The sequence below is a fragment of the Equus asinus genome, chromosome 22, assembly GCF_041296235.1.
Source record: "Equus asinus isolate D_3611 breed Donkey chromosome 22, EquAss-T2T_v2, whole genome shotgun sequence".
Taxonomy (NCBI): Eukaryota; Metazoa; Chordata; class Mammalia; order Perissodactyla; family Equidae; genus Equus; species Equus asinus.
Window position 1 is genome coordinate 24888651 of NC_091811.1, and position 67308 is coordinate 24955958.

The window sequence follows — 67308 nt, forward strand, 5'->3', positions numbered from 1 at the left end:
TAAGGGCGAGCCCGGAAGCGCTTTCTTCCCTGGAGCAGAAAGCACTCTGGGAAAGTGCTGCTTACAGCATGATTATGTGCCATTTCCGAACGGACAACATACATCAAGCATGATAGGAATACAATTTTTTCCCCCCAAATCACCAGGAGATGTTTTGCTGTAGTTTAGCACATACACAGCAGGTCAACTTGACCTTAGTTCTCTGGGACGGAAAGCTTATTTTTAAAGAAGTACTAGTATCAATGTCAGAGAGAAGGAGACATCCTCGCTGTCTTTAAAGAGTGCATTCTTTACCTTGAGAGAGTGTTCGAAGCAGATGGACACTGTGTGTTTGGTGGACCATAAGTCAGGCTGCTCTGGGAAAAACAAGTTTTAGGCCAAATCAGATTTAAACCAGAATGGCTTCCACATATACCCCAATATATGAAAACTTCTTATTTTCATCACTCTCAAATTAGGTTCTTTATGTGGTTTGTTAAAAAGTATGCCGCCTAATTGATAGGTCAGAGTCCTAATATTTAAACATTTTCTCTCAATTTTTAATTACCAATGAGGGTAGAAGGTGAAACTCTTTGGTCATTTACGTAGGCACTGGTTTGTGCTAAGAACATTGCTTAGGGCACAGATTTCAAAAAGGAGCAGATCATTTGAGTGTAGCAGAAAAATATCTGAAAACATTGGAACATGGTGTAAAAGATGAGTGGTTGGGGACCTAGATTCTAGTTGGTTCTGCCACTAACAAGCCATATTATCCTTGGCAAGTCCCTTTCCTCATCCGTAAAAGGGAGCTGAAATTGAGTGTTCCTCAAATTCTCTCCATTGGGTTATCTCACCCACAAAAACCTAAGCTCCACCAAAGCCACGGTGTCTGCCTTGTCTGACCAGGGCTGCGTCTGAGAACAGTTCTTGGTTGCTTGCCGATGCTCAGGAAATATTCGTTGCTATTGAACAAGCCATGCTGTACATTGATCCTTAAAAAGGCTCCCTTCCATGCAGAGAGCCTTAGCTATTTTTCAAAGTGCTTTCATGTAGCAGGAGCTCAACACTCACTGGTCTGAAATATCACATTTTGTTCTCAGGGGGTGCACACCTTACTTGTTAATATAGAGATACAGGCATAGAGAAGCCTCATAGAGCGGGAAGAGGAGTGGCCGACAAGTCGGAAGACCTGGCCCACCATTAACTGCCATGTGGCTTGGGTCAAGTCATTCCATTTCCCCAAGGTCCTGTTTTCTCATCTGTGAGATAAGCAGATTGAATTAGATCCTAAGAATGCTTTTGGTTGCACACCTCTGACTCTGGTCCTGTCATACCTATTACATATAACAAATGGGTGTTAAGGACAGATGAATCCATTGGGAAGGATGTGGGGCTGCATGAAGAATGAAGGCAAGGTCATTAATGCAGAGGCGTCAGTTCATTAGAAACATCAAGACAGGCAGACTCTGCTTTTTATGTGCCCCATCTAAAATCCTTTATGAGCATCAACTGGGATGGTCCTCCTTTGCTATTATTAACTCATCAAAGCAGGTCACTGAGCTTAGCCACATCTGCCACCATACCCACTGTCAGGGGATGCTAACACCCTGGGAGAAAGCCTGCCACCTTGCAAGTCCAGGAAATGTCCGTATTATTTAAATTGCCCAACTGTGGGGATCCTGATGATTCTGTTATAAATTTTATTGCAAATTCTGGGTCAATCATATATAGGAGCCCTTTATAAAAAATGACAAGAGGATTAATCCAGTAGTAAGTTGCCATCAATCTCTAAAGTTTTTCACCTTAGCATGACCCTAATTTCTTCAGACCAAGGTCTTTTGGCAACATTAATAGGAGGCACCAAATTGTTCTAGCATTGCTAGGGAAGGGAAGCATTCAGTTACATGAATGAAGAAAGAGACACCAGTCAAGGTAGGGTGGCCAGCAAGACTGTAATTACGCTTGAAAGGGAAGTCTTCTGATAAAGGGTCCAGATGGATGGAATGGAGTAGAAGGCAGAGTAGGAAGGATGAGCCGATGCTTGGCTGGCAGTGTGCCTCTGTGGGCTCCCCAGTGGCCCATCGGGGCTACTTTAGGATGGTCTTCTGGGTTTTCACTGCTCATACTTCCTGTGGATTTTATAATCCTGCATCTTGCTGGGGGCTTAGTTTAGCCCGTGGGATGAAATACTCTTGTGAGGTATTAACAGTCTGGAAAGGAAGAAATACTATCATTAGCTTTCCAAGTCAACATAGGGGATATACTCTCAAGAACTATGTTTGAAATATTATCCTTTCACCATCATTTAATCCTTTGTTAATAAAAACAAATATTGAGCCTACTCATCTCACAACTTCTTTACCCTCTTCCCTCTTAGCCATTAACAAGAATCTTTTTTCAAGATTCTTGAATAGCTGATCGTGGAAATTGAAAGTAATCCAAGAAATTCTTGGAGGGGATAATAAAGATTTTCTCATTGTGTAAACGCCCTCCAGAGGGTTAATTACAGCAAATGATACAGCTATGTCCTGGTCGGTGTGTCATTCCGGGAAAAAGCAAGGTCTCAGATAACAGACCAGAGGGATTAGCCTGGTTAGAGTTGCTGGGTACAGTTCATTGAACAAACAGTCTGAGCATGACTTTCACTCACGGATTCTGGTTACTTGTGATCCCCCTAATACGAGAATTGCGTCCTAATGCTGTATTTTTGGCTGTCCAGATTGGTGTGTCTTCAAGCCATCACGGCACAAATGCAAGTTACCTCCAATTCTGTTCAGCAGTGCTCCCTCTGTTTTTGCCTGAACGGATTAAAATTGGTACACCCATCTGGGCATCCAGATGATGATGACAGTCCTAGCCCAGTTCTCGGGGCAGCTTGGACTGCTGGAGCTGGATGGTGACTCAGAGAGGCAGCCCGTGTGGCTCAGGGGATAGATTTAGACAACTGATACTAAAAACAGATCCAACACTCATGCATATTTACAATCCCCCGTTGTCCCCAAGGCAGAAGTGGTGACCCTCCTCCTCTTTACCCTCACACAAACCCTTCAAGCTGCCTTTTCTCTCCAGGGACATTCACCTGCGTCAGAATATATCACTGATGGCAGCGGCAGTAGGGATTGGGAGGGGCTCGAGCAGAGGCAAAAGGCATGACTCGCCTCTATTCTGCTGCCCTGGTATGGCTTAAATCTGGATGCTTAAGCTCCACAGGCCTGTAGGGATGACCCTGCCCTGCCTCTCCTCTCTGAGGTCAGTAAAGGCACTGGAAACGAAGCCTGACAGTTGTCCTAAGAAGGAGTGCTGCTTTGTCCCTCCTTGGTGAATGTAGACGAGCACATTTACCTGCAGCTGAATGGGGGTACCATATGAAGTTAATGCTACATCCTCCTCAGCTCCATCACTGTCTCGGGCTGAAAGCCAAAGGAGGGAAGGGCTGGGTTAGTGTCAGAGATTCACCTGGAAACAGCACATGAGGATTATGAGAAGACTCAATGGCTTGCAAAGAGGCCCCTGATGCTTTAGAAAGGAATTCTCCATTGAGGCTGTTTTTTTTTTTCTAAAAAAATATGATTTAAAAAAGAGTGTTTTTAAAGCTTATGAAGAAGGTTGTATATGGATAGTACTTGTGTGTTCAGGAGAAGCACATCTGTGTTAAGTAATTGAAGAGACTGAAGATTCGCCACCACTTTCTAGAGAAAGACTGCCAGCGCTGGGTCAGTGTCTTTGTTCTCTCCATATGGCATGCGTGACCTTGGGCATCTCACTGTCTTCAACAAATAAATAAACAGCCTTAACTAGATCATCTGTAGAGTCTCTTTAGGCTTGATACTGTGCAAGCTTTGATTCAATTAAAAAAAAACTGGTCATAATAAAAAAGATCCCCAATTTTATACTGTCGTTGAATAATCACACACAAGGTTACTTGTTTACCGTCTCTTTCCTCTACAAGACTGTAAGCTCTGTGAAGACAGGAGCTGTGTTTGTCCCTAAGGCCAGGCCCTTGTTTGATGGTCAGGGACACAGCCACGTCACTAGTGTCCACACTTAGCGGCTATAGTGTTGGGTACGTGGACGCTGGAGCAGGATGGCTCAGCTCTCTCACTTGTTAGCTGTGTGACCTAGGGCCAAGTTCCTTAACTTGCTGTTGTCTTTGTTTCCTGATGGGAATAAAAGAGGGATCATGATGATCATAATAGTAAATGTATTTCATAGGGTTGTTTTGAAGATTAAATCAATTAATATACAGTACAGAAGGCTCTTGGAATAAGGCATGATATATAGAAAACACTAGTGCTATCCTTCATGTATTACTACTGGTGGTGGTGCTGATGGTGATGTTATAATTGATGCTCTGACAGCCTCCTTTACTCGCATTTTTTTGAGGGGTTGGATCCTGTGAGATATGAAATACTCTTCTTTCCTTCACATCAGGATGAATGGAATTCCTGTTTTAACTTTGCTCCTTGTGGCATGACAAGACTTCATACTCAGCCCTTTGGTAACCAAGGTTCATCCAACATTCTCATCAAACCAGATCATAAATTAGAGAAGCCTAATTCTCCAGCTCTAGTTATTGTTCACGAATTTACCAAAAGGCTGATGTTTCTGTTTCTCTATAAATCCCACAACCACCTCATGGTATGAAGTCTGAGTTAAGTATGTAAGTCCTTACGCTTACATGAGGAGGACGCAAGGACATTACAATCATCGCTTAAAGACAAGGAACCTGAGCTCCTAGAACGTGGGGAGCTTGTTTGGTCTCCAGGTTGGTTAGAAGCAGAGCCGAGCCTCAAAGCCAGGGCACATGAGGCCACAGTCTGCCCTCTTCCTGCTGCCCGACGCTGCCCAATTAGCTCGTGCTCCCTGAATCTTTCTGAATGTCATTGTCCTTGCCTCATCTGTCCTCAGACCAAATGAATCCTGCCCAGACTCACTGTCCTGCTCCTTACTTTGTGCCAGGTCTCTCTCTGTGACCTGTAGCTCTTGAGGGTAAAAAAGAGCGGTTTGTTCCTGTGAAAGAACAAACAAAAGTTTCACCACCTGGGATGTGTAAATTGGGCTTCTCCTTGTAAGGTGGGTGCCTTGAAGAAAAAAATGTCGAGAATTGTCCAAAAGGGCTATGTTCAGCAAAAGCTGGTATTTGCTATAAGGAGAACAACCTGAAGGGCGCATGTTTGCAGAACCTTTTTCTCTAGGTTCACATCATTTTATAGTCATTGACCCATTTTCACATTGCACAGACTCATTATTTGTGTCTTAATACCTTCAAAAAGAGTCATAGTAGGTTTGTCTGTACACATTCAAACACTGGACGGGAAAATGCCCACAGTAATGTAATACTTTCAAACATACATGGGTCTTGCTTTTAGCAAACTTGAGATAACAATGTTCTAATTAATCTAAGACAGATAAAGTAGGAAATAATTAGAACTGGAGCTTTCCCTTCATAAACAAAGATTCATGGCTAGTATTCTGTGTTTAAGATCTCTGCAAATTTTGTCACATTTAAAATTCTCAGTTAAAAGAGCAACTGATTTCAAAAGTTCAATCAATACACAGTTTTTTAGGAACACATTTATAACCTAGGGCAAAGAATGTTTATACCTATTTGTTTGGTGTCCTGTAGTCACATGCTTGCATGCATTTTCATTCTCCATCCAGATGTTTTTATATCTTGGAATTAAGTCCATAAGCCACTTCAGAGAGATAAAGTCTAATCTTCTTTAGAAAGACTTCCAGGGAAATAGAGTCCTTAATCTTCTTTGCTGATCTATTTCAGTGTTTACCAACTCTTATTTTCATATTTAACCTAAATCCTTCATGCTTTGGTTTGAGTTCATTTCTACCCATTGTCTTTAGTTGGAGACAGAAAGCCACAGGACGACAGCCTCTTGGAGAGGTCTTCATACTTGTGAAATTCCCTGCTAATCCCCTCTTGTCTTACTCTTCTTTCAACTGAATAATTCTGGTCCTACAACCCAGTAGTAAATCAAATAATTATGTGGCTGGAGTCACAGCTACAAACAGTATCAATCAGAAGAGTCACATGAAAAAATGCATGCCTCATGGACTCAAACAAAATGTGATGTTTTAGTACAGAATTTAGAGACAACTTGAACAGTCCATGAGAAAGGCACATTAAAAACTGCCATTTTGGTTTCATTGCCTTAACCTTTCCTCAAAGGTCAGGCATTATAGCCCTTTAATCAACTTTGTGGTTTTCCACCGAGCTCTCCAAGTTCCCCACACTTCTCATGAGTGGATTCCAGAACTGGAATGGGTATTCTTGTGAGAGCCTGATTGATGCTAAGGACAACAGCCTGATTGTTTTTGCTGACCACAGGTCTGTTTATAGAGCACTGGGGTTGTTTCTCCAGCAGACAGAACAAAGACAGTGGGGAACTGCTTTCCCACTGTCAGCTCATGACCTACAATAACACTTAGGATTTTTCAAGTTTTTATTATACTGTACTTGTCAGGCTTTTATCTATTTTGTGTCTATTTGTATGTTTTTTCTAGCTAGGTGTAATCCTGTAGTTTTTATTGAGTTTTAATTATTCTTCTAATTTTTAATATTTGTACTTATCCCAAGTGACCTAAATTCTGATTCTGCTCTCTAAGCTTAAGTTTCTTCTTCTTCTGCCCAATTTTGGAGAGCAATCTATATGTTCTTTACTACACTATCAATGTTTTTCAGAATATCAGCTTACATTGACACGGATTATCACTGGCAGACTATTTCCTGCTCAGAAATGGATTTTCTAACCATACTCCAGAAGTAAGGATAGTACCAGGAAGCATTGTACTTTGCAAGCCCTTGCTCTTCCACTAAGACACTCCTTAGAACGCTTTAAACACTTGCCTAATATTTATGGGGCAAAGACTATCGATCATTACGAGTCACAGTGTGTTTTGGATTATTATGAAACTCTAAGAACTTCTCTCTTCTTCTGACTTTCGTTTCCTGAAAACATACAACTGTAATGAAAGAAACACAAGAAGTTTTGTCCTATCTTCTGGTGAGAACTATGAGAAGTAGTTTCAAGAAAGATTGGCTCTGCAATTCTGCCACAAACCTTAGTGATCTGATGATGCATCATGAATAAGCAATGAAAAATTGTTATAAGGAGAATGTATAGTGTCAATTTCTGACTCTTGGTCAACTAAACCGAAAAGAATTAATGGGTGCATCTATCCGAACAGGATTTAATTTGACTGTGTAATTAGCTATAGATTACAGCTCAAAAAAGTGTGTGCACTTAAAAGGAATGCTTCTATTAATTTTTCTGAGCCTGGTGAACATTATGTACTACACAATATACAAAATAACATCATCTTTGCACATTAGAAATAAATTGTGAGGAATTAGATGCCTATTAACACAGAAAAATTTATGTAAAACTAGGAATAATAGGCCAGATGTTTCAGAGAGGAATTAATGGGTTGTGACATATTTCCAGATAACTGAAATTAGCCACTATTTCCTCCATGTTGTTGGGGTCCAAGCCTCCTTGTTGCCATGGATAATATAAAAGAATATATTTTATTCTTTAACAATGTATAATCAGGTGGCTTGGTCTTACATAAGGATAAAAATCTGACCTAGAAATTATTATGAAACTGTCACATAGGCAAGTTTCTTTACTTCTACTAATGACTATACATCTGAGCCTTTATGCAGAATTCTGATTTAATGGCTCTTCCTGTCACTTTTTGTAAACCTTGAAGGCTTCCAAGCAGTGAATGATTTGAAAAGTAGGAATCCAGAAGTTATTGTGCTTTGTGACTTCAGTGAGGTGATGAGTCCTACGAATCAGTTTATGATGATGTTTGGACAAGTTAGCCTTGAGACAAATTTAAAAAATGTCAATCACTGTTGCCAGGATCGACTTTTGCACTTGACAACTGAAACATCTGGACTTAGCATCATATGTCATGCCACTGCATTCTCCATGCCTAATTGGGGGCTGGTTAACTCATTTTATAGTGAGGGCCTTTCTTTACCCAGCAGGAGCACTCAGAGCCACACTCTCTTTATTTAGGGCCTTTGATTTATTTCTGTCTTGGCCTCTACCCATAAATCTCTGCATTTCAGAAGAACTGATTTTAACCTTGACTCCGGGTCTCTTTATCTCCATGCTTGAACTATTATGTCACCCACCTAAATTCTGACCATTCCCTTTTTGTCCTCTTGGTTCATCCTGTTGCCCCATTTCTCTCCTGTTTCTCCCACGGGAGAGCCTCCCCGTTCCCTGATTCGCCCGGGGAAGTACCTCTTGAGAGTTCCTGGGTCTCGGCTCTGAAGCTGCGTTGGTAGGCTGGGACTGGACAGGCATCGCCTTGTACAGGGCAATCCTGCTTACACGATCTGTAGAGAATGCAGAGCTCGGGTACGATGTACAGCAGCAGGAAAACCCAAGCATTGGTGACCAGGGCAATGCAGATGACAGCGTCATCCCACTGGGGCTGCCGCTGGAGCTGTGGGTTGCCTCTCATGAGCATGGAGATCCACACCACCCAGATAATGATGGAGATGAGCACGGTGACGAAGATGAACCTTCCATGCTGCTTCCAATTCTCACATGGGCCACAGAAAGTGGCTTTGGAGACAAAGAACGTGAGGGCCATCAGGAAGAGGACGTAGACCAGGAGTACAACAAAGTCCACATTGAGCTGATAGGGTGTCAAATGCACAAACTTCGTACCTCTGGTCATCATGAGAGTCACGTACTCAATGGCAATGATCGTCTGCAACAGGCTGACACCAATAGCAATGCACAGAATTGTCGTCCAAGAGAAGGAGACTCTACCCCGGACCAGCTTCACCAGGTTGGAGGCATGAGCCAAGAGGCATGAGAAACAGAGAGCAAAGAGAACCCCAAAGAGAAAGTAGCGTACAGGGGCAGTTTGCTGGTTGAGCTGGATGATGAAGGCAAAAGCAAGGCTAAAGAGCCCCAGCACACCCAGCAGGAAGAGGAACTGCGTGGGGAGGACGTTCCACTGGCTGCAGTCTTGAACCCTTCGCATGAGGAAGAGAAATGCCAAGAGTAACATAATTGTAACCACTATGCCAATTGCTGCCAGGGACTCTAGAACAATGCCCCATGCCCCCTCAGTGTCACAGAGGAGATAATAGCCCCCAGTGGACTCAGTGCAGTCCTCATACATGGTAACTGTAAGTAGACCTCGTGAGAATGGTCTTCTGTTCTCCTGCAGAAAAAAGATGAGACAAACTTATGACTTTACCTCTACCCATGAGAACCCCTTTTGGGTAGTGCTATGCAGTCACTACAATGTCTCTCATTCCCAAATAAAGACATCAGGACATACTGAATGAAATCGCTCAAAACTATCAAACCCTCGAAACTATCTTAGCTCCATCCTGCTGGGAAAAGCAGAACAGTCTTGGGAACTCCAGACAATTCATCCATTTCCACATCATGATTTCCACCAAGGCTTTTTGAAGCCGAAGGCAGAATCTTTCTCATAAAATGGGGTGGGCAACAATGTTTACATGATTGATGGGATTCCAGTTATATCAGGCTCCAGAACAAGGGTTGTCAACGTTAATGGATCATCTGATCATTCAAGGCACTGATGCGCTTCTTGAAGGAGACAGGCAGATGATTTTTCCTAGTAACTCCTAATGACTGTTCCTTCTTTGAATTCAAGTCAATCCAAGGCAACATGTTATTGTTTCAAGTACTCACTATTTGTTCATCAAAGAACTATACAAAATGGTCCCTGCCTTCAAATAACTTTTCAGACAGTTTAGCATCAAAACCTATGTCTTAACTGAGATTGTCTGGGAAAAAATTCTACATATTCATTTGGAGAAAAGTACCCTGTAATTGAATACCCCTAACTCCACTCCCCTTCACTTAGTCCCAAGCCAGGCTGCCGGAGTGGTCCAGTTCATAGCTGAGAGAATGGCGCTTCATTCCGACTTACCTTCACTGTGTCCACGCTGCAGGCTGAGGCTGGAGTGGCTGCGAGGTTGTAACTGCCAGTGAGTAAGAAGGAGTCGACCTCAGCTTCTTTAATCACTCCCCAAATGGGCGGAAGGACTGGAGGCCCTTACTCAGATTCCTGCAGCGCCCATAAAAAGAACCAGAAGGTCAGAAAGACACACCTATTCCAGTTTCACAGCAACGTTTCTACAGAGATTTCTTTGGTGAGAATAATTATTTTTCGTTCTACTGCTAACCAGGAGCCCCTTGGCCTTGGGGAGATCCTGATGGGGGTGTGAGTTTAGGAAACACTGCTTCCTCTCCATACTCTAACGGGCTCAGAAAGCTGCGAGAGGTCTTTGTTGGCCTTACATGAGGACGCTTCACTCTTCTGATCTACTCCTTAAAAAGCCATCTCCAGAGTCTTTCTTACATCTTGATTTTGATCATAAGATCGAAAAGAGCATCCATTCAACAAAGGAGTAGGAGTTTTACTGGGCCGTAAAGAAGGGTTACGTGCATTAAAAAGGCCAGTGGTTGACAAAATTGTGAATTAAGGGAAATTTGTTTTCTCTACTCTACCACTCTGTTTTCCTCTCCTTTGGAAGTCCTCAGGCCTTGGCTGTCTCTACTTGGACCAGCTCTTGCTGGTATTGTGAAGGCTTTGGTATAATTTCCTTCTCTCTTTCCTCTCCTCACCCCATCAGAATGTGCTTGTTCTGTCTTATTCCACTGGGGCATTCCCAGGGCCCAAGACAGAAGAACTCACAATTAAAAATGACCAGCTGATGTTGGTATAACATATTCCTTTTCTCCTGTGGTGACATATAATCAAACACACAGTACAGTGTGCTGCCTATACTGATGACACCCTCCCCACCCCTTGCCCCCAATTTAGTCCTTGGCTCTTTTCCTGGATATTTACATTTTGACAGAGGACATCTGAAGACCCCAAATCAGGACCCATTAGCCTGTTTTGAGTTACTCTGTGATCTTACCTTTCTCATCCAACCACATTTCTTTCAGGTCCCCTGGCCCTGTGGTTTAGCCAGGTTGGTTTTCCCACTGCCCTACAAAAAACCAAGCTCCCATCTGCTCACCTTCTCTTGGGTGGCGTCCCTGACCTGAATTGCCTTTAGCTTTATTTCCATTGATTCTCTTTCCTACCGAAATACTTTCCCTCCAAGATCTAGCTCATCTTATCTCCTCTATGAGCTTTCCTGCCTTCCCTGATCTCTCTAGCCCTCATGGACCTCATGGACCACCTCCCACCATGAACCCTATAACACGCAAGGTCTGTGCTGTTCAAAATTGTGGACACCATATTTTCTGCCTATTATATTTGCATTAATTTATTAACAAATATAATAATAAATAGTAAACATTACCTTATTTTATTTGTATTAGTCTTATCCCCTTGATTAGATTTATAGCTGCTTATGGGTCAGGTTCCACGTTTTATGCCCCTAGAGCACCTGGCCCAGAGGGGAGCACCTTCTAGGTGATGGATGGATTGTGTAATTGAAGGATTCTAATAACAGCATCCCAGGCCTTGTGGAGGTATTTTTTAGCAGTATGGTTTTCCAACAGATGTTCTTTAATGGAAACCACCTGCCAATAAGTCAGGACCTTAACAAACCCCAGACAAATTTCATTCTAAAGTGGTATTTTATCTTTAGAGATGCCTCAACTTTAAAATGCTATTTTTTTCCTTGAGAGAAGGATATTGTATGGAAGAGAGTCCTCCTCTCTACTTGCCTTAGGCATAATTGTGGTCTGAAGCTGTTGAAGCTAAGGGGAGAGGGACTTTCCAGATGATGAAATGTGACATGCGTGAGAATTCGCTCAAAGAGCCTAGCGAGTGGTGAAATTGCTTCAGGAGAACAACAAGGGATTTCCCACTTAATTCTTCCCAGAGGACTGTTTTGGTGACCCCTTCCCTCCTCCCACCCCCTTCCAGCTGGTTAGTCACGGTCCTTCCTCACTGTTGTGAAATGTTGGTTTCTGGAATGCTAGTCTTCTGAGGAGATTCCTCCTGACCTCCTGGTGGCTTGGGGCAGGTGAATTAATGGATTAATGGCCACAAAGCCCTTTGAGCACCTTAGATAAAAGAACTTGTCTCAGCTACTAATTATTGTTATTTTAAAATCTGGGGTTATAGAATTAACCCATCTCCTGCTAGGCCGTAAGGGACCGAGGGCCCTCTGCCTACACACATCCACATTACTCACACCTCGTTTCTTTCGGCTTTTATGTGGCAACATCGCACCAAACAGCTCAGATACGGCTTTGATGAATCAAAGTGCATTGATTACAATGAGGCCAATAAACATGGAGATAAAACAGAGAAGAGGCCCAACGTCTTTTGCCAAGCGCTTCTCTGCATTGTTTCCTGCTCGCAGAAACAGAGCTGGAGGGAATGTTAGGGGAGACCTGGTCTAACCCTTTCATTAGTAATTAATAATAAGGAAGCCAGCATTATCACACGAGGAATTAATAACAAAGAAGCGGAGGCCCAGAGAGGTGAGAGGGTGTACCCAGGGGATGGAATGTTAGAGGAGACTGCCAGGCCGTCTGACTCCTGGCCATTCTTGCTGCCATCCATACAGGCTGCCTTGCCTGACACCTCCCACCTTGGGAGGACAGGCCTGAAAGAGACAAGCCCGAAAACATTACACGTGGGTCATAACCAGACGGAAAGAAAAAGGATAGATTACGAGAGTGCATTAGATATTCTTCAAGCTGCAACCAATCCTGCAGCTGTCCTGCCCCGCCGTGTGAGGCCCGGCCGTGTAAGAGGGGGTGCACTGGCCACGAATGGACCATTTGCTCTTTTTGCTCCCTGGCATCTCCAGCTCTGGTTTCATGGGGTGCAACCAGTGCAGTTGTTCAGGGTCCCCCACTCAGAAGGGTCCTGTGCTTGGAGTTTAATGCTTTGTGGTCACCATCTCAAAATTCTTAATAACTTTATCTTTGAATGTGTGTCTTGTAAGTGAAGTCAGATGGGACAAAGGAGCACGCAGTGGGGGCTTGGAGCCTCGGCTCAGGTGCCATCCCACCCCTCACTGCCTCCCTGTCTCCCTGAGACAGGTTCTTGGCCACCCATTTCATGCCACTCCTTGGTGCCCTGGGTCATCTGGCTTCCCCATTTTTCCTCTTGCCACGTGACTGCTGCCACACTCCACCTGGGGTCACCTGTCCACCATGCATTGGGACAGTAGGCCTTTGGAAAGCGGAGATTGACTTACCCATGTCCAGGCAGGTACCACATTTTCTTTTGCACTGGGTCCTGCCAACTGTGTAGCTGGCCCTGGGCATCTCATTCAATTTGCTGGTCGTGATGGTTAATTTGATCAACATTATATCAGAATGCTAACATCGTACAATTTAATTGTGTAGTAATATAATGTACAGTTAGTCGTGAAGAACTGCAGTGTTTTTTCTGGGTTGGCAAGTTGTCAAGACCCTCAATTGAGTATTATTTATGAACGTTCAGGGTATTTTTTGGAAAGTAAGTTATCTGACATTTTTTTCCAGTTTGTGACCATTTTAATTGTACTAGTATATATTGCTCTTATGTTGGGTTGCTTTATTATTATTAGAAGAGAGCAGATGATGTGAAAAATATAGAGGTATGTTCTAGGTCAACTGCTGGATGTGGAAGTGTAAATACAATAACATTGAGAAAAATGTTGACTAATGGAAATTTTGATTTTATTTGAGCTGCATTAGAGGAAGGAAAAAGTAGATGCAGGACTTTATAATGAAATTATTTAAATGTGATTTAATAAAATATGCAAAGCTTAACAAAAATGACAGACTCAATGTATAATTTATAATAAAATTTTTACAAGTGAAAACTTAAAATCTTCAAAATTAAAAACCCACCTGGGAAAACAACATGATATCCTGTCACTGAATCTCTCAGATGTTTCCGAAGAAAAATAGATAAATTTATCAATAATTTCTAAGTTGTCAACTACTACTATTAATGAAAGAGCCTTACAAGTACCTATTTAGTTATATATTAGGTGGCAAAAAAGAAAATGGGTCACGTAGCCACTAAAAATTATTTTTTCAGGATGTATGGAATGGTACAGATTGTTTTTTGATGATACATATTATTTAAAATGATAAATCAGCTAACAAATTTAAAATTATGCCTCTTAGTCTACCGTAATAGCTCATGAAATCTGTACTGTCCCGGAACATAGAGAAGCAATGTTTTCACACAATTATAGTCTGGGATAGATTTTGTGATTCAGCTTGATAAAAGCACTGATACTGTAAGTTGCCAACACTTTTAGTTAGATCAGATATGAGTGACAAGACAATGTTTATAGAGGATTTTTTGTGTTGTTTAAATTTAATTTCACTTATGACTGGATTAAATGTAATCTCTGAGTTGGAGATTCAACAGAGCTGAACTTTGTCGGAGACTGTTGTCTCCAACTCTGAGTTGTTGATTATTGATTCAATATTATTTCAACTGGAAAAATCGTAAAGGAATTACAAGCTTGAATGACAAATATGACCAGAAAATATGGCAGAGTTATTGAAAATTGTTAAAAATGATTAAAAACCATGGTTTATTTATCATGACGCTTTGGCAGCTAAAGAAATTTTTCTTGAACCTCATGGATTTATTGAAACCAAATGAGGTGCCAGTGAGCAAAACATTTAGAAATATTTTGTTCCAAGGTTGAAGTTGACCATATCCACTTATTAAACATGATGGCATTTCTGGTTACCATAAGGTAAAATACTAAGCTAAGTACGATACATAAATTCAGAAATAAGATTTAGATTTCTTGACTTGAAAAACAATCTCATTTAGCAAATATTTTCGGACATGATATTTGGATAGTAAAAGTACCTATTTCACTGATTTTTGGGCATTCCTAACTATAATTTTGGGAGAAAATTATGATATATACATATAGATATATATGTTTTTTTTTTTTTGGTGAAGAAGATTGGCCCTCAACTAACATCTGTTGCCCACCTTCCTCTTTTTCCATGAGGTAGATTGTTGCTGAGCTAACATCTGTGCCCATCTTCTATTTTATATGTAGGCTCCTGCCACAGCATGGCTTGATGGGTGGTGTATATTGTTGCTGAGCTAACGTTTGTGCCAATGCTCCTCTATTTTATATGTGGGATGCAGCCACAGCATGAGTTGACAAGCAGTGTGTATGTCCGTGCCTGGGATCTTAACCCGAGAACCCTGGGCCGCCAAAGTGGAGCGTGAGAACTTAATCACCACACCACTGGGCTGGCCCCTGTATATTTTAACATGTCAAACACTCCACTTGAATCTTGGCTAGCCTTAGTGACTCTGTTGTAACCAATGAAACATGGTGTAAACGATGATATGTGAATTCCAAGTCTAAGTCAAAATGAGCCTTGCTGCTTCTGCTTTGGTCCCTTGGAATAGTTGGTCTCCAGATGCTTTCTCCTGAGACACAGCTGCCGCGCTCTGAGAATCCCAAGCTATACAAGAGGCCACATTAGGTTCTCTGGTCGACAGCACCAGCTCAGTGCAGCCTTCCAGCCAACCTTGCCAACGCACCTGACGTGGGAATGGAAAAGCCATATGGGAAATGGAGCTTCCATTTCAGTTGTTCAATTGAATTTTCACTGAACAGAATTTGTGTACATGTCCATATGCAAGAATTATTTGCATTGCTATGAGTTTTCTACAAGTTAACCTTTGTTTCCACAGAGTTCTAAAATAGCCTAGTCAAAGCCAAATGCGCACATCCCTACAGGATCAGCTAACTCCAGAGGCACTGGCATTCCCTTGAAAGGATCTTCATTCCAAAGTCTTTACATTTTCCTTATAAATGTAATAACTCCAGCTGTTGTATGTTCCTGACATTATTGCAACAAAGAAGAGAACATTATAAAATCAGTTTGAGCCAAATAAAATTAGAGCTATTGTTACATCTCACTTTTCTCTCAAGGTCAAAATCATTACTTTTTAGAGGAAAATCTGAAGCTTGAAAGAAAAACATTTGAATAAAAGATCTATTTGCTTTTCAAAACTCTGAACCAATAATTGAGTTAAACTTGGTGAACAAAGAAGAGAATAAATGATTCCATTTAATTCTTACACTAAAGAATGATTACAAGACATGATGTTTGTTCTTTGGGTCAAGATTAAAGAAACATTTCCAGTGCTAAGGAGAGAGTTTTACTGTATTACCAACTGCAATGACCTATTTGGGTGAATTTTTAGGGTTTTCAACTTTGACTGGATTTACAAAGGGAAAGATCCACGTTCAGCAGTGTACCAGAGGCACATGTTGCTTTGTCCTCATTTCATGCCCATTTGAATGAACTCACACACAGGTAAGCAGATCTGTTCATTAAATAGGAATCATGTCTAAATTTTTGTTTCTGTATTTTTTTTTATTTTGGATTTTTATATTCTATACAAATATCAATAAAATAACATGCAACGTTAATTCTGCTTTGCTTTTACTTTATCACTGGAAGTAATGGGTAATATTTCGTAAAACATTTGTTTTGTGTGTGTGTGTGTGTCTGTGTGCCTGTGCTTGTGCCAGGTTGAAATGTAAAATGTACTTCTGACCATGGGGTGGGGTAAAAAAATGTTCAAAAAGTACTAGTCTCCTCAAGTAAGCGCTGGCCTGAACGCGGACTCGGGTTTGGGTAGCAGCTCTGATCCAGCTCTCAGATCTTGGGCAAGTTTCTTGATCTCTCTGAACTTAAATAAATGTTTCCTCTTGCCTGTGGGTATATTTACATAAAGGAAAAACATCAAGGATTTTTGTGATAATTTGGTCTGGGCTGAATTAAAGAGTTTTGAAAGCGAAGTGATGGTATAAACCATACCAAAGATCAAATAAGACTGTTTAACCTAAGAATACCACTAATTTTAAAGAACTTTTGTACCTCAATTATCAACATGCAATCTATTATGTTAAAATCAAATGTTAGGTCTACATATCAAAGTAGTCCATTTGTTTACTTCTAGAATTTCTCTCTAGAAATACATTATTAGCATTAATTCATTCATTTGCTCGTTCATTCTTCTAACGACTTTTTTTTGAGCATCTATTTTGTGCCACTAGTGTACTTGTGCTTGAGATATCACAGCTAAAAAGACTTGGGACCCATTACCTGTATTCAAGTTGCTTACAGACTGGAGTAGGTGGAAGTAAGCAGGTAATGAAAACACCAATAGGTATTCAGTAAGCGATCTGTGGGTACACTAGAGGGGGTCAGAGAAGACCCTTCAGAGGAAGAGATGTCTAAGCTGAGTTAAGCTTTGTGAAATGAGGGGCAAGAGTGGTCCAGACAGAAGAGAGAGCCCACACAATGGCCAAGGCGAGGAACGGCAAGTAGCTGGATGTGGTGGGAGGGTGAATGGGTGTGAGAGGAGGACGAGGGTCCCCGGGTCTGTGTTTTAAGGAGGACGGATGTTATTCTGAGAGTAACTTTACTTATTGTATTTAAGCTTTATATTACATCACATTTAATTTAATTTAATTCCTTTATTTACTTATCCATCGTTATGGAGCATCTATAACTATTTCTTGTGCCAAATGCTATGGATATAGTGATGAACAGAACAGACGTGTTTCTTGCCCTCCATGAACTTACAGTTTGGTGGGAGAACAGCCATTAAAACAGCAAATAAAATATATATATTTTTACTGATTGTGGAAAGTACTATAAAAGATGCTGTGATAAAGAATAAAGGAGTGGGTGTGCCTCTTTTAGAGTGGCTTAGGAGCGCCTCTCTGAGAAGACAACATTTAAGCAGAGACCTGGAGGATGGGAAAGAGCCAGCCACATCCATGCAGAGCGGGAGGAAGAGCGTTCCAGGCAGAGAGGTCAAAATGAGCAGGAGCCCGACAGCGGCAGACAGCGTGGTGTGTGTGAGATACTGAAGGAAGGCCATTGTGTCTGCAGCAAGGACAGGAGTAGCAAAGGATGAGAGAGCAGTAGGAAGTAGGCATCAGATGGTACAGGCACTTGAGATCCAGGGAGTGGAGTCTCTTGCAACAGGAAACCACTAAAGGGCATTAAGCAGGGAAGATCAATTGTATTATGAAAAGATCAATCTGGCTGCAGACTGTCTAACCTACTAAGGAACATGAGCACTTGAGAATGGATTAGAGAGGATCAGGATAGGAAGCAGGAGGCCATCTCAAGAGTCCAGGTGAGATGTGATGGCTGCTATTAGTTTCCCAGGGTTGGGTGGGGGCGATGGAGAGAGCCAGTAAGATTCAAGAAACACTTTGGAAGTGGAATCTCTGTCCTGTGGTAGTTGGGAGACAGAGAGTGAAGGAAAACTGGGCGCCTGATACCCCCAAGCCTGCTCCCCCAGCAGCCTTCCACGTCTCAGTTTATAGTTAATCCATCCTTCTAGTGGCTCAAACCAACAATCTTGGAATCATCTCGACTTTGCTCTTTCTTTCACACTCCATATTCAGTCGAACAGGTAATCCTCCTGGTTCTACCTTGAAAATACATACAGACTCTGATCACTTCTCACTTGACACTTCAATGTCACCACCTGTCTTCTCTTGTTTGCATTGCTGCAGCAGACGCCTAACTGGCCGCCTGCTTCCACTCTTGTCCCCCAACCCCAGCCCCAACCCTGTGCCTCTCAGAGTATATAATCAGTACAGCAGCCAGGGGGATCCTTTTAAAAGTTGAGTTTGATTATGTCACTCTTCTGTTTAAAATCCTGCAATGGGTTTCTCCATTTTATACAGAAGAAAAGCTGAAGACTTGAAAGTGGCCAAGGAGGACTTAAACGGTCTGGCCCCTCTCATTACCTCTCTGGGCTCATCCTTTGCTCGCGCCGTTCTGCCTCTCTGACTTGCTCCTCAATCACACAGGCTCGCCTTGTCTTAGGGACTGTGCATTGGCCGTTTCCTCTGCCTAGAATGTCCTTCCCCAGATGTCTACACAGCTAACTCGCTCACTGCCTTCAGGGCTGTGTCCTCTAGGAGGCCTTCCCCTACCACACTGGTGCCAACTTCACACCACCCCCTCCACCCCATCCTCCCTAACACTGCTCATTTCCTTATCCCGCTCCACTTTGTAATTTTGCCATAGCATTTATTACCTTCTAAAATACAGTGTAATAGATGATTTATGATGCCTTTTGTTTCTTATCTGTATCTCCTACTCTACAACGGCAAGGTCTTTGTTTTGTTCACTGATAAACCTAATTGCCCAGAACACACTTGGCATAGTAGGGGCTGGGTCAATATTTGTGAAATGAATGAATGATGAGAAGGAATCAAGAAAGCGTTAAGCCAGGGAGTGGAGCCAAATACCACAAACAGCAGAGGCTAAGGCATGGTTAACAGGGAAGACTTAGAGGAGAGGGTCAGCAAAATGCATGTGGTCCCCCAAACTCTCACTCTGGGCCAGGCATGGCTGAGGCACTGTGGGTTTGTGCTCCAGGAGAGGGTCCCCACCCTTCCCTACCGACCCCTCCATTTTCTGTAAGAGAAGTTGGGAGGAGAAAGAAACACCTGGCCAACTGACCAAGTCAAAATGGGGGCTTTCCAAGGGTGACTGGCCTTGCTGGCCAGAGGAACATTTAGATCTCAGATGACAGCTGCCTGTTTAGGGGGCCTGAGTATCATCCAGCAAATAAGGAAGATTTGTCTCTTCTCAGGATGGTTTCCGGAGTTTTGACTTGACCAACTAGGTGAATGGTGGCGCTGTTTCAAGAGACGAGGAAGATTGAGGGAGGAAAAGGTTTTGGGGGATGGAAGAGCCTGAACCAAGAGTTCAGTTTTGGACATGTCAAGTCTGAGATCTCTGTGAATTACATGCATGAATATATCAAGTAGGTTGTTGGATGTACTCCTCTTCAGCTTATAGATTTATTTCTGCCTTTTTGTACTTTTTCTCATGTGGCAAGTTCCTGTTGGCATTATAGACATGTACCAAACTGGATGGCCTACAGGCAGACCGGCTACCCATCTCCATCCTCATTTCCTAGCTTTCTTTCAGCAGTTGCATGAACTGGGAAACACCTTCATTCATTTATTCATCCCGGAATCACACGCTGAGCTTTTGCTATTGTGCTGGGATTCTGCTGGGAGCTGAGAGTACAAAAATGAATAATACTAAATATCAGCACCCAAGAAGATCACATCTAACTGCTGAGATATGCTGACAAATACTTGGGATTTATGCACTCTGCAGTATGTGTAACTTCAATAATAAATTAATATTTCCACCTCCCTTCCTACCAGAAGGAGATTCACCAAAGAGGGTGGATCTGATCAATTTCTTGAGTTCTCACAAGTGATTATTTAAAGTTTTTGTTATGTCTTTGTGTTACTAAGAGAGGGTCTGTTCAGAGTATGTCTCAGCGATGGATGCATTTCTTACTTCCACATGCTTGAGGGTCGCTTTTTGAAAGGAGATGGGATACACAAAAAATTAGGTCAGGAAGAGAGATGGGATGGAAATGAACACTTGAGAGTCACCAGGACGCGGATGGTCACAGAACCCACGGGCACGATCTGCATCGTCATGGATGGGCTCATCTTGGCAGTGTATGCAGATTGATGTCATGTGGCAATAAAAGGATAGCGTATATCCCCCTGGAGAACACCAACATTGAAGAGCTGGGCGGAGAGAGAGAAGCGTATGGAGGAAGCAGTGGGGTAGTCTGAGGTAGGTGCCTCTGGAGAATGACAGGTCACAGGTGCCAAAGGAGGAAGATTAGGGAGAAGGAGAGGTCTCGGTGTCAAATGGTGCAGAGGAGCCCGCTAACCTGATAAAGACCAAAATATGCCTGCTGGACTTTGTGAACGAAGATCGATTCAGAGAAAGCAAATGCCTATGAGTGGAGTGAATGAGCGGAAAGGAAATGAACACTTTGTGTGTAATTTGTAAGGCAATTTGTGGAGGAAATGAGAGGACTGAGACAGTACCTGGAAAGCAAGATAGGATTGAGGGAGGGTTTTTGTTTTAATTGGAGAGCACGAGCAGGATTCCATGTTGAGAGGAAGGAGCCAGGGAAGAGGGAGACATTGAAATCTCAAGGACAGAGTAAAACAGACTGGAAATCCTAACGGAGTGAGAGACCTGGCCCTCAGCACAGGTGACAGGATTAACCTGGGATGGAAGGTGGGACGCCTCATCTTCCGAGAGAGGGAAGGAGTCAAGGACAGTGTTCTCCAGTGACCACCAAGCCTCTTCCCCTAAGAATTAAGCAGACTCTCACAACTCCCCCAGCTCCCCTCCCTTTCATAAAACACACTCGGCTCACACAGCAAACCCCCTGCGGGAATCCACAACTGGTCACCCGTAAGGAAGGACTCGAAAATGAGCGTGGAGACAACATGGTTACGAACATGCGTTATATATTCAGAAGTATGTCACAGACGTTACTGAAGGAGGGGTAAGAGTCTCATGTTTGTATTGGTGGCATAAGAACTTCTTTTAGCAGAACTTTATAGAGGGAGAGGAGAGAAGGCAGACAGGACAGGCCGCAGATAGCTTGCTGCTGGGTATCCGTGTTGTTTTTGGAGTTTGAAGTGCACGGGTTTATTCATCTAAATTCCAGGCAGTGGCATATACCCTAGGGACACAGGGATTATATCACTGCCACTTTGGCTGAGCTATGGAATAAATTATACAGGGAGGAGGGAGCATCCACCCAGTATTCCACTTGTAGAGTCACCTTCTGTCTCATTTCCCTTCTTGCCGGGCAAGGAAACCAGACATTGAACTGAGTGTTTTGTAGAACTTGGTTCTGGAGCTAAACTGCCTGAGTTCAAGTTCTGGCTCTGTCATGTGCCATCTGTTCAGCCTGGAGTGTGTTAATGAACCTCCCCGAGCTGCCCCAGTCCGTCTGTAAATGGGGTCAAGATGACAGTGCCTGTGACTACCTCAGAGGGTGATTGTGTCCAATAAATAAAGTCATTCCTGTAAAAAGTTTGCAGAGTGCCTGGGACTGGGGGAATTCTCAACAAGTGTTAGCTGTCAGTAGCTCATTTTTTAAAATTCAAACTAATCTACCTTAATAAGACCGAGCATCTACTGCGCACATATCCTTATGCTATGTGGATGACATGGGACAATAAATCACAAAGGAGAGCTGTAACTGGAGGCGTCAGCGAGGAATTCAAAGACTCTGGCGGGGACTGGAGGGGTGGATAGAGGACGGATAGGGAGGCATGGGGGTTATAGGGGTGGGAGCAGTGTGAGTGAGGCATGGAGGGGGGAAAGGGGGAGCACCTTAGGGCACCCAGCATTTATTCTCATGCTACTGGAGGATAAGGAACTCAGGAGAAAGGAAGAGGCATGATATGAGAAGAGGCCAGCTCATTTATTGAACCAGCTCATAAAGTGACTTTTGATAAGGGTCTGATTAATTCATTGCCAAGGAAAACTTCATTCAAGTTTTACCTAAAGTTTGAGTCTGAGATAGCTCTACAGAGTCCACACCCATTCTTGCCACACCTCCAGTCATTTCCACCTGACATGGATTGATTCTTGATTCTGCATTTGTGGCTATTGCTTGGGTCTGTCTCCAGATTTCTATGGAATGATGGTTGCTATAGAAACAAAGATATTTCTAAGGAAAAACCTTAGAGCTAGTCAAGAATATGAATTCAAAGGCAAAATTCACGGCTTTCAACCAAATAAATACCCATCGATGTGGTATGCTATGAAGCTGTAATTACTGTGCTTAAGATCAAAGTAACATTACTCAGGAGTAGAGAAGCCAAATGTAAATGGAGGAGGTCTTCATTAAACAAGGGATGACCAACTCCCTGAGCCCAGCCAAGTGATCCACTCTATTTATAGCCACAATTACCCGACAGCCCTTGAGCACTCACGTAATACAATAAGTATTGTGCTGTGGTACATGCAGGACAAAGTCTCTGGGGAGGTGCTCACAAAACGTACAAGGATATTAATGCCACAGAAAGATGGCTTCTGGCGGAGGGCAGAGCATCCTCACATACTTAATTCCAGAGGGGCTGCCGCCTCAAGGCTGTGATCCCAAGCATTAAACCTGGAGCACAGTTTGTTACTATCTGTGTTCTACTGTTTACTGCTTTCCAACTTAATTAGACAACATTCTAAAACATTGGCCACATGCTCTACTCCAGACCCGAGGGAGAGGAGGAGTGAGTTGGGGACAGAGGATCTTTTCATCAACTTCTATTTTGGGAAAGATAGAGACAAGAGTTCGTGAGAGTCAGGAAAAAGGATTGCTTTACTAGTCCACAGCTTGGCAATTAGAAACCCTGTTCTCTGTGGTTCTGTTTTTCATTATTGAGTCTAGAATGAGGATAAATATTTCATTTCCTCAGCTCCCATCCCTCTTATTTCTTAATTCACTGTATCACCATCATCCAGCCAACCCTACGTCCTCACTGTGGGGGGGTGGACTGAAACCTCCTCTCTTCTTTGCATTGACGACGCTCCACTGTTTTGGGTTTTCAAAGGCGGGGAGAGGAAAGATGGGGGGAGCAGGAGACACCGGGAGGGGAGGCAGCAAAGTGCTCTGGAGCCATTTGCATTGGCTTAGAGGTGAGAATGAAGAATTAAAACCTTTAGGGTCCTCTGCAATCTGGCCTCAACCCATCCCTCCAGTGTCTCCCACTTCTCACCTTCCCAAACTCTTGACTCCAGGTAAACACACCTACTCATGGTCCCCATGCAGAAAATCCTGTAGTTTAGCTACCCCAGGGCCATTCTGAATATCATTCTCCTGTGCTGCTCCCCTCTATAGAGGCTTCAAAGCCAAACTCACACCCTTTCCCGATCTCTGTTGCCGGGATGGGTGACTTGATGTGTCAGTTCTGGCCCATTAGATGGAAAAGTGGAAATCTGCTGTGGGAACTTCTGGGAATGCTTTTGTTTCCTCACAAAATGGGCCAGATCCAACTGATACAGCCTTTCCTCCTCTCTTCTTTTTCCTGCCTTGAAAAAGGATGAGATGGCAGGAGCTACACCAGCCATCTTGCAGCCACGAGGGAAAGAGCAAGGCAAGGGCAGAGATGTAAACAGTGAGCCACTGAACTTATCTCTAGATTTCTTGCTATGTGAGAAATAAAATCTTTTTAGTTTAAGCTACTGTTGGTTTAGTTGTCTGTTACTTACAGCTTGATTCATTGCTAAATGATATAAGACCCTGAACCAGGTGGTGGGGATATAATGGAGAAGAAAGCAGGTATGGGCCTTCCTCTTATTGAATGTACAATCAAGTGTGAGAGACAGAACAAAAGGAAATGAGCAAGCCCAAATACCACGAATGGCGTATTGCACTATGAAGGAAAACAAAAATACAATGCTATGACAGAGAACTATGGGGTGGGGGGCTATTTTACATAGAGGGGTCACTGAAGACCCTTTTGAGGAGGAGGGGGTTAAGTTAAGGACCTGTAAGGATGAGAAGACCCAGCCATTTGAAAAGGAGGTTGAAGAGTTTCAGGCAGACATAACAGCTTGTGCAAGGGTCCTGGGGCAAAAAAGAGCTTAGTGTGTTCAAGGAAGTAAAATTTCACCAAGGCTGGAACATAGTAAGCGAGAAATTAGAAAGAAAGGAACCGGAGAAGTGGTCAGGGGCCCAACCACACAAGGCCTGGCAGGTCATGCAATGGAGTTTACATTTTAGTCCAAGGTCAAAGGGAGAGTTTGTAAGCAAAGATAGCTCTGGACGTTGTATGGAAATGGACGAAAGGGAGGTGAGAGCAGAAATGTGGAGACTAGTTAGGAGGCCACTGAAGGAGTCCAGGGAAGAAAGGTGGCGACACGTTCTAGGATGATACCAGCAGGGACGGACTCAAGATCATTTAGGACTTAACATGCGCTGGGCATCGCTGCTTCTTTGATTTTTTGATTTTCCTCCTATATCACTGGTCATTTCTTTTGGGTCTTTGTCAGGCTCATTTCCTCTGCTCTTCTCCAAATAGTGGGGCTCCTCTGGATTCTTACCTAGGTTCTCTTCTCTCTTTCCTCCAAAGCTGTTCCCCGGGAGAGCCCATAATTCCTCCACCCCATCTAGATATTGCTGACATCCGCACGTACGTCTCCAGGTTAGGTTTCTCCTCTTAGCATCCGGCTTATACTTCCGACTGTCCACGAGACAGTCTCACTTGGAAGCTCCACAGGCCTAAATATTCTCTTGTGGACCCTGTTCCCCAGTCAACCTGCTTCTCACCTGTGCTCCCCACCTCAGATTGCGGCAGCCCCACCGACCCCCCTGCCCAAGCCAAAACCCCAGGCGTGGTACTTGACCCCTTCTCCCTTATCTCAGTCACTTCTGGATCACCTCATCCTGTGGATCCTATTTCTCTCTCCAAATTCTCCACTTCTCCCCATCCCCCCGCCATAATACTAATTTAGGCCTCGATCATCTTTTACTTATGGTCTTGGTACTGGTCTCCCTGCCTCCAGTTACATCCCCTTCCAATCCATTTTCCACACTGAGGACAGAATTTTCCTTCTAAAACATGATGGTATCAGTTCCTGCTCAAAGCCATTCACTTCCTTGTCATTTTTCTGAGGATAAAATTCCAACTCTGGGCCATGAGCTAAGGCCCCTGTGGCTGCACTTTTGTGAGTTCAGTGCGTGAGCCTGCAGGACCCTGAGCCCCCTCATCTGTGCGTGGGGATCACGACAGCACCTCCCTCACAGAGCGTGTATGTGGAGCACCCGGGGGCACGTATGGCACCCAGGATGGTGTCTGACAGGTGGTCCAGGCTCGGGAGCCGAGGTGGTTTCCCACTGATCTTCAGAAACAGGCACAGCCTGTGCCTCAGAAGAGACCGCTGTTCTGAACGGCTGCCAGGAAGGTGAGGACAGAGCTCTCGTTCCTCTCTATCAAACCCCACTTTATGTCCAATGACAGCGCTTCATGGGGAGGATTACAGCTCATTTTTCTGTTTCTTCTCTCATGAGCGCCCATGGAGGTCTCCCACTCGTGTAGTAATCTGCAGATGGTGCTGAGGTGCGTTTCTCTGGAAAACCTTTCCAGCTGCCCCAGGGAGGGTGTTGACAGGTCGCGGCTCTGGCGCCCCCTGGGAGGATCCACATGCCCTGTGACCCACCAGGCCGTTCCATCCTCACTCGCTCACCCACATACTCTGTTCCAGCTCACCTACTTTCCCCACCTCCCCCTCGCAGCTCAGGCCCCCTCTCCTTCTGCAGGCAAACTGCACGCTGCTTCTTTCATTTCTATCCTCTTCAGCTGATGAAAGTGGACCCCAGCGTTTTCTAATCTGATCGCATCACCCTGAATAAATCGTCCAGGCAGGTTTCCAGCCTCCCAGAGTACGATGACTTTTCTCCTCAGTTTATTTCTGTGACTCCCGGAACCCTTCGTGGACCACAGCTGCAAATATGATCCTCCACGCATGACCGTGGAATCTTTACAACACAGTCAGGTCAATGTCTCCGATTCAGAGACATTCAAGCACGTGGTGCATGTCCTCCTCCCGGGACCTTTGGGTTTATATTCTGAAGGACCCTGGGACTCTAAATACAGGATTCTTGCCACAGTAAACACCATCAGTGGTACTCAGAACTACGTTATCTATAAGACTGTAGAATCTTGAAATAATTATACTGAGGATTTGTCTCAGCTGTTTAACTCGAAGATCTTTATTTTCGTTTTCTTTTTAGACAAAGTTCTTATGAGAATCACAGAGGAAAGATCACACACAAATCACATTTTCCCCTCAATAGCAAAAATACAGATTCAATAAATTTTAAAAAATCAGTTATTAGTGACCAGATAGCTGGGAAAATGCTCCCGGGGTGTTTCTGGTCTACTATAGAATTTTCTAAAGCAATCAGAGAAATGCTGCCTATCTTGGCTGAATTATTTCCCACCATGAGAAGAAGAGCTTGAGGACACGGAGCAAGCTGATTTCAGAACATTGGCAGTAAGTGGCTTTGAAGGAAAGCGGGCGGGCGCACAGTGGAGCAGCGCCCCCTGCTGCCCCCGAGGCAGTGGACACGGAAGCACATCCAGGAAGTGCCGGCTCATTGACCCACTCATGTCTTCACCAGCCAGACCTCATTGCGACGTCCGTAGGGCTTCATGGGAGGGTCATACCCAGTGCAGAAGTAGATGTCACTCCGGTAAGTGGCTGTGCCCTCCAGGGCCGTGCGCAGCTGGGCAGCGTGGGCTATGTAGTCGGCTTCCTTGGCGTAACCACCGAACTGCCTGAGGATACAAGAGCAAGGGGATGGTTAGGAAAGGACACGGTCTCTGAGAGAGGGGGAAGTCCCTCCCTCCTCTTATTATGACAAGCATGCTATAGTGGCAAGACTGCGGATCGGCCACTTCCTAGATGGGCACATTTGACCTCTCTCACTCTCAGATCTTCATTTGTAAAATTGAGATATGTTCTTTTTTCCCTTCATGGTTGTTGTGAGCATTAAATACAATAATGGATGTGAAAAACGCTAACGCAGAGCCTGAAACAGTAGTCCCGTCCTAAATGTGAGCTTCCCTCTCTGAAATTTCCCAAAGAGATGCCTTCGCCTTTTTCTCTAGCTCCCTCTGCTGGCCGGCCGGGCCGTCCTCTTCTCTGCCTCTCTGTCTCCAGCTGGGGAAGGAGGAGGAAAAGGGGAGTCGGGGTGGAGCTGCAGCTACTGTTCCTCCCACAGCAGAGCAGTTCTAAGGAGTGAGCCCGTCAGAGCACTGACAAGTAGCAGCTTTGTTAAAAAGCAGAGCCACCAAAGGCAGGGACCCGAGGAAGTCTTGGGAGGGCCCTTGGGCAAGCTTTACGCATGCCGCAAATAAAGAAATCACTTTTAATAAATCTTTTCTTCTGCTTAAATCATGAAAGCCTTCTTTTTCTAGTAAGTAAAGAGGCTTTTCCTAAATCAGGCTTTTCTCTTGGTGACAGAGGTGGGGACAGAGAAGCAATACAGCTTGTCTTTTCAAGATTAGTATTTGCTCCTTACGTCATCTGCCTATGCTCCAAAATTCATCCTGTGGCTTACCCTAAATACACCACTCCAAACGTGGGGGTGTATTCAAATCTTTATTAGAGTCAAATACATCCCCATTTCTAATGAGCGCTATGACTCAAAAGTCTGAATCTGCACCAGGCCACGATTAGGCCAAATCCAGGATCTTCGGTGGGTCCTCTTGACTCATGCTTTGCTCCTTTAAAGTGGTGAGTCATGCTCAGCAAGCGTTCAGCACATTGATTACAGGGTTACTGATGTGAAAACGCCCATCTCTCAGGCATTGATTACTCTACTGTCTAGAAAATAGCTACAGAACACGACAGAGCTGAGACCAATTTGGAATAGAGGCGGCTTGGTGCTTCAAGTTTATCAAAGAAAGATTATAAAGCAGATGAAGAAAGTTGAGCTCTAGCTTCACTGAGGCTCAAATGAGAGGAAACTGGATAAGGAGACAGAGAATGAACATTAAGGAAGAATTGTGCTGGCAATAAAAGCCTGCACGACACTGGAATTATTTTCGAAGAGTGGCTATAGACTGAGAACCCCGCCTGAAACAAATTCAACGCTGGACGTGGGAGCAGGTGCCGAGGGCTTTCTGCAGCCCCTTCTCGTGCTGTGACACTACACTATTCTCTGTGAAAATGCATAAGGCTGGCTCTTTAAGCTACCGGATTTGGGAGACTTCCAAAGGAGTGGTCCTCACATCTTCATTCATCAGTTGGAGGCAAAATGTTATGTGCTCAGATCCTACCTCTGCCACTTTTGAGCTCATGGTCTTGGGAAAATGCTTTAATTTCTCTAGCTTCAGGTCCTTCATCTGTTAAACTGGGAGGAGAAGATCCATCTCAGAAGGCTGTTGTGAAGATTGAAGAGGAAAAGACTGTGCAAACTGCGCAGCCCAGTGTCTGTCACGCAGTGAGCTCACAACAAACAGGAGCGTTTATTGTTACTGTGCAATTTGCTCAGAACAGCCACTCAATTCCCCGACTCCGGAGGTGAGGGACGTGGTGGTAATCTAAGGGATTACCATGAGCCCAGGAAGAGAGCCCAACAATAAAGAACTGGCTCAATGAGCAAGCTCATCTTCTCAGTTCTACTCTCAAAACCTGATTTAACCTTGTAACCCCACACCCCAGCCCTCTGCTTCTTCCTTTGTCCTACTTTTTCTTTCTTTCTTTTCTTTTCTTTCTTTCTTTCTCTCTTTCTCTTTCTCTCTCTTTCTTTCTATTCTTATCAGTACTCAGCACCTTCTAACATACTATATATTTATTGATTGTGCTCACTGTGTATGGTCTGAGTCCCCTGGTAGAATACAGGCTCCATGAGGACAGGTATCTTTGTCACTTTTTGTCCACTGTGTATCCTGAGCACCGAACACAGTGCCTGACACTCATTAGACCCTTGGCTGAGTGAACAATTCTGGGATAAACGATTAAATTTACTGTCTTCAGGGTGGTAGGCCTGCCTCCATAGTCACTCATTCATACAACGAGATCTGAGACACATACCAAGTGGACAGTGGTGGGAATTCAAACAGGGAAAGGGAGTTGACTGGCGCCACATTGGGAAGGGCCTTGAATGCCATACTAAGGACTCTGAACCTGATCCTAGATGTGAAGGTGGACTTACAAAGGGGTTTTAAGGTAAGGGATCAACATGATCACATTGCATTTTGGAGAGAGTCCTCTGGTGGCAGTGGAGGGACGGGGGAAATGGAGTCACTGGAGCCCAGGAACAGCCAAGTGTGAGATGACAAAGGCCTGAATAAAGGCAAATTTGAAAGGGGACTGGATGTGGAGGGGAAGTCGGGGTGGGGGCGGTGTCAATGGTTCTCCAAGGCTTCCAGTTAAGTCTCTGGAGGGAAACCGATGCCACTAACAGAATAGGGATCCCAGGCTGAAGAGTTCCTTTGGCAAGGAGGGGTGTGGGGGGTTAATAATTTGGTTTCTGGGTACAGTGATAGGAAGGTGCTTCTGCGAAGGTGCAACAATTATTGTGTACCTACGTGTGTGTTGGGCACTGTGACAAGCTCCTTAGACTTGGGAAAGAACTGGACTCAGAGATCTTGATTTGGGAAACAGATGGGTCTAGTGACAGATATGTGGGAGCCACCAGTGAGTCGGTACTGGCTATAATCATGGCAGGAGGGAGACGAGGCCTAGACGGCGAGTACACCGAGGGTCAGTAGGTTGCTCTTGGGAATCCTAGTCCCCAAGTGGTGGCAGAGGGAGAGGACTTGGCAGGGGCCACGGAGAAGGAGTTGTCTGAAAAGTACAAGGAGACCCGGCAGAGAGTGACAGGGAGAATGTCATCATTCGGGGATTCTTGAATTCATTACCGGAAAGAAAAACCCAACTTTGTATATTATTCCCAGGCTGACCGAGATACTGGAAATGAGGACACAGATTTTCCTATTGCTTCAGCATGGAAACATTCTACTAGAAAACAAGCAAAGCCGGGTGTGCTATGCAACAGACATGTGTGTTCTCCTCACTACAGATGGAACCAGCTCACCCTCACCCCGAGCCGAGAACTGCAGAAATAAGCCAGGAAACCAAAGGCTCCCGGGCACACAGCCCTGACACATGAAGGAAGCCCAGACCTGGCACCTCAGCTTGTGTTCATGGACCGGCCGCCTCATTCCCCCTGCTGATCCTCCAAGCCGTGCAAGGAGCATAACCACACAGTGCCCACAGCCCTCCAGATGCGCCAGTTAAGGAATGCTATAAAGTGCTTTGAGCGCCTCAAAGGAAATAAACATGAAATCTATACATTATTTTTGTAAGCCTGTCAACAAGTCTCTAAGTGTCCATCTTCAAAGGAGCCCTCCTGCAGGGCACTGTATTTCATCTCACCCAACGTCAGAGCTCAGTATTCCGAACAAAGAATTGGGTGACCGTAGGAATCATGGAAGGACGCACATGCCCAGGACTCCAGAAACACAAAAGGAACTGATTAAAAGGGTCTGGATGAGTTAGGGGAGGTGGGAGGAGATACCGCAGGCGTCACTGAGGTGGAGGAGCAGATGGAGGCTTTGGTCCAAGGAGGCAAAAAATCATAATGAGTTATTTTCAGGGAGTAGCTGGTGCAGGCACCCAGCGAGCCAGAAAGAGAAATGGAATGACTCTGAGCCTGACCAGCCAGCTGGGCCTAAAACTTTAACAATCAACAAGTCAACCCAAATTTGGGGAGGATCTGCATGAATCTCTGTGCTAGGCCAAGGAAGTCTAAGACTAGGAGCTGATAATTTCATGTCAACAGGAAAGAAGCTTAACGCCATAAGGTATTTCATTCAGTCAGTCGAAACCACGCTTACTGAGGGGAGCATCACTGAGCACAAAACACCAGCTGGGCACCACAGAGCTGCAGAGAGGATAAAGATGGCTTTCTCCCCTCTCGAGGTCTAACGGTAGTGGTCAGGATGGAAACACATAAAGATTGTACAGGGCCAAGGAAGCACTAGAATGGAAGCAGAAGGTGCGAACGGAACACGCTGGGGATGGGGAATAGAGAATGAGTGGTTCTGGCTTAGAACGGAAAGGGAAGGCGTAACGGAGGATGTGATATTAAGCAATTATTTATTGAGCGTCTCTTCTGGCAACGAGCAACACAACAAAAATTCCTGTCCTTACAGTTTCCAGTGAGCAGAGACTGGGGAGGGGGTCTGAGAGGAGCTGGGTGGATGCGAGTGAAGGTGTGGAAGTGGATGTTCATGTGTGTGTGAGTGTGCGTGAGGGGGGCGCTGGGAGGTGCGGGTGGGACGCCCTGAGATCAGGCGGACACTCGGAATGGGGCTACTTTGTGAAGGGCCATGTTGTAAATGCCACGACAAGGCATTTTTACTTCGTTCCACTGCCTGGTTAAACATTTGAGGACCCCTTCTCATTTACGACTGGCTTGGGCATTGGTCCCGACCCCAGTGTGAGCCCGAGGCCTACAACCAGAGCTGAGCAGAAGCAGTGCGATCGACTGGTCTTGTGCTTTAGGGCTGGCGGTGATCAAAGGACGACTTAGAAGGGGCAGAGGTGGAAGAACCAGAAACAAGCAGGAGCCCACAGGAATAGTTCAGGCAGGAAGTGATGAGGACTGTGGCAGTGCAGATGGAAGGGAAGGCACAGCGAGGAGGTGACTAGGGCTTGGCCAATAACTGATGTGGAAGGTGAAGGAGTCAGGATGACATTGGAACAGGATGGGTAGGAGGATAGAAGGGACCTGTAGGAAGACAGAACACAGGGGATCAGATTTGGGGCAGAAATCTGAGTTCTACTTTGGACCCACTGATTTGGGAGGCACCTGAGGAGGTTTGTGGGGAGCTGGAAATCTGAGGCTGGAGCCTGAGAGAGAAGGCAGCATCAGCCATGTTGAAGTGGGCTCACCCCCCAGAAGCGGTGACTGAAGCCCCTTCAAGTACCAGTTTGTAAAAGACTGGTTGTTGGGGGAAAGGAATGGTGATGAACTAGGTTTTAGAAACAGAATCTTATCACTGGCAGGGCAGGGCTCTCAGAGGTGAAGTGGCTTAAACATCAGAGGTGCTCCATAAACATCTGTCAAATGGAACCGAACTTCCCACTTAGTACAAACGTTACATTGTATAATCGTCACATGTCTGTCCAGATGGTGCTTGAATTCCTCCAGGGCAAGGACTTCAGTACCTCATCATCTGTCCCTTCTACTGTAGATACTTTCTGCCAGAACATTTTTATTTTTGAGTAGAAATACGCTTCCCTGTAATTTCAATCCACAGATATCACTTCTTATATCTGGAACGACACAACCCTGAAATATCAGGAATAAGTGAATTCTGAATAGTGAGTTTTTGAGTGAATGAGTGAACGTGTAAATGGCCTCACCTTAGTCTCCACATAGAGTCTGATGAATGAAAAGACATTCAAGGGAGTTGGACAGAGGTCAGGTTGGAGAATGACCAATGAAAGGGTGACAGTTGAAGCTATGGGAGGGGACCAAGGTCTTTAGGGAGAAAAGCAAAAAAAACAGAAGTGCAGGGAAGGCATGGCCAAGACTTTCATTCGTTTATTGAGTCAGCAACTTTCTTCTTTCTTTTTGTGAGGATGATTGTTGCCAATCTTCCTCTTTTTGCTTGAGGAAGATTGCCGCTGAGCTAACATCCACGCCAATCTTCCTCCATTTTATGTGGGATGCCGCCACAATGTGGCTTGATGAGCAGTGCCAGGTCCATGACCGGGATCTGAACCTGCAAACCTCAGGCCGCCGAAGCAGAGCACGTGAACTTGACCACTACGCCACCAGGCTGGCCCCTATTCACTAACTTTTAATTGAGCACATATTAGAGAAGAGCCAGAGGCCCTGCCGTGAAGAACACTCCAGTGAGGGAGAAGACAATAAATGAATGAAAAGAGAGGTACATAAGGCAGGTGATGATAAGAGATGTGAAGGAAAACAAAGCAGGGCAAAGGAGGAGAGACGGAGGGATGCTGTTTTCCATAGAATGGTCAGGTGAGGCCCCTTGGAATTGAAGCGAGAAAGCCTGGGTGTTGAGCAGGCCAAACCTCCTGGGGTTACAGATGGGTGGTGGAATTATGTAGGAACTGGGCCAACGCTGGTCTGTAGCTCTCCCTAAGCGGTAATACGGGAACACCCTAGCGGCTTAGCAGCTGGACCCTTTCTTCCAAACTTCTCTTCCTCTAGGCGGAACTTCCCAAGCTGCTAGCGGCCTCAGTCAGGGCCTGGTCATTTAGAGAGAGAAACAAAATCAGCAACCCTAGGTGCCTCACAGCTCACAAAGTTCTGTCATACGCATAACTTCAGTGACCCCTGACAACAACGCATCATAAGTGCTATTTTTGGTTTTTTTTGAGGTAGATTAGCCCTGAGCTAACATCTGCTGCCAATCCTCTTCTTTTTGCTGAGGAAGACTGGCCCCGAGCTAACATCCGTGCCCATCTTCCTCTACTCTATATGTGGGACACCTGCCACAGCATGGCTTGCCAAGCAGTGCCATGTCCACACCCGGGATCTGAAGTGGCGAACTCTGGGCCGCTGAAGCAGGACGTGCGAACTTAACCACTGTGCCACCGGACCGGCCCCATAAGCATTATTTTATAGATGAGAAAACTGAAGCTCACAAAGCCCAAAGTTATAAAACTCATCATCCTTAGAGTTGAGGTTTGAAGTCAAGGGTATCTGCAGTAGCTTGATTTTTTTTTGCTGTTAATTCTAGTAAAATTTTATCTAATTCTCCAAGGGAGGTGAAGTCAAGAAGAGAAGAGTCGGCTAACATTTACCGAGTGTCTAGCTAATGTCTAGCATAGTACAGGCATTTACAGATGGCATATTTCATCCTCACAACAATCCTTTGAGTTAGGTACTCTCACCCCCATCTTACAGATGAGGAAACTGAGGCATGGAGAGGCTCCGTAACATGCCACAGGTCCTGGGGCCATTAGGTGGTAGAGCTGAGATGGGAGCACAGGTCACCCTGACAATGAACTCCTCGTTTCCAACTCTTTTCTTTATACTCAGACATTTCATTAAAACCATGAAAGTTCCATTAAAACCTTCCAGCCTCTCCCACTGCTGGTCTCTGCTGAAGCCAGTGTTGACCTGCGCTGAGGAGGCCCAGCTCTGACCTATGGGCTTTATGGAACACAGAGGGAGGACAGTGGTCTGCGATGTGGCCACTCATTTAAGTGCGAGCAAAATTCTATTTCCTCGTGTGAATACTAAAACGATTCTGACAGTGTTATTTTTCATAGCCTTCTATTCATTTAAAAAGTACTTATATACTGCTAATAAATGTATAATCCTTTTGTGGACATCCCTTCAGAAGGTCATAAAAAAGGAAGTCTGAATTAAGGACCCAAGGCTTTCCTTTTAGAATTAATTTTGTATCTAAGGCACTCACTGTGTATCTGAAATAGTACTTTTGCCTTCTACCACCTCATTAACTCGGCCTTCCACAGTAAGGTACTTTTAAATGACATCTGACTGTGCAGTGACACCAAGTGGGTAGTTGAGGAATGACCACATGCTAACTTAGGACCATACGTTAGGTTAAAAAAAAATTCACTGAGCCAGGCTAGCTACCATATTTGTCACTTTCATCTGTTTAGGTTTCAGAGAATTAAAAGGAAACTTCCACAGACCTAGCTTTCATAGTACTGTTTAAAGAAATACCCTTTCTCACCATAAGGAACCAGGGTTCCTTGGAGAAAAGGTTAATTCCAGCTCTAGAGCAAGAAATGGCAAGATGTGCTTGAAACATCTTGTCACACCAGAAAGCAAGGAAGCCACAGACCACCAGGGTCATGTCAAAAGACTAAGAAACCAACTTGAGGAGTCTCCCACTAGCCAAAGATGGGACAATTTGAGCATCAATACGAATAATAACTGCAAAGAACTGAAACACATCAATTCTGTTTAAATTCCTATGTTTATATTGATACTCAAAAAACAGAGATCAACACTACCTCCCCTTTGGACGATGTTAAGCAATGAAACCATTATTCTGAAAACTGATAAATAAAGAGAAGGTATCTTGCCTTTTCTCTCTGACTCTATCTCAGGGAAGCCAAATAGTAGACGAGGGGAAGTTTCTCTTTATGGAAGTATTCTAGCTAATAAACGAAGAAGGAAAAATAGAGAACATTATTTTACAACCTCTAATGAAACAAGGCATCTGGGTCCTGGCATCTACAGTCACCAGCATCACAAAAACAGACGCAAGCAAATGTTATGAGCCCCTACTTGAGGTACGCAACACCATCTATGAAATATCCTTGCTCAAAACTCAAACTTGAATCCGATCATCCCCCTTCTTCCAACTACTAATTTACAGGCAATACAGGGGCAGAGGCACCTGATAAAATGCACATAAAGGCAATCAGCAAAATTCAGAAAACAATAGGACAAATGACCCATAAATGGCAAGGAAAAATGAGAAGGCGCGGCGGTGAGAAAAGCTACAGGTTAATAAAGGCTTAAAAGATGCACCAACCAATTGCAATGGATGGATCTTATTTGGATTCAGATTCAAAAAAACTGTAAAAACAAATTATGAGATAACAGGAGAAATTAGAACCCTGGATATTTTATGTTATTATAACATTAACAAATTGCTGTTAAAATTTTGGGAGTAATAAGATATTATGATTGCATTTTTAAAAAGTCTTCAGTAGTCACACTGAAATATCTATGAATGAAATAACACGTCTTGAATTCGTCTAAAGATAACCCAGGGTAGGGTACACATGACACAAAGTTGGCCTTGAGTTAATCATCTTTGAAGGTGCGTGATGCACACATAGGGCTTCAATATCTTACATTCTCTCTATGTTTTCCTAAGTTTGAAATTTCCATACTAAAAAGTTAAAGACAAAAGAAAGAAATTGTACCAACTCCTGGGTCTGGTAAAACAAATGGTCAGAAGCTAATCTCATCTGCTTGAAGCCTTATGTGACTTGATTTATCATGTCAACCTCACTCCTTACGAAGTAAGAAGGGGCAGAGGGAAAGAGTAATTTCTGAACCCTACTACAAGTCATAAACATTAAGTAATTTGTAAACAGTATCTTAGTAAATACTGAAAGATACTCTTTATCAATAATCCCTATGATGCAGGTGTTATTACCAGCACTTAACAGATGGGGAAACTAAGTCTTGAAGAGGCTGAGTAACTTCCCAAGCATCATCCTGGGATGCAAACCAAAATAGACTGGTTCCTTATATTATGCCAGGCTGCCTCCCAAGACACAGGAAAGAGGATGGAAAAGATGGAGCAGGAACTAGGGTGAGACAGCAGAGACACAGGTGCAAGATCTGAGGAGGCGCTCACTCGGTGCCCATCCTGCGCTTGGACAACTGTGAGACTGAGTGCCTCCCTAAATTTTGCACCATAGGTGCCTTGCTTCCCCACCCTAGTCCCTGCCCTGGGAAAAGATACTCTTTACTTTGCTTTCTCTGCAGCCTCTGCAGTGAAGGCTGGAAAATCTGAATAAGGACCGGAATCCTTATTCAGGCTAGCTGCCTGGCTGCAGTACACTCTCTGTCCTCTGGGGTGCCCTATGTCACCTGGCCCAGGACTGCCCGGCCCAGGGCAGCCAGGGTCACATTCTCAGCATTAGTGTTAGCTCCAGAGGAAGCTGCACCCTCAGGTGCAGAGATGGAGCAGGGCAGCCACATGACTAAGTCTGGAAGCCTCTGGAAGTGGACAGAAGCTGTCTGTGCAATATTTGTATATTTCTTTTTCATGAGGTTGTTCTAGAACAGAACTGACCCCCCCACCATGGTTACTACCAGTGAAGCTCCTGGTCTCTGTCTGCACATGGTTCAGTGCCCGTCACCCAGTAGGATTTTAACAAATGGGGAGTCACTGATGATCTAGAAGAGACCTGGCTTCTGAGGGGAGGTTGGGGCCCAAAGAATAAAAACGTGCAACCCTCTGCACCTGTTATTCTCTGCAGTCAAGCGAACAGGACCCCAAAGGAGGCCTTGGAAACAGGACTAGAATGATAATAGGATGCGCGTGGGCTCTGCTCTAAGGACCACAGACCATGAATAACTAAGGGGGTGGCCATCCAGCTCCAGCAAACACTCCCTGCCCTTCTGGCATTCAAGGGGAAAGTGGGGTAAGAAGGAGGTAACCCTGGGCCTTTATGCTCCCCATGTATTCATGGCCCCAAACTACAGCCTGATTTAGACATTCTCTGAGGCTCCCAGAACCCTGTGGCGGCTAATACAGGTGCTCAGCTCAAGCTGAGGTTAAACTCTCTGTGTCCAGGTCAATCTGGCCACTGGCAAAGGCATTTACTCAGATACAATGCAAATATCTGTGTGCTGTAGGCTGAAGACGTCAAAGTGAGAAATTGTCAGCTCTCAGTATTTCTTACTTCATCAACAATACAAATTTAGAAAGAGAAATTAAGGAAACAATCCTATTTAAAATTGCATCAAAAAGAATAAAATATCTAGGAATAAATTTAACCAAGGAAGTTAAAGACTTGTACTGGAAACCATAAGACGATGATGAAAGACATTGGAGAAGACACAAATAAATGGGAGGATATTCCACACTCATGGATGGGAAGAATCAATATTGTGAAAATGTCCATACTACCCAAGCAATCTACAGATTCGATGCAATCCTTACCAAAATTTCAGTGAAGTTGTTCACAGAAACAGAAAACAACCCTAAAATTTGTGTGGAACCAAATAGCCCAAATAGCCAAAGCAGTCTTGAGAAGAAGAACAAAGCTGGAGGCATCATGCTTCCTGATTTCAAACTGTATTACAAAGCCATCGTAATCAAAACAGTATGGTATGGGCATAAAACAGACACACAGATCAGTGGAACAGAGTAGAGAGTCCAGAGATAAACCCAAACATATAGGGTCAATTAATTCACGACAAAGGAGCCAAGAATACACAATGGGGAAAGGACAGTCTCTTCAATAATGGTATTGGGAAAACTGGACAGCCACATGTGAAAGATTGAAATTGGACCACTATCTTACACCATGTACAAAAATCAACTCAAACTGGATTAAAGATTTGAACATAAGTGAAACCACAAAATCCCTAGAAGAAAACATAGGGCATAAGCTCCTTGACACAGGTCTTGGCAATGATTTTTTGGATTTGACACCAAAAACAAAGGCAACAGAAGCAAAAATAGGGGGCAGGCCCGGCGGCACAGTGGTTAAGTTCTCAGGTTCCGCTTTGGCAGCCTAGGGTTCACGGGTTCAGATCCTTAGTGTGGACCTATGCACTGCTTGTCAAGCCATGCTGTGGCACGAGTCCCACATATAAAGTAGAGGAAGATGTGCACAGATGTTAGCTCAGGGCCAGTCTTCCTCAGCAAAAAGAGGAGGACTGGTAGCAGATGTTAGCTCAGGGCTAATCTTCCTCAAAAAAAAAAAAGCAAAAATAAACAAGTGGGACTATGCCAAAGTAAAAAGCTTTGCACAGGAAAGGAAACTATCAACAAAATGGAAAGGAAACGTACTGAATGGGAGAAAATATTTGCAAATCATATATCTGAGAAGAGGTTAATACCCAAAAATATACAAAGAACTCACACAACTCAACAGCAAAAAAGCCAAACAATCCAATGAAAAAATGGGCAGAGGGCCAACCCGGCAGCATAGTGGTTAAGTTTATGAGCTCTGCTTCAGCAGCCTGGGGTTCGTGGGTTTAGATCCCAGGCGTGGACCTACACACTGCTCATCAAGCCATGCTATGGTGGCATCCCACCTACAAAATAGAGGAAGACTGGCACAGATGTTAGCTCAGGGCCAATCTTCCTCACCAAAAAAACACAAAAAACAAAAAACTGGGCAGAGGATCTGAATACACATTTTTCCAAAGAGCATGTACAACTGGCCAACAGGTACATGAAAAGTGCTCAACATCGCTAATCATCAGGGAAATGCAAATCAAAACCACAATGAGATATCATGTCATACCTGTTACAAAGGTTATTATCAAAAAGACAAGAAATAACGAGTGTTGGTAAGGATGTGGGGAAAAGGGAACTCTTGTGCACTGTTGGTGGGAATGTAAATTGGTGCAGCCATTGTGGAAAACAATATGGAAAGTCCTCAAAAAACTGAAACTAGACGGGCCGGCTCTGTGGCTGAGTGGTTAAGTTCACATGCTCCACTGCGGTGGCCCAGGGTTCGGATCCTGGGTGTGCACATTGCACCGCTCATCAGGCCACATTGAGGTGGCATCCCACATCCCACAACTAGAAGGACATGCAACTAAGATATACAACTGTGTACGGGGAGGTTTGGGGAGATAAAGCAGAAAAAAAAAAAAAAGATTGGCAACAGTTGTTAGCCCAGGTGCCAATCTTTGAAAAAAAAAAAAATTGAAACTAGAACTATTATATGATCCAGCAATTCCACTTCTGGGAATATGTCCAAAGAAAAGAAATCACTATCTTGAAGAGATTTCTGCACCCCATGTTCATGGCAACATTATTTACCATAGCCAAGATGTGGAAACAGCCTAAGTGTCTATTGACAGGTGAATGATAAAGAAGACGTGGTATATATATACACAATGGAATATTACTCGGCCATAAAAAAGAAGGAAAATTTGCCACTTGCAACAACATGGATGGACCTTGAGGGCATTATGCTAAGTGAAATAAGTCAGAGAAAGATAAATACCATATTTTCCCACTTATATGTGGAATTAAAAAAACACTGAACTCATAGATACAGAGAACAGACTGGTGGTTGCCAGAGGCAGCAGGGTGGGAGGAGTGGGAGGGGGGAGAAATGGGTGGAGGTGGTCAAAAGGTACAAAATTCCAGCTACAAGATAAATTAGTTCTGGGGATGTAATGTACAGCAAGGTGATTATAGTTAACAGTACTGTAGCGTAGATTTGAAAGTTACTAAAAGAATAGATCTTAAACGTTCTCATCTCAAATAAAAAAAAATTTGTAATATGTCAGGTGATGGATGTTAACTAAACTTATTGTGGTCATCATTTCATAATATACACATACATCAAAACATTATGTTTTACACCTTAAATACAATGTTATATGTCAATTATATCTCGATAAAACTGGAAGAATATCAATATAATGCAAATGCTCCCTGCAGGTATCAAGGAGCAGTGTGGAAATCAAGTGCTACCCCCGGATGCTTGAAGAATTGTCTCCTTACGTGGAATAGACAGTGATGCCTTCTCTCTCTTCGATTTTCACGCTGTCATCACTGGGAACTGGCGGGTTGCTCTGAAACTGGTTTGGAATCCGGAACCAGACTTTCAATTTCTTCTGTAGAGAACCATCTTCACCGGGGAACACGGCAAAGGAAATGGGAACTGTCATCCCCATCCCAATTCCTGAAAACATAAGAACCCACAGAGCGAGATGGGTATTAGAGACAGGATTTTAAGAAAATAATCTGAAACATGGAAAAGGCTATAGGTAATAGGATATTCACTGCAGCAGAATTTATAATTGTGAAAAACTGGGTGCCATTTAATGTCCAAAATAGGAATATGTCCAAGTAAATTACAGGCATATGATGCAATATAATGCAACTATTAATAATTATGCTAAGAAGACCATTTACCAACAGTGGGAAATAATTATGAAATAAGTAACAGAAGCAGGATATATAATTGCACAAACACTATGACTACATTTAAAAAGTCTATTAAAAAGTCCTAAAGAAATACATTCAAAACACAACAATGACTGTAACAAAAAAGATGGATTGGGGTGCTGTTTTGTTATTTTCAAGATTTTCTTTAATCAGTTTTATAATTTTTATACATATTTTCTTCTTAAAAAATGTTACGACAGTGTTAAGGAGGAAAAGATTTCTTCTTGACCTCCTACTGGTTGACTTATTATCCAAAGTCTGATTATTCTGGTCCTAGTAAATGTTACTAAGGTTAATACCAGTTGCTAACTTTCTAAATTATCAGCTTGAGAAATATCCTAAAAATTAAGCATGACATCTCTTTTTCACCTTACTTTCTGACCCATTTTGGGTTTGCAGTGATTCCAAAGTACAGGCCAAATTAGAGAGCTTATGAGTTAAATTCATATTTAAATATGGTTTACACGCTAACCGGTATGCTGAAACTTCAGGCCTATTATTTTAAAAATAGGGAGGAACCCATCACAGACTGCCACATCTTTAAGAGTGGGACCGCCTAAGAATTCTCAGACCCCTTGTTTGCCAGAACAGAGCGGGGACCTGCCACGCTCGGTGCTCACTGAGCCTCAGTACACTATAGACTCTGAGCTACCAGGGGGCTCTTGAGATTGCCAAACTGGGTGTGGAGGTCTCAAGTCAGAGGCTGGCCTCACCCTGCGGCTTGGCAGGCTGTGGGCACACTTCACCCAGTCAACCCATCCAAAGACACCATAAGCGCTGTAGAGTTAAAAAACCCAGAGCATATGTCTCCACAACTGAGCGAGAAGCATGAACTCAGTGACACGGAGCAGGGATACCATGAAGTGAGGGGCAGGCTGGGATGGCGCCAGCGCAGTCTCCCCAGAGATTCCTTGCTCACGCAGCACAGCAAGTTCATGAGCCACTGAACCAGGTAGGGACAGGTGTCCTGTGACCCCTCCCCTGTGTTTTCTTCTGATGAAGTGAGAGCACACAAGCCTCGCCTCTGAGACCAGAGCCACATCCTTCAGGGGGACTCACCCTTGTCATTGGTGCCTCCCACATACTTCACGACTTTGGGCATTGCTTCTCGTAGAGCCTCATCCACAGGCTTATCTGTCACTTCCACTGTGGCAAATTTCCCGCCTTCACAGGCCCTTTCCTCGTAGGAGACTTCTTCCTAGAGACAGGGATACAGAGCGCTTCAGAGATATAAAGCAGCAACACACGACGACTCTAGAAGCAGTAATAGTCCAGTTACAAGAGACACAAACTGCTAAGGAATTTTCCATAATGAGCCTGGGTATGCAGACAGCGTGGAAGAGACAGGCTTCAGCAGAAAGGGCTATGAGAAATAGATTCTGGCGGGCCGGCCCGGTCGCCTAGTGGTTAAGTTCCCACGCTCTGCTTTGGCAGCCCAGGGTTCACCGGTTCAGAGCCTGGGTGCAGACCTACATACTGCCCATCAAGCCATGCTGACGTGGCCTCTGACATAGAAGAACCAGAAGGACCTACAACAAGGATATATAACTATGTATGGGGGTTTGGGGAGGAAAAAAAAAAGAGGAAGATTGGTAACAGATGTTAGCTCCGGGCCAATCTTCCTCTATTATTTTATTTATTAAAAATAAATTTAAAAAATGCCCAGTCTTAAAAAAAAAAAAGAAAAGATAGATTCTGGGATATTTTTTACAGCTATAGAGACACCAGAAAAAACTTCATATAATCAATATTCTCAGAGAGACAGGAGGAGATATTGCGTCCCAAACCACTCAGAACATCTGCAGAATGCTACAAAAATAGAATGGTCAGAGATCAAAGAGCTCTTGGAAATTAAAAATATTATAGAAATGAAAAATTTGGTAGAAAGGTTGGAAGGTAAAGTTGAAGGAAATCTTCCAGAAAGTCAAGTAAAAAGGCAAAGAAGTAGAAAACGGAAAAGAAAATCAGAGGATCAAGCCAGGAGAGCCAACATCTGAATAACAGGAGATCCAGAAAAAGAGAAGAAGAAAAAATTGGAAAGAAGCAAACAAAGAAATAGAACAACAATCCCACAAAACTTTAAGGCTCCAAGGTTAGCCTCATTCCAGGAGCAGGGCTGCAGGTCAAGAAGGATCAGAGTGGTTCTGTTCACACTGTACTCCCAGATGCGATTCTTCTCAACTCACATCACTAAACCACACCCCTGACTCCCTGAAAGCCCGGTGGTCTAGTGGTTAAGATTTGGTGCTCTCACCGCCGCAGCCGGGGTTCACCTCCCAGTCAGGAAACCACACCACCCGTCTGTCGCTTGTCCTACTGTGGCGGCTGCATGTTGCTGTGATGCTGAAAGCTCTGCCACTGGTATTTCAAATACCAGCAGGGTCACCCATGGTGGACAGGGTTCAGTGGAGCTTCCAGACTAGACAGACTAGGAAGAAGGACCTGGCCACCCACTTCCGGAAAAACTGGCACTGAAAACCCCATGAATAACAGTGGAGCATTGTCTGACACAGCACAGGAAGGTGAGAGGGTGGTACAAAAAGACCGGGTGAGGTGCTGCTCTGCAGGGTTGCTAGGAGTCAGAATCTAGTCTACTTGACAGCACTGACGACCAACAAAACTCCCCTGGATGCCCAGCTCCACTGTCACTTCCCACACATCCTTCCTCCCTGGCAGTGGTCCTCTGCCACCATGACGCTCTGCACTGAGTCTCTGTCCTAAGGCCAGAACCCTTTCCCACAGCAGCTCTCCTTCACACCCTCCTCCTGGTTGCCATTTGATGCCTCACATGACATGATTTTGTATTCCTGAACATTTTGCACGGCAGCATTTTCCAAACTCTGAAAATTGCAATCCATAACAAGAAATACATTTTTACAACATGTCCTATCATGAACATACACACGATCGAAACAAAGTTTCACAAAAGAACACTTTACCTTTCTGGATGTGGCATATTTTGATACTTGCTTTCTTTCTATCCTGTTTACTTCTATTCTCCTCCAGTGATTTTTTTTTTTTTTTGCTGAAGAAGATTCACCCTGAACTAACATCCACTGCCAATCTTCCTTTTTGTATGTGAGCTGCTGCCACAGCATGGCCACTAGTAGATGAGCAGAGTAGGTCTGCACCTGGGAACTGAACCTGGGCTGCCAAAGTGGAACGTGTAGAACTTAACCACTAGGCCACAGGGGCTGGCCCTCTACTCCAGTGAATTTTATTCTATTCCACTAAAAGCAGAGAAACTTGTTCTATATTGCTTTTACTATCTGGTAATGGAATGTTAGTGCAGTTTGAAAAATCTTCTATAAAGTCTTTGTGGACAGGAATTATACCACAGAGCTTTATATGTCAGGTGCTCAACAGATATTTACTGACTGATTAAGGAGCTGCCTCTCCTACTAATAATTATGAAAAACACACATGATGGAGGACCTGGCTGCCCCCAGCTGGTCAAACAGGCTTTCCTATGACATCCTAGACTGAAGAGTCTCATCTCCCAAGGGGACATAATGAATCTCTGGAGGCGGGCAGGCCTGCGGGACTGTGAGTGGCCTGTATAGGCTAAAAAAGTACACTTAATATTATAATTTTATATTTATAATGCAAAAATACCTATTGTTTTTGTAACACCAAATTAAAGAAAGTCATGAGAAAGGAGCCAGGGAAATCTGAAAGCAGAGCCTGGGTGCCAGCTTCACAAACTTCCCTTCACATGGGGGAGGGGGAGCCGCTCCAGACTGAGAATCAAGAGTTTGCACATCGGCCTTGACCTTGGGGCGCTGTGCCTACTGATTCTGAGGACAGCAGTGAGGCCCTCCCCATGGTGAGCCTGACGCTTCCAAAGAGCCTTCAGTGGCAAACTGTGTTATGTAAACTCGGGATGTTTTCCTCTTTCTGGCCCTGTCTGTCACCATAGGGACTAGACTCCCCCTTCATTTGAGGTCCCACTGAGTCTTGCCACTTATAATCTTTCACATTCCAGAAATGCCACTCTGTGAATCACAGAATTTCAGCCTGAAAGTGGTTTAAACGTTCACCCAACGAAACGAATTTTACCAAAGAGGAAATGAAGCACCAGAGACGTCAAGTTGCCTAAGACCACACAGCTACTAAATGGTGAGACTGGGACCAGAATTCAAATCCCAACTCTAGTAGTCTCATGCTTCTCACAAGACTCTGTGCTGCCACGGGGTGGGGGGGGGGTGGGGGTGGGGGGGGAAGTGAGCAGTTTTGAAGCTCACTCTTTAGCTGTTGAGTTAGTTCTTTCTAACAGATATCTGTATGCCCATGTCAAACTCAGAACAGCAGCATCAGAAGTCATTTAACGCTCCTTCTCTTACACGTGGAGAAACCAATGACAAGCTCTCACTGGAGAAACAGCTGGCCCGCTCTTTGTTCTTTCTTTCCTTCTTTAATTCATTCAACCAACAACCATGGCGCATCTATCATGTGCTGAGCACTGTGCCAGATGCTATGATGCAGAGACGGAAGGCATGGTCTCTGACGTCCCGAGAGGCGTGGTCTCACAGAAGTAGCCAGGGAAACAGGTCACAATCTGCTGATTTGTTTAAGGGGATGAGAGTGCCAGGCAGTGTGGGAACACAGAAAAGGACTACTTAGGTGAGTTGCGGGGCACGGGTGCGTGAGTTTACGTGTTTAGTTAGGTCAAGCTGACTTTGAGGTGCTTATAGATGATCTGACTGGACATTCAGTCACGGATGCATCGATTCACTGATAAACTGAAAACCTCTGTCCGGTGCTTCAGATTTGGAGATTAATATGATATGGGCAGTCTAGTTGGGTGGTAAGAAGAACTACCTAGTTATTATAAGATGTAGCAAATGCTCTGATAGTGTAGGGGAGGCAATTCCAGGTTGCGGGCACCACAGGGGTAAAGAGAAGAGTTGAAGAACAGTATGATGATGGCAAAGAGTACACATGGTTCATTACACCTGGAGAAAAGACTGTCAAGCAGGATGTGCAAGAGATGAGGCCAGAGATTCTGGCAGGGACCAGACCCCTGAAGAACTCGTAGGCTGTCATAGGGAGCTGGATTTTGTAAGCATTAGTCCTGTGATGGTGATCTGACAGCAAGTCAGTTTCATCTACCCCAAATGAGTTCAACTGACTTTTGTGATCTAAATACAAGATTCCACAAGGATGTCTGAGTCTTAAATCTGAGGAGTCCCAGAGCAGAAGAGAGTTCTGGGGAATGGTGTAGGAGATTTGTACTCTCAGCCTGTTCCCCAGGTAGAAAGTCCAGAGCAAAGAAGGAAAGGCTGCCAAGAAGAGAGTCCAGCTTGATTCAGAGAGCCAAGGGCCCCAGCATCCTCTAAGGCTTAACTCAACTCTCCCTCCTCCTCCTGAGTGGTCCTTTCTAAATATGAACTCCAAAGGCAGGCAACTCTAGAGCTGGAAGGGCCTTACATATCCATTGGTTCATCTGCCTCCTATTGCAGATGAGCAAACTGTCCACGGTGCAGTTGGACACATGGTCTGAGCTCAGCAGGAGCCTGGACCAGGGATGTAAATTGGGGAGTTACCGCAATGGGTAACTAAAGCTGTGAATGAAGCTGACACCGCCCAGGGAACATATACGGGGAATTCTGTATAAATCTAATCATGTTAATAAATCTCCTGCCTAAAAGCCTTCATTCACCAAGTCTCAACCTATCCCAGATGGTCCAGGGATCACCTAGCTTCTACCTACCTTGCCAGCCACACCCAGAGCACCTCCTCACTGGCCTGCTATTTCCCTCAATGCCTTGGTCCTGCCTCAGGGCCTCTGCACCTGCCTCTTCCGCTGCCTGGAGTATTCATTCCTTTCCCGTCTCTGCCTGATGAACTCCTACTTACCCAACAGGTCCCAACCTAAAAGTCGCTTCCTCAGAGAGAACGCTATTTGAAAACAGATTCCCCGTGATATTTCTTACAGGCCCTTGTACTTTCGCAACACAATAGTTACTGTCATTATAATTGAATAACAATATTATTAACCTCCATCTGCAAGCATAAGCCCCATGGGGTCAGGGACTGTCTGTATCGTTGACCACTGTACCTCTTAGCATCTAGTAGCTACCTTGCATGTAGTAGGCATTGTATGAGTATTTGTGGGAAAGGAGGCTGCAGAGTAAAACCTGGCTTTACTCTAATGACAAGGAAGACAATAGCCCTAGCTGGGTGGGGGGATGAGAAGCTCGTCCAATTATGTCTATCCTGGAGAAGAGCTGGGTCACAAGGTATTAAGGCGGTTCTACGGCAGGTACCACCTCTTTTCACAGCATCCATGTCCATAACCTCTCATTTGAACCACCGGATCACTGTGAAAATTTAGGTTTGAGAGATGGATAATATAAAACTATCCTAATTCTCCAGGGAGCTGAATTTAAATAGAATTCTCTCTATTTCTGCAGAAAATAAAGTACCTAAGTTAATACTGTTAACACATTTGATTCTTCTAATTTAATGTCTTTAGTGTGTCTCCTTGTTACGTAGACCATAATAACAGCGCTCCCTGCCCTGTGTCCTCTGCCTCCTGCTCCCAGCCAGTTACTAGATGAGGATTTGGGCGTGTGGCCACAAACACCAATTTTCAGTGGGAACCCTGATCAAGTTCAAGTTCAAGTCCCATGCAGAGATCTTGCAAGAATGCCTCTTGCTACGGGATTTGCAAGGTCCTCTAAAAGGTCTGTTTGTTTCCTTGCCACCTTACGTGGTGGGTGTACATGTTGATTTTGGAAGCCGACCTTCTCATTGTAAGAAAATATTAATAATAACAATCAACCTGAGTACTTTCTACGTGTGAGGCATTATTTTAAACATTTTTACGTGGATTCATTTCTTCAATCCCTCCAACCACCCCATGAAGAAGCTGGTGTTTTTATCTTCAACTTCCGATGAGACTGGAGCACAAGAGGTGAATAATGTGCCCAAATTACAGTGAGCAGGTGGTGGAGCCGGGATCCAAACCCAGGCGGTGGGTCCTAACCAACGTGCGCAGGCTGGAAACAAATACCATAAAGATGTCAGTTATTAACATCGGTCCTGCTATGAACAGCCACAAGACCCAGCCAATCCGACACGGAGAGCTGTGTGTTCCCCTCCCTCCCCAAACAATGCAGAAGGCACCTGATAAGGCTCGCCGCAGCCTGGGCCTCCCCACCAGGTGCCTGGAATCAGTTCTGAACATCTGGTGACCCTGAACCCGAGCTACATGGGCCATGCTGAGTGCCAGCCCTCTGGCCAGGAAAGTGGACAGCGGCTTCTGACTCACACTCTTTCCAGGGGACAGAGAGAACTTCAGGGAGAGGCTCTTCAAGATAAAAACACCCTGAATGTGTATATTAAAAAAAAGGTTCATAAGTATCTTTAAATATCTAATTAATTGTCACATAGGCACTGTCATTCTCATCTTACAGTTGAGGGATTTCAGGGTTCCGAGCGGTTGGGAGGTTAAGTAGCTTACCCCAAACTACCTGTGGCATAGTTACCATGCTCACCCAAGTGTTGGGTATTTTACTGAACTCCTAATTGGTTATCTCACTTGAACTTCAGAACAATCTTCTAAGACATGAATTGTTATTTTCTCTCATGATTAGCTTCAGAGAGGTTAAGTAAGTCACCCATGATGCACAGCTAGTAAGAGTGGAGCTGAGCTAAGTTCTGACATAATATTACTACATTTCTAGGGTGCATTCGTTGATAAAGCATTTTCAGGTTTTTAAAAAATTTAATATTTATAGTAACTCTGGGAGTAGATATGAAGGATATTTTTATATATTCTACAGCTGCAGAAACTGAGGTTCTTTCAGGTTAAATGATTTGTTTCAGCCTGGTAACAATATCCCATGTGGCCCCATATTCCCATCAAATGTTGAGGGAAGATGCATTTAGCCCTGGAGGCAAAGTCACTGGCAGGTGGCACTGTATCAGTAAGGGTCTAATGGGAAACAGAAACTACCAGAGTATTTTGCACAAAGGCACACTGGTTCAAGAAAGTGATTTCATAGATAATAAAAGGGCTGAGATGCCAAACGGGACAGTGAGGCAACCTAGAGGTCAGGAAGTGCCCTCAGAGAGATGGAGGGAGGTGCATTGGTTCCTCCAGCTCAGATCCCTGGGTCACCTGGTGGGAGCTAGAACCATGGTGGCCTATGTGGCGAGAGCTGGAGCACAGAGAAGCTCTTGGTGCCAGAGACCTGACAGGGCAGAGGTGAGGGAGACACACCCTGCTGCTCCCTTCCTCCCATCCTCCTATCTCCTACTAGTGCCTCCCACCGGCAAACCTCGCTGGGAGCCAGCTACCAGTGGAGCCTGGGGAACAGGTGACAGGGGGGCCCCACTCCACCCTGAGACACAGAGAGCAGAGCATGGGCGAGGAAGGGATCTGAGGGCAACCAGGCAGCAGACCAGCCCAGACCCTCAGCCTGCATTCGCAGTTGTCGTTAAGACTCTCAGCCTGCATCCCAAATGGTCCTTAAGCGCAAAAGACTAAGTGAGCTGATTCCACCGCAGAAAGGAAAGCTCTCTGGAGCAGTCAATAACACGCAGATTCTTAAGTGTCAGGGCCAACAGGGACCCTAGAGGTCACCAGGCCGAGTGCACAGACTGGCATGCGCACAGACACGATGTGGCCACAGATGGATCCTTTGTTTGGCCTGCAGTGTTTACAAACATTTGTAGTCTGTTGCCAACAGTTCAAATTGACATTGTTGCCCCACTCAGAATCCCAGCCTCATCCCTAACATCCCTCTTCCTTCCTCCCCTTCCCAGCACTGCTCACCCTCTGACACCTGATACGTTTGACTTACTCTGTTCACTGGCCACTAAAACATAAGCTCCAGGAGCACAGGGATAGCTGTCAGTTTTGGCCACTGTTCATCCCCATTGCCTGTAAGAGTGCCTGGCACACAGTTGGCACTCAACAAATAGTTATTTGTTGAACGAGTTAATTTTAAATTGAGAGATTTCACATGAAGATTCTGGATTGTTGGTTTTCCTTAAAAATGTGGCAACCCTGGTTTACATCATTTCCTGACAACTGCCTGGAGTTGCCCTTTGTAGACGGGGACCTGAGCTCTCCCTGCCATTTGCCTCAGTCCCCACCTTGCCTTACTGTTTGAAACAGCCAGCTTCACTCATTTCCAGTCCCCGCCTGGCTGCTTGGAGGCAGCTGAACATGTCACCTTTGATCAGGGCTAAACTCCTCGGTCCCCACAGCTGAGGAAAGCGAGATACGGACAGATGAAGAGATAGATCCGGCTTGAAGAGTCCGGACTAGAGTCTAGCTGAGGGCTTTTGTGTGTGCATCACTGTACGAGGTCTGGGAACTTGGCCCCCAGACAACACAGCCCTTTAAGAGATGAGGCACTGAATTGGGAGCTAAGAATACAGCCACGAAGTGCACAAAGTACCTGCCCATGGGGAGATTATAATTAGTGACAGACTCCTTGTTTTCAGGGCACAGTCCAATTTGCCTGCATTAGCACTGCTGTAAATCTGGGGGAATGGAGCGACTGTGCTCTCCTCACTCATCCTGTATTCTAGGCACCCAACTCTCGGAGTTCCATTGGCCAACAAAGCATTTTACAGCTCTGGGCCTTTGCACCTGCTCTCCTCTTTTCCGCGTACTCCTACACATCCCTGAGGACACGCTGAAAGCACTTCTCTGCGAAGGCCCCATCCTTATCCCCTGGCAGCATGGCCTGCTCCTTCCCCTGTGCTCCCTGCCCTGCACTTTCACCTCTATGCAGCACAGATCTTGTTCCTTTATACTCAGCTCTCCACTAGTTGGGAGTTTCTTAAGGATAGTACTTTTCCAGTCTTTTCTGCAACCAAGGGTCTCTCAGCAGACACACGTTCAGAATGTTTGGAATGTTTAAGTGGAGGAATGCGCTCCCCAGGCGCTGTCCATGCCGCCCCGAGCTGGGCTTCTCCCTTCCCATCCACCTCTCCTCTCCGTCCCTGCTGCTCCCAGCACAGCCCTGGGCCCGGCCGCACCAGCCCGCCCCCTTCCCGCCCTCCCGAGCCCAGCGCTGGGCATGGACACACGACAGCGCCCAGGCCCGGCCCGCCTGCCGCCCAGAACCCGCCGCAGCCCCGGCGGGCCTACCTTGTCCCCTTTGCTCAAGACCTGCCACGGCCACGTCTCTACGCTCCCGAACAGCGAGTTCTTGATCACGCCCAACATGATGCCGGCGCAGCGCTCCGGACACACCGGCGGACTCGGGGTGGCAGGGACGCGGGGTGGCAGGGACGCGGGGGCCAGGGACGCGGGGTGGCAGGGACGCGGGGGCCAGGGACGCGGGCGGGCGGCTCCGGCTCCGCCCCGCGGAACAGCTCTCGGGGGCGGGGCTTGCCGCGCGGCCGCGGGACTGGCGGGAAGGGCCGCGCTCCGCCTCCGCTCCCGCCCCCGCCCCCGCCTCCGCCGGGCTGCCCTTCAGGGCTCTGCGGAAGGAGCGGGTCTGCGGGCCCACAGGTCTCCGGCCGTCCTCCGCCGGCCCCTCCTTTACTGAGTGTAACTTGCTCGCGGGGAGCCTGGAAACAGATTCTCCCCGAATAGGACTTAGGCAGCGGTGGTGAATTTCCTGCCCGCCCAGCCCCCGCTCTGTTCTGTCCGCCGCCGAGTCCGATCTCAGGACCTGGGCGCCGAATTTAGCCGCCTCCAGATTCCTCGAGTGCTTGTCTGGGCTGCACCCTAAGGCTCTGGCCCAGGGTCACAGTCTTTGTAGCCCCCCGCCGCCCGTAGAGACACCTGACTGCCGCCTCTCCACCCACGGAGACCCTAGCCCCCGGCCCTGACCCCTACCTCTCATCTGGACGATTGAAAACGCGTCTTAGCCAGTCTTCTACTTACCACTTCCTTTCAGTCACAGATGCCACGTTAATTTTCCAAAGCGCGGCTTTGCTCATTCACTTTTTCTGTTGAAAACCTAACCAATTTTGTTACCGTTTATTGAATGCCTGCTCTTCTTGCCAAGTGTTTTACAAATATTATCTCTGCTCCTCACACCGCTAAACATAAATATTTTATATAGTCATTTTACAAAAGAGGAACCTGAAGTTCAAACTAATTGACTTTCCCAAGGTCAAAAACCAGTGTGCAGGTTGGCCAGGATTAGAATCCGTGGCTGTGGTGTGAATGTCCATAATGCCTTTATTGTACCCTGTCACCCCGTTTCCAGATCTACGTGTGCCCTCTGTATGTTTCTCCTCCTGTGCTACTGTTGCCTCCGTCAGGACATCTTCCCCTTCTAACTCACTCCTCGAAATTTAACTTCTCCTAAGGTATAACTTTCATTGTATCTCCAGGAACACTGTGGGGTCCTTCTGTTTGAACTCGGGTGCCATTTTACTTATTCAGAAGTTCTGCCTGTATGATTCTTTATGAAGGTTTAACCCACTGGTTACACTGTCGTGTGAAATTGTTAGTATGATTTGTGCGGGCTGCTCTGAACCGATGCTGAGGGGCCTCCTGCTGCGTCTGCATCTTGAGAGAGAGGACCTTGAACCTGAGCCACGCCGTAGGAATCAATAATGGTGATACTGATGACCTCTAGTTTTACAACAGATATTAACTTTATTAACTATGTATAAAAAAGATTTACTTTTTGACAGTATTTGTTGATTGCTATAAAATAAATGGCCATTTAATTATTTTACATTTTCTTGACTCTAAGATGCCATTGATTATGAGGCAGTGTTATTTTATGTGCCACCAAGGAAGAAAACAAATGCTACCCAATAAGCTATGACATTCAATCGATTTGAAAGCATACAGAGACATTAAAATGTGAAATAGCGTGCAGCTGACAATTCAGAAGAGCTTGTGTGTTGCTTTGTAAGAGTCCCTGAGTATTTTTCCTGCTCACAGCCACGTCTCCTTTATTACAAACTAATTTATTAAGAGGCAAAGATCTATTTTTCTTTAGCTTTTCCCTCATTTGCCACATCCAGAGGTTGCTCAATAACTGTCGAATGATTAACAAACCTGTTCCTGATATCAGTTGTAATCATCTATTTTAGTTACTAACCTAGGTAATGGCCTATTCCTAAGCTGAGAAATGGACCTATTACTCAGCATGGTCAAGGAGAAAAAGCACTTGGGAATTGGAAGACATTGGGTCAGAAGGTCTGGATTCCAGTCCAGCTCTGTCCCATGATGTGACTAGTGTCTCTTCTGCAAATTTCCTAACCTCTGCAGGCGTCAGTTCCTACATCTTCAGTGTTGGGGTAATAATATCACATTCCAGTGCTGTTGGGAGGGTGAAAGGAGCTCAGGTACTTGAAAACGCTGCATCCACTGTTGGGCGGGGCTGGACCCCTAAGGTCAAGTTGGTTCTACTACCAAGAACTGAACCCAGCTGCTTCAAGAGCCCTGCGTGGATGCCTCATTTTAAAGCACAGATTATTGAGGGTTTTCCTTTATCTAAAGACTTTGATTTGTTGTGAGACACTTTCCTTTGCAATTTATTAGGTATTATGATTGAATAATGTTGAGTGTGTGTGTACTGTAGACAAAAGATATCATATGTATTGTTTATGCAATGGTTTTAGGAATAAAATGTTACGATGAAGCAGAATTTGGAAGGAGGGCGGTAATAATAACTTATACTCATTGAGGGCTGGAGACAAGCCAGTAAGCATCCTAAGTGCTCTATTGTTTATCTCATTTAACCTTGATGGTACCCTTGGGAGAAAGGTACTGTTATTTCCCCAATGTTGCAGATTAGAAAACTGGGGCATAGAGAGCCTAGGAAATCAACCTCGGTTCAAAGGGCTGGAGCCGTGCTGCGCTGCGCTTCATGCTTCTCTAAACACCTAGGGCAGGAAGTGGGACCCCAAATTCCCAAATCACCATTGCTGAAGAGGGTGAGAAAGAGGACACTAGGGACTGTGTAATCAGAGCAATTGCTGCCGCTGCTTGTGGTTGTTTCCCTGGAAACGATACCCGGGAAGAGAGATTATTTCAAGAGATTGGGGGTGGGAGGGGGGTTGATGCTACAGCAGAAGAGCCCACTCAAAATATGGAGCTTGATGGGAGGGACATTCAGAAGCAGAGTTTACCTGGCCTGAGGGTGAAGCAACGGAGGCAGTAACATTTCTGTGTAAAGCAGGACAAAGCAGAACTCTGTTGACAAAGTTGTGTGTATGTTAAACTGTCTACTCAAAATTTACAAAGAGAAGAAAGCACGACCAGGAGCTGTGGGAAGAGAGGCTGGTGAGGAGAGTGCTGAAGGAGAGAGGGAATTCAGCTGCTGAGGAGAGAGGAAGAGTCTGAGGAAGGAGACGTCAACGGGAAGTGTTCCTTTCTGATCTGGAAGGTAGTTGCCTCCTCCATCTCTGCAGGAAATGTTCATCCCACCATCACACCTTCTCGAGTTACATGGGAAGTCAGAGTTGAGACCGGCCTTAAGAGGAGAGAAGATGAGAAAAGAAGGTTCAATTACTTTGGGCTTACATTTGGTTGTCTTTGATTTTTACCTTTATTCGAACCTTGAGTTGAAGCTCAAAAATATAGTATGCGCTGAAGGTGTGCCGTGTTACACAGCCTTTCCCCCGAATAGGACTGAGTAGTGGAGCCTTGCTTCATTGTTGTACATCATCGCAATCAGGCACGGTGAGCCATTTCGCTTTTGGTTTCCCCCATTTCAGAACGGGCTTTAATTTATTGTTTTAAAAATCACTCACACATTAAAAAATTGGCATTTTTCTTAAATATTTGTGGTGAATATGCTAACAATACCTCCAATAATATCGATGCAATGAAAACAGCTCCTAACATCTTCGATGTCTTTACTATGTGACAATTATAACTTAGTCTCCCCTGAGAGAAAAAGTCACTCTGGAAATGCTGGTGAACTGAGTTTCTGAGCCTTAAATGCTTAGGCTGAGCATTAGGCTCAGGACTATGGTGTCTTAGGGGAGAGATGGAGGTTGGAGAAATAGAAATGAAAGTTATCAGCATCTTTGGCTAGTCATGGACATCCTAGAAGTGATGAAATTGCCCAGGTAACATATGTAGAACAAGAAAAGAGAGCCTCGGACAGGACTCTGAGGAAGGCCAATATTCAAGGGGTCAGGCAGCAGGGGACAAGTGCACTAAGGAGAATGAAGAAAAGTGGTGACGTAAAGAGAGGGAAATCGATGCGGCCACTGAGCCAGGAAGCCAAGAGAAGAGTATGTTCCAAGAAGGAGTGATGGACAATATCAAATGCTGCCAAGAATTCAAATGAGAAAGGGACTGGGAAGTGTCTGTTGGATGTAGCAACAAGAATGCCACTGACCTTGGCAAGAATGGTTACCTTCTAGTTTAGGGGGTGCAGAAAGCCGGACTGTGTGGCTCGGGGAGTGAATAGATGGTAAAGAAGTGGAGACAACATAGTTTGGTTGTTAAAAGGAGGAGGGAAATATGCAGCACCTGAATGAAGAGGTAGGTTCAAGATATACTTTTTTTTTCAACATGAGAAGGACTGAAGCAAGTTTTAGTTTTGAAAGGAAGGAGTTAGGAAGAAGGGAGATGTTAAAGACTCAGGAGTGAGATGGTTGACTGTGTGATATTTCTGAGAAGTTAAAAACAGATGGGAATCAGAACATGGGAGGTTGGACAGATCCTTCACTATCAAAAGAAAGAATGAGGAAAACATGGGTATAGGTGCATATAGTTTTGTAGGTTGGAGGTGGGAAGCTGTGGGAGTCATGCCAGAAGGTTTTTATTTTCTCTGTGAAACAGGTTATGAGAATGATGGAACACGTAGCAGGACAGAACAGGTACCATTCTTTCCCTGTATGCAAGGCATAGGAAAATCAAATCATCATGGGCAATGGGGCATCAGAACACAGTTATATACAATACTAAGAAGGCTAGAATTTGTTGTCAAGGTGATGGGCATCTACCCCACTAAGGTTTTTACGTAGGGTGGCTAAACAGTTGGGGTTCCTGCCTCACGTTAGCAGAGATGTCTTCTGGTATAACTGGTCTCTGAGTGCTGGACCAAGAGAATGAGACCCAGAGAGGAGGGAGTTCCCTCCTCGTTACCTTTCATCCCCCATCTGCTCACAGCCTGTCTTCCCAGTCGGCATTTCTCACCCAGGAGAAGGCTCCTACTGATGTTTGACTATGGACAAGTTCCAACCTTCAGGGAAGGCCCCCTCCCTGCCCACAGTAGTGATGACTTTTCCTCTGTCTGCTCTTAGAGCAGAGCGTAGGATCAGTACCACACAGATTTATTCACCAGGGAATTGCTTCCTTTCATTTTTGCTTCTAAATTACAAAATGAAAAGTCTTCTCCTTTAATTTTCAACACTTCTTAGGGTATGGTTTGTTTAGGCTTAACTTCATTTGGCAAACAAAAAAATGGGCAAAAATCCTTGGTTTCTTGGAGTTGACATTTCAGTGTGGAGACAGGCAATCAATAAATACACAAATAAATATGTAAGAGAGTGGTATGTCAATGTGTGCCATAGGGTGGTGACATTTGAACAGAGACCTGAGGAAATAAGGGCATAGTCGAGGAGATAGCTAGCAGAGTGGTTTTCAAGTGAGTGAGAAGAGCATGTGCAAAGGTCCTGAGATGGGAGAGTAGCTGATATATTGAGGCAGCAAGGAGGCTGGTGTGGCTGGACATGACCGAGGAAGGGAGAAGACAGCAGCCAGAGTTGCTACAGACCTGGGCTCTAGAGCCAGGCTGCATGGGTTCAAGCCCCAGTCCCACTGCTTACAAGTTGGGTGACCTTGGATGAGTTATCTGTCCTCTCTGTGCCTCCAGATTCTCATCTGTGAAATGACGATAATGGTAACACCTACCACATAGGCTTGTTATGAGGATGAGTAATCGTAAAGCCCTTAGAACAGTGCCTGGCACACAGTAAGTGCTCTGCAAGAGAATCTTAAGCTAAAAAAGAAAAGTGACTTGAGATGGTATGATGGTTAATTTCATGTGTCAACTTGACTGGGCCACAGGGTATGCAGATATTTGGTTAAACATTATCCTAGGTGTGTCTGTGAGGGTGTTTCTAGATACAATTAATGCTCGAATCAGTAGACTGGGAAACCAGATTGCCGTCTCCCATGTGGGCGGGCCTCATCCTATCTGATGGAAACTTCAATAGAACAAAAGGCAGGGTAAGAGAGAGTTCGAGATCTCTGTCTAGTTTTGAGCTGGAACATTGGTCTTCTCCACTCAGACTGGAACTTAGGCCACCAGCTCTTCTGGGTCTCCAGCCTGCATTCAGCAGATTGTGGGACTTCTCAGCCTTCATAATCACATGAGCCAATTCCTTACGATAAATCTCTTTATATATATGATATATATGTATATAATCATATATACATAATTAGATATATAATTGTATTTAATATAAAGATATATTACATCTAATATATAAGATATAGGTATGATACATATGATATAGTTTAGATATAGATTATATATATTATATAGATAATATATATATATATAAAATCTATCTATCTATCTTTCTAATCTATCTCATATTGGTTCTGTTTCTTTGGAGAACCCTGACTTACACATAGGGCGCAAGGCAGATCATGTAGGACCTTGTAAGTCATTCATCATAAGGACTTTGGGTTTATTCTGAGCAAGGTGGGGACCACTGGAGGGTTTGAAAGGACTTCTCTTGCTGCTATGTTGTTGCTCATGGACGGTGGGCAAGGGCAGAGCAGGGACACCAGTTAACAGGCCCAAGAGGTAATCCAGGTGAGACAGGTTGATGGCTCAGACAAGGGTGGGGGCTCTAGAAATGGTGACATGTGGTTGGGTTTTGGATGAACTTCAAGTACAGCTAATAGGATTTTGCTGGTGAAATGGGGTGTGAGGCGTTGAGGATGAAACCAAGGTGTTTGGCCTGAGCAACTGGAATAGTGAAGAACCTTGAAAATACAACATGTAGGACAGCAGCAGTTGGTTATCGTTATGGCCCTTCCTCAGGAGTGATGTGCAGATGATGAGTTTGTCTCTCCCGCACTCTTCTTTGCCTCAGGTACTCACCTCTTGGTTGTAACTGCTCAAATAAGGACAAATATATCTTCCCAAATAACCATAGTTTTTAGCTACAGCACGGTCTAAATTCATACTTAGAAAATGGACATTTTTTTCCAAAGGAGGCGATCTGCGGAGATGACCTTGGCTCACACACTGACAACCCATTTTGCCGATGCTCAGAGCACTTGGTTTTGGGGAGCCACAGCTTCCCAAACGTTGCTGTTTCCCGCTATGGTTTCTGCTTCACATTTATAAAACTAAGTGGCCCACTTGAGCAGTTTTCCCAAACCTAATAGCCTGCTTCAAAAGGGCATCCAAGCGTCTATTACAATACACACACACACACACACACACTCACACACGCACGTTGGCAGTGTTTGAAGTGAGTTTTTTCAGCTTCTACCCTTCCCAATAATGGTATTGAAACATTACAGTCAAATTTCAGCCAGGATTTAAGCTCCTCCTCTCCACCCCAATAGTCATAACAAGGAGCACTTGGCTGCTGGGATATTTCCATGCCAGGAGCAGTCTTGGCCCAGGCTTTGCTGGGACTTGGACTGTGCTCATGTTTGGGAGCCCTGCTCACCTTTTCTCCTTGCCCAGCGTTGAGATGGGAGAGTCTGGTGAGACCACAGCCCAGCTACGACCTGCAGCCGAATGCGATGATGTGTTACGAGTGAGGAAAGTGACGACCCAACAGTTGGACCAAAATCCATGAGGTCTATGTGCAAGGTGCTGGAAATAGAATAACAGCCTTGCAGGATGCGGCCTGGGTGCTTCATCTCAATCATGGAATTTCAGGTTTGTAAGAATTATTAAGAATTTATGATCCCTTGTCATAGATTGAAAGAGACTTAAGAGACATACCAACCAAATACGTTGTATGGATCCTCTTTGGACCCTGATTTAAACAAACTAAAGACTAAAAAAATTTTCTAAATAACCTAGAAAATTGGACTCGGGAATTACTGTCAATGTTTTTGAGTATAAATTAATGTGTTTATGTTTAAAGTGTTCCTTTGATGAGGATCAAGATATTTACATGCTCTCAATGTATATCTTCACAAAGAGTAACAATACAGTGGAGAAACTGGACATACCGCCCCTAGATGATCAAAAGAACCACAATTAACATCACCAACAAGGGATGATGTGCCTCTGCATCGATGCTGGGAGAACAGGAAATCGCCTATGTGGCGTTCCAGCCAAACATTTATAACCTGAATCTAACCATACAGACATCAGAAAAACCCCAATAGAAGAAAATTCTATAAAACCAGTGGCCTGTATTCTTTTAAAATGCCAATATCTTAAAAGACAAGAAAAGGCCAAGGAATTGATCCAGATTAGAGGAGATTGAAAAGACATGACAACTGAATGCTGTCTGTGATTATGGACTGATGCTGTACTAGGAAAAAAGTGCTGTAAAGAACATTAGTGGAATAATTTTTTTAAGCAAAATAAGGACTGTAGATTAGATAAATAAGGACTGTAGATTAGATGAGTGTATTGTATCAAATGTTAAAGTTCCCAAAATTGAGAACTGTATTGTGGTTTTGTAAGAGAATATCCTTGTTCTTAGGAAATACACACTGAAATATCAAGTGGGTGAGGGGCACAATATATGCAACCTACTATCAAACGGGATAGAGATAAATTGTGGTATGTATGTCTACACACACATAGCCTGCTTCTTTCACCTAATATTTTAGAGTCCTCCTCCTGGTTACTATGCTCAGACATACTGGTCTTCTTTGCCTTCCTGAAAATGCAGTCACGTTCTAAATTAGGGCCTTTGCACTCGCTGTTCCTCTGTTTGGAATATTCTTCCCCCAGATTTTCACTTATTTGGCTCCATCTCATCATTCAGGTCTCAGATCAGCTCTTCAGAGAGACTTTCCTTGACTACCCAATCAAAGTGTCCCCCTCTCCCAGAGCACTTATCCTTATCTGAAAATATTTAGTTAATTTATTTCTCTGCTTTTTCTTTTTTTGCCTACCTCTTTCCACTAGAATGTACACATTGTAACAGGAGGAACCTTGTTCAGGACTCTGTCCCCAATACCTAGAATAGTGCCAGAAACATAAGCTCTTAATATATATTTGTTGACTGAATGAAGGTGGGATGGGGTGGGAGGGGCAGGACTCTAGGAGGAAAGTTGGCAACATGGACATGGTTATTGGAGAGACTCTGTGAGTGTGTGCGTGTGTTAGTGTATAGCATTCCATTCTACACCAGATACATTTTTCTTAGAAGGGAGAAGGGAAAAATTTTGTAAAATGCTTATTTGAAACCCAGAGGTTGATCATAATCAGCAGTTTTGGAGAAAGAGGAATTCAAAGAGAGGAACTTTATTGACGTGTCCATAACTTGATTGTAATGTCAGCTGCTTCTTTTTGATGATATAGTCTATATTAAAATTGCAGTTAGAATGGTAAAAGGATCTAGTTCCCAGTTACATGTACATGGGTGTATTGTCCTTTATTTTGGAAAATTCTCCTTCCATCTTATCCTATTTGGAACAATGTTATAATTTCCCCATTCGGTTGGGGTCAACTCCTGGATGTCATCTCTGGCTCTCTTCATCCTCAGTTCTTTGTACTACTTCTATTCTAATAATATGTGTGGACCTGTGATGTGGATCCGTGTTGCTCACAGTATGCTCCTTGCATCTCCTGTATCACTTGGAGAGCCTGTTAAAAGTTCCTTGGTCCTAAATCAGAATCTCTGGGAGGAGGCAACAGGGAAACAGTTAAATTTCATAGTTTTTTTTAGTAAAATATATATTTAAAAAATTCAAAATGCAGGGGCTGGCTTGGTGGCTTAGTGGTTAAGTTTGTGCGCCCTGCTTCGGGGCTCAGGATTCGCTGGTTCGGATCCCAGGCATGGACCTATGCACCGCTTATCAAGCCATGCTGTGGCAGGCATCCCACATCTAAAATAGAGGAAGATGAGCGTGGATGTTAACTCAGGGCCCATCTTCCTCAGCAAAAAGAGGAGGATTGGCAGAAGATGTTAGCTCAGGGCTAATCTTCTTCTTCTTCAAAAAAAATTCAAAATGCACTGAAAGATATGTAGTAAAGTGTTTCTTTCTAGCCAGTTTCCCAGCCACCCACTTATTTTTCTCAGAGACATGTATTGTTATATTAGTTTCAGGTATATTTTTCCAGAGATTTTTTTGTGCATAGACAAGCAAATACATGCATATATTCTTCTCTCCACTGCCTTATTACACAAATGGCAGCATACGGTACTCATGACTTCTGTACATTTTTTCTTATGTGTATATATATCTTAGAAATAATTCCATATTGATATATGACAAACATCCTCATTTTTTCTGCAGCTGTATAGATTCCCATGCATGGACGTGCTGTAATTTACATAACAAGTAGCCAACCAGTGGACATTTACATTGTTTTCAATCTTTTGGTAGTGAGAACAATGCTGCAATGAATAACTGTCTACATATATCATTTCCCATGAGCCAAAGGATATATACATTTTAAGTTTGGATAAATGTTGCTAAATTATCTTCCACAGAGTTTGGTAAATTCACCAGTGAAAACGTCTGGGTTTTGAGATTTCTTTTTTGGAAGGCTATTAATTATTGATTCTATTTCTTTAATAGAAATAGGGCGATTCGGTTATTTCTTTCCCCTTGTGTGAGTTTTGGTAATCTGTATCTTTCGAGGAATTGGTCCATTTCATCTAAATTATCAAATTTGTGGGTGTAGAGTTGTTCATGGTATTCCTTTTTTATCCTTTTAATGTCTATGAGATCAGCAGTGATGACCTCTCTTTCATTTCTGATACTGGGAATTTGTATTGTCTTTTTTTCTTAGCTTGGCTAGAGGATTATCAAGTTTATTTTTAATTTTTTATTTATTTACTTTTTGCTGAGGAAGATTGTCCCTGAGCTAACATCCATTGCCAATCCTCCTCTTTTTTGCCTTGAGGAAGATTAGCCCTGAGCTAACATCTGTGCCAATCTTCCTCTCTTTTTTTTGTTTGTTTGTGGGACACCTCCACAGCGTGGCTAGTGAGTGGAGTAGGTCTGCGCCCAGGATCCGAACCTGCAAACCCAGGCCACTGAAGCAGAGTGCACAGAACTTTAACCACTTGGCTATGGAGCTGGGCCTGAGGACTATCAATTTTATTTATCTTTCCAAAGAACCAGTCTTCGGTTTTGTTGATTTCCTCTATTGTTTGTCTGTGTTCAACTTCACTGATTTATGTTCTAATTTTTTTTTTTAGTGAAACTGATTTTGGGCTTTTGGGCTCCAAAACTGTGAGAGAAGAAATTCTTGTTGTTTTAAGCCATCAAGTTTGTAGTTTGTTAAAGCAGCCACAGGAAACTAATTCATTGACCTCTCATAAAAGGGAAAAAGTATATACACCATATTCTGACTATGTATGGGTAAGAAAGAGTTACATGGGCGGAAATTCAATATGGACATATACCTTTCTTTTCTACACTTTAGGAAAACCGTTCGCTGGCTGCAGAGATGAAGTCCTACACACCACCCACCTCCCCGATTCCTACTGCCCAGCACAGTGCCAGGTATACACCAGAACTTGTTTTGGAGACAATGATTGATCAAAAACAGTATTGTGCATTTCTCTGATGTCTTTAGGTACATTAGTGTCTAAATTGAAATGGCTAATATGTTAAAGGTTTAGACATAAACTTAAAAAACATAGGGCTTTGCTAATCAAAGTGTGATCTGATGACGAGCAGCATTGGCATCACCTGGGAGCTTGGTGGAAGCAGAGAAACCCAGGCTCCACCCGAGATCTGCTGAATCAGAATCTGCCTTTTAAGAAGATCCGCTCATGATTCCCATGCACATAACATTCGAGCAGCTCTGGTTTCTGAGACGATCAAGGAAATCGGAACTGACTGTTTGATAATATTAAAGAATTACTGTTAACTTTTTTAGATATGATAATGACATTGGGTTAAAAGAATCCTTTTAGAAATACATACTGAAATATTTATTGATGAAATCATAAGATGTCTGGAATTTACTTCAAATCATTCTGGGGGTGGGAGTGGGAAGTAGATGGGAGTAGACAAAGAACAATTTTGGCCATGAAATGATATTTTATTTCCTTTTTTTAAATTGAGATGTAATTGACATATAACATTAGTTTCATGTTTACAACATAATGATTCAATATTCATGTATATTGCACAATGATCGCTACAACAAGTCTAGTTAACATCTGTACCCACACATAATTATAATTTTTTTCTTTTGATGAGAACTTTTAAGATCTATCTACTCGCTTAGCCACTTTCTTTCTTTCTTTCTTTTTTAAAGGTATGCTTTTTGGTGAGGAAGATTGGCCCTGAGCTAACATCTGTTGCCAATCTTCCTCTTTTTTTTTTCTCCCCGAAGGCCCAGTATGTACTTGTGTATCCCAGTTGTAAGTCATTCTAGTCCTTCTGTGTGGGATGCCACCACAGCGTGGCTTGCTGAGTGGTTCGTAGGCCTGCACCCAGGATCTGAACCAGTAAACCCTGGGCTGCCCAAGCATGTCCTTAACCACTTGGCCACAGGGCTGGCCCCCTCTTAGCCACTTTCAAATGTGCAATATAGTATTATTAACTACAGTCGCCATGCTGTACATTATATTCCCATTATTTATTTTTATAACTGGAAGTTTGTACCTTTTGATCACTTTCACTTATTTCTCCCTGCCCCTCACCTCCCACTTCTAACAACCACCAATCTGTCTTCTGCATATATATATATTGAAGATTCCACATATAAGTGAGATCATACAATATTTGTCTTTCTCTGTCTGATTTATTTCACTTAGTGTAACTCCCTCACGGTCCATCCATGTTGTCACAACTGGCAAGATTTCCTTTTTTTTACGGCTGAATAATATTTCCTTGTATATATATATATACACACACACCACATTTTCTTTATCCATTCATCCATTGATGGACACTTCTGTTGCTTCTATGTGTTGGCTATTGTAAATAATGCTGCATTGAACACTGGGGTGCATATATCTTTTTGAGTTAGTGTTTGGTTTCCTTCACATACATACTCGGAAGTGGTATAGCTGGATCACATGGTAGTTCTATTTTTAATTTTTTGAGGAAGCTCCATACTGTTTCCCAGAGTGGCTGTACCAATTTGCATTCCCAAAAATAGTGCATCGAAGTTCCTTCCCTTTTCTCTACATCCTCATCAACACTTGTTTCTTGTCTTTTTGATAGCAGCCATTCTAGCGGATGCGAGGTGACATCACGTTGTGGTTGGATTTGCATTTCCCTGATGAGTAGTGATGTGGAGCACCTTCCCGTGTGCCTGTTGGCCATTTGTATGTCTTCTCCACAAAAATGTCAATTTGGATCCTCTGCCCATTTTTTAAATTGGATTTTTTTTTTTTTTGCTATTGAATTGTATGAATTCTTTGTATATTTTGGATATCAACCCTTTATCAGATATATGATTTGCAAATATTTTCTCCCATTCTATAGGTTGTCTTTCTATTTTGTGGATGGCTCTGTTCTAATTTTTCTTGTTTCTTTTGTTCTTCTTGCCTTAGGATTAAATTGCTCTGCTTTCTCTAGTTTTCTAAGGTGGAAGCTTAGGTTATTGATTTTAGATCTTTTTGTTTTTTCAACGTAGGCGTTGAATTTCCGTAGGCGTTGAATTTCCCTATAAGCACTGTGTTGCAGCTCACAAATTTTGATAAGTTGTACTTTTATTTTCATTTAGTTCAAAATATTTTAAATTTCTCTTGAGAATTCTTCTTTGACCCATGTGTAACTTAGAAGTGTGTTGTTTAATTTTCAACTATTTGGGGGATTTTCCGGCTATCAGGCTGTTGTTGCTTTCTAGTTTAATTCAATTATGGTCTGGAAAATTCCTTTGTATGATTTCCGTTCTTTGAAATTTGCTTAAGTGTACCTTATAGCCCAGAATGTGGTCTTTCTTGGCGAGTGTTCTGTGTGGGCTTGAGAAGAATGTGTATTCTGCTGTTGTTGGATGGAGTAGTGTATAAATGTTAATGAGACCAAATGATTGATAGTGCTGTTCAGGTCAACTATATCTTTATTGATTTTCTGCCTGCTTGTTCTATCAATTACTATTACGAAGGTGTTAGTCTCTAACTATAATAGTGTGTTTGTCTGTTTCTCCATTCTGCTTGGACTTGGGCACTTCTAGCACTGGTGTGTCTTCTGGGAGAATTGACCCTTTGTCATTGTGTCCCTCAAATTTTCCTTGTTCTGAAGTCTGTCCGCCTGAAGTTAATATAGCTCCTCCAGCATTCTTTTGATTAATGTTAGCATTCTCTCTCTCTCTCCCTCTGTATATATCTATATATATATCTTTCTCTATCCTTTTACTTTTAATCTCTCTGTGTCTTTATAATTAAACTGAATTTCTTGTCCTGTAGGCAATATATAATTGGGTCTTGTTTTTCTATCCACTCTGACAGTCTCTGTTTTTCAATTGGTATATTTATTGATATATTTGGATAAATATCAACTATATTTTTAACTGTTTTCCGTTTGTTGCCAGAGGCTTCTTTTTCTGCCTTCCTTGGCATGCCTTAATTGAGCATTTTATATTATTTCATTTTATGTCCTCTCTTAGTCCATCAATTATATGTCTTAAAAAAATTTTTTTAGTGGTTGCCCTAGAATTTACAAATACGTTTTTGACTAATCTACTTTCAAGTAACAGTATACTGTTTCACTGTAGTGCAGGTACTCTCCTTAAATTGTAATAATTCAGCAACCCTGGGGGAGTTTTACAGGTAAAGGGGTGGAAGAAAAAATGACCACTTTCTTTTTCATGGGTGGAAAAAGGTTAAAGAATCCCACTGCTGTTGTGTTTCTGCCTATTTCTTCCTATAGCACCTACAGGTTTGTTTGATGACTATTCGTGCAATGTGATTTGGTGCATACACACTCATAATTGTTATATATTCATTGTGAGTTACATCCTTTATCATTATAAAGTGCTTTTAAAAGTCTTGTGAATGTTATTTTTCTCTGAACTCAACTTTGATATAAAGATCATAGCCCCAGCTTTCTTTTCAGTTGGATTTTTCTGATATGCCTTTGCCATCTTTTTAGTTTTCACTTTTCTGAATTTTGGGCACACGTATTTGAACTATGGACAGAGAATCCTACCTCTGGCTATATATTCTTTAATGCACTCTGTATCTGAAATCATACTCTTCACGTGCAGAGATGCATTCATAAATGTTAGATCAGTCCCAGAGAAACTTCCAAATTTATTTATGACAGCTGAGGTTGCATGTTCAAAAGTAACATACGGGTATCATACTCTTCTTGACCCAGCTCCTACCTAGCAACTCAAGATTCATTTCCAAATGGGCAAAGCAATAGACAGTAGAAAATCTGTTTTAGGTGTGCCCTTATGCAGAGCAGAGTGATCCAATCTGAAAACTTTCTCTTTTAAGGGGTGATTTTAGTCATTTCACATTAATTACAAGATAATGTTTGGTTTTGTCTTTGTCATAAAATTTTAAGTTATATTTTCTGTTTTCACAATTCATAGGATCTTTGTTTTTTGTGTGTGATTATTTTATTTTATTTTGTAAGCCAAAGTGATGTCATATATATATATATATTTTTTTTTTTTTGGTGAGGAAGATTGGCTCTGAGCTAACATCTGTTGCCAGTCTTCCTCTTTTTTTTTCCTCCCCAAAGCCCCAGTACATAGTTGCATATCTTAGTTGTAGGTCATTCTAGCTCTTCCATGTTGGATGCCAACATAGCATGGCCTGATGAGTGGTGTGTAGGTCTGTGCCCAGGATCCAAACCGGGGAACCCCAGCTGCCAAAGTGGAGTGCAAAAATTTAACCGCTAGGCCATGGGGCCAGCTCCATATTTTATTTATTTTTTTATTGAGGTCACATTGGTTTATAACGTTATGTATATTTCAGGTGTACATCATTATATTTTGACTTCTGTGTAGACTGCATCGTGTTTACCACCAGAAGTCCAGGTGCCATCCATCAGCATACACATGTGCCCCTTTTCCCCTTTCGCTCTCCCCGCAGCCACTTCCCCTCTGGTAAACACCAATCTGTTCTACATATCTATGTGTTTGTTCCTTTGTTTATCTTCCACATCTAAGTGAAGTCGTATGGTGTTTGTCTTTCTCCATCTGACTTATTTTGCTTAGCATAATACCCTCAAGGTCCATCCATGTTGTCGCAAATGGCATGATTCTCTTTTTTTTTATGGCTCAGTAGTACTCCGTTGTGTATGCACACAACATCTTCTTTATCCATTCTTCTGTCGA

The 67308-nt window shown here is 43.8% G+C and overlaps 2 protein-coding genes across 3 annotated transcripts; both read right to left on the reverse strand.

Annotated features, from left to right (window-relative positions):
- Positions 1-1912: 1912 nt before the first annotated feature.
- GPRC5D (G protein-coupled receptor class C group 5 member D) lies at positions 1913-10050 on the reverse strand. Of its 2 annotated transcripts, XM_014834260.3 has the most exons (4): positions 9931-10050; positions 8253-9189; positions 3322-3389; positions 1913-2189 (listed from the first exon to the last, which is right to left on the reverse strand). In XM_014834260.3, the coding sequence occupies exons 2-4, from the start codon at positions 9145-9147 to the stop codon at positions 2118-2120; spliced, it is 1035 nt and encodes a 344-aa protein (XP_014689746.1). In that variant the 5' UTR covers positions 9148-9189; positions 9931-10050; the 3' UTR covers positions 1913-2117. The 2 variants fall into 2 exon arrangements, with proteins under 2 accessions (XP_014689746.1, XP_014689747.1); XM_014834261.3 differs by lacking the exon at positions 3322-3389.
- Positions 10051-26533: 16483 nt separating this feature from the next.
- Positions 26534-51395, reverse strand: HEBP1 (heme binding protein 1). The gene is made up of 4 exons (XM_044775159.2): positions 51105-51395; positions 42050-42188; positions 40544-40724; positions 26534-27130 (listed from the first exon to the last, which is right to left on the reverse strand). Exons 1-4 carry the CDS (start codon positions 51180-51182, stop codon positions 26959-26961), a joined length of 570 nt encoding a protein of 189 aa, XP_044631094.1. The 5' UTR covers positions 51183-51395; the 3' UTR covers positions 26534-26958.
- Positions 51396-67308: the final 15913 nt, after the last annotated feature.

What these genes read in the sequence shown, in the direction of transcription:
- HEBP1 (XM_044775159.2), bottom strand. Translation starts at nt 51,182, where the DNA reads ATGTTGGGCGTGATCAAGAACTCGCTGTTCGGGAGCGTAGAGACGTGG. An exon ending in GGGAGGCACCAATGACAAGG is followed by an intron (nt 40,725 to 42,049) that starts GTGAGTCCCCCT and finishes TTATGTTTTCAG; the next exon opens with GAATTGGGATGGGGATGACA. An exon ending in GGCATCACTGTCTATTCCAC is followed by an intron (nt 27,131 to 40,543) that starts GTAAGGAGACAA and finishes TTGTATCCTCAG; the next exon opens with GCAGTTCGGTGGTTACGCCA.
- GPRC5D (XM_014834260.3), bottom strand. Translation starts at nt 9,147, where the DNA reads ATGTATGAGGACTGCACTGAGTCCACTGGGGGCTATTATCTCCTCTGT. An exon ending in GACCCAGGAACTCTCAAGAG is followed by an intron (nt 3,390 to 8,252) that starts GTACTTCCCCGG and finishes TTTGGCTTTCAG; the next exon opens with CCCGAGACAGTGATGGAGCT. An exon ending in GTACCCCCATTCAGCTGCAG is followed by an intron (nt 2,190 to 3,321) that starts GTAAATGTGCTC and finishes CTTCCTTTCCAG; the next exon opens with ACTGTTAATACCTCACAAGA.